Source organism: Magallana gigas, chromosome 5, assembly GCF_963853765.1.
Source record: "Magallana gigas chromosome 5, xbMagGiga1.1, whole genome shotgun sequence".
Taxonomy (NCBI): domain Eukaryota; kingdom Metazoa; phylum Mollusca; class Bivalvia; order Ostreida; family Ostreidae; genus Magallana; species Magallana gigas.
The window spans coordinates 47,162,861-47,224,615 of NC_088857.1; the positions used below are offsets into that span (position 1 = coordinate 47,162,861).

At 33.5% G+C, this 61,755-nt stretch overlaps 3 protein-coding genes across 5 annotated transcripts; 1 reads left to right on the forward strand and 2 right to left on the reverse strand.

Annotated features, from left to right (window-relative positions):
• Nucleotides 1-516: 516 nt before the first annotated feature.
• Nucleotides 517-6,968, reverse strand: LOC117683262 (uncharacterized). Of its 2 annotated transcripts, none has more exons than XM_034452389.2 (5): nt 6,843-6,968; nt 5,630-5,724; nt 4,721-5,035; nt 1,351-1,445; nt 517-924 (listed from the first exon to the last, which is right to left on the reverse strand). In XM_034452389.2, the coding sequence occupies exons 2-5, from the start codon at nt 5,721-5,723 to the stop codon at nt 769-771; spliced, it is 660 nt and encodes a 219-aa protein (XP_034308280.2). In that variant the 5' UTR covers nt 5,724; nt 6,843-6,968; the 3' UTR covers nt 517-768. The 2 variants fall into 2 exon arrangements, with proteins under 2 accessions (XP_034308280.2, XP_034308324.2); XM_034452433.2 differs by having other exon boundaries at nt 5,630-5,766; nt 6,843-6,948.
• Nucleotides 6,969-11,957: 4,989 nt separating this feature from the next.
• LOC117682785 (protein disulfide-isomerase A5) lies at nt 11,958-30,408 on the forward strand. Of its 2 annotated transcripts, XM_034451194.2 has the most exons (23): nt 11,958-12,086; nt 15,428-15,548; nt 17,573-17,660; nt 17,784-17,849; nt 19,182-19,227; nt 19,555-19,708; nt 19,944-20,011; nt 20,497-20,588; nt 21,012-21,080; nt 21,355-21,491; nt 21,654-21,721; nt 21,838-21,932; nt 22,183-22,248; nt 22,837-22,976; nt 23,294-23,364; nt 25,291-25,419; nt 25,754-25,946; nt 26,207-26,274; nt 26,799-26,880; nt 27,316-27,328; nt 29,027-29,095; nt 29,574-29,824; nt 30,218-30,408. In XM_034451194.2, the coding sequence occupies exons 1-23, from the start codon at nt 12,030-12,032 to the stop codon at nt 30,364-30,366; spliced, it is 2,292 nt and encodes a 763-aa protein (XP_034307085.2). In that variant the 5' UTR covers nt 11,958-12,029; the 3' UTR covers nt 30,367-30,408. The 2 variants fall into 2 exon arrangements, 1 of the variants encoding a protein (XP_034307085.2); XR_010714344.1 differs by lacking the exons at nt 27,316-27,328; nt 30,218-30,408 and having other exon boundaries at nt 29,574-29,639.
• A 1,199-nt stretch (nt 30,409-31,607) lies between these two features.
• On the reverse strand, nt 31,608-34,731 carry LOC105322792 (26S proteasome complex subunit SEM1). Its single transcript, XM_066085946.1, has 3 exons — nt 34,571-34,731; nt 34,251-34,347; nt 31,608-31,745 (listed from the first exon to the last, which is right to left on the reverse strand). The coding sequence occupies exons 1-3, from the start codon at nt 34,653-34,655 to the stop codon at nt 31,688-31,690; spliced, it is 240 nt and encodes a 79-aa protein (XP_065942018.1). The 5' UTR covers nt 34,656-34,731; the 3' UTR covers nt 31,608-31,687.
• Nucleotides 34,732-61,755: the final 27,024 nt, after the last annotated feature.

Genomic DNA, 61,755 nt, shown 5'->3' on the forward strand with positions numbered 1-61,755 from the left:
ACAATCATGCCAACATTCAATTTGAGTCTTAATGGTGTTTTTTTTTTGTGAAATATGCAACTGTGTTAAATATATACTGTAAAAAATAAATATTAGTAACCAAATATTTTTTGCACATATTTTTACAAGAAAAGAAGATATGAGTTTCACAGAGACAAAGTATGATCCTGCATAATTGCAAGTCTATAAAAGAAATGTATTGAATGATTTTGGCATTAAGCTATAAAAACAAAACAAACTTTAAATTAATTGCCCTATATTTAAAGCACATATAAAAAAGACCTTTAACAACAATTCACCTGTTTTCCATCTTTACAAGGTTTCATTTAAACAGTACAGTGTCATAATGCTAATTGACATGTAGGTACATGTATAAGGTTGTACATGCATGTTCATTCAACAGGTGCAAACAAATACAGCACAGTACATACAATACTCTTTATAATTTAGAATTATATTATACAAATAAATACAATACACTGAGCACTGAACTGATTTGGTTGTCAGTAGAAAAACATCACAATGCTGTTCATAGTCACAGATCAAAATGACATCACAATTATTGTGCTACATTCATTACTATAAAGAAACCCTGTATCAGGATTCCATCCAACTCTCAAATATCACTCTTGCACTAATTTCTTCTTACTTTTCAAACTTCAAACCTAGGGTTCCCTACTTCACTATTGGGTACATTTGCACCAATTGATAATGGCACATGACTCAAGAACTCATTCACACACAGCTAGACAAATTTACCACACAGGATCAAGAATCTTTCAAAGGCACTTTCATTTTCGCCAGCTTTAAGTTTTTTAGTTTCAGTTTCTCTTTCCGCTGGTCATTCTTTCCACTGCCGTGAGATGTGAATTCCACATTGATTTTTCGGCCACCCAAAGTTGTGTGATGTAATCTTAAGGCAATCTGTAGATAACAATATGTTAATACAGATATTATTTTAATGTTGCCTAGAAAATCAAACTTTTTACAGAACAATTACTTTTTCAATTCTTAAAACAATACACTGGCAGAAGATTCATATTTTCTTCAAGGATGCCAATGAGTCTCCTCTTGTTGACTTTTATTTCTATATTCAACTTTTTTTACATTTGACACAAAACTAATGTTTTTATGCCTAACAATGCCAGATATAAGATAGAAAGCAGGTTTTTCAAACTCTGAATGGGAAAACACAAAAAATATATGAATAGACTGTCTTTTCAGGAAACTTATAGGAATTAACTGTAAAGTAAACTTTTGTTGACTAAAAACTATCAGTATAGATTTAACTACCAGTAATATTTGAACAAAACAACAGTATGATTGATCAATATGCAAGTCAGAACTTACACCGTGGCTTATCCTGTTTTTAAACTCAACATAAGCAAACCCTTTACTCTTCCCAGTTCCTTTTTCCTTTGGAATTCTGACTGCTTTGACTCCACCTGCAAATCAATACAGATATATTACATATGAACATGTAGTGAAAAAAGTTTGGAAATATTATACCTAAGGTAGCTCTAAGATGGACTACAGTGGGAAAGACATAAAAGTAGACCCAAGGATCGAGCCATGAAAATTGACAGCCATTATAATAGACATGATTTGGGCATAGTTTAATAACTAACTTCATAGGAATTTCATATGTGACAAATTTCATTTGAATTACATGCAAACATAGCATACAACAATCTTTAAAGAGTCATAATATACATGTGATGTGAAAATCTTAAATTACATATTTTCACATTCTTGAGATTTCCCAATCATTGCATTGAAAATCATAATTAAAATAAAAACAAGAGGCCCATGGGCCACATCGCTCACCTGAGGAACAATAGGTATGATAAAATCAGCTTAATGGAGTCATAATACAAACAATCTGGACAATGTACAATAATACATGTAGATCCTTTATAAATAAAATCCATTTTCCCCCCTGGATATTCTTATGTTTATAATCATTAGTTCCTTTTCTAACAGGATGATTTTATTGTCATATCACATGTTGAGTATTGCAGTTCTCAAAAAGATCCTTAACAATTGTTTATAATTGCCCTGGAGACAAAGTCTTAACAATTATAAAGAATCCTCTGGCTGATTAGTTTCTGAGAAGATTTACTCTATATATTCCTATGTTAAACTTTAACACCCCCCCAAATGAGGCCCCACCCTACCCCCAAGGATCATGATTTTCACAACACCTGAGGATGCTTCCACACAAGTTTCAGCTTTCCTGGCTGATTAGTTTGAGAAGAAGATTTTTAAAGATTTACTCTATATATTCCTATGTAAAACTTCGAGCCCCCATTGTGGCCCCACCCTACCCCCAGGGGTCATGAATTTCACAACTTTGAATCTACACTACCTGAGGATGCTTCCACACAAGTTTCAGCTTTCCTGGCTGATTAGTTTCTGAGAAGAAGATTTTTAAAGATTTACTCTATATATTCCTATGTAAAACTTGGACCCCCATTGTGGCCCCACCCTACCCCCGGGGGTCATGAATTTCACAACTTTGAATCTACACTACCTGAGGATACTTCCACACAAGTTTCAGCTTTCCTGGCTTTATGGTTCTTGAGAAAAGGATTTCTGAAAAATTCTCGACATTTTTCATTAATTTCTAATCATCTCCCCTTTAAAATGGGTGTGACCCTTAATTTTCACAACTTTGAATTCCCTTTGCCTAAGGATGATTTGTGCTAAGTTTGGTTGAAATTGGCCCAGTAGTTCTTGAGAAGATGTTGAAAATATGAAAAGTTTACGGACAGACGGACAAACGACAGACAAAATGTGATCAGAATAGCTCACTTGAGCTTTCAGCTCAGGTGAGCTAAAAAAAGTGAGCTAGGTGCTCATATGCCCCACTGTGGCCCCACATTACAGTTCTTGACTGCTACACATAACGAACAACATGGTGTTTGTACACAGATAATTTGAGTGAAAAAAGAGTAAAATTTTCTGTAAAATACTGAAATCAAAATCTACTGGCAAAAATGCACATCTTTAAAACACCATGTTATTATTTTCAATGCTAAATTCTGTCCAGTTGTTAAAGAGGAGTTGAACTGAAAAACTGTTTGGTACCATTTTTAATACATGTAATGGCCAAATTATAACTTGAAAAAAGAGCAAAATTCTAATTTTAAAATTCAAGATTTTGTACTATAAAACCCATAATACAAATGACTCCAAATTGAGGCGCCAGCAGGGTTTGCTTATTTATATTTTTATATTTGATCGTACGATGGCTTAAAATTATATAAATATAAGTAATAAGGAAATATTCTTTGAATATTATGAGGTGATAATTTCGGTCGGGCCGTGATCAAATCTATCATAAAGCCCTTCAGGCTTTATTGGATTTGATCACGCCCGACCGAAATTATCACCTCATAATACTCAAAGAATGATTCCTTATTCTTTATACTGTAAACGTCTTTAATTCCATGTGTCTAAAATTTCATGATTTCCGGTGTAAGTACCTTTCACGGTGTTTTTAATTTCACAGATAATCGATTTCTTGTCCTAGAAAAGTAAATCCTGATTGTAAAAAAATCTGATGAGTGATGAACCTGCATCATGTAATTTTCATTATTTTCTTTTGAATAACGTAAAATTAAAGCCTTATTTACGTTAAGTACTATGAGAATAATAAAATATGTTTGTGTCGAATGAACTAAGCACTGGTGTAAAATGCGTATTTGATATTTTGGGCATGCAAATTAAAGGGAAAACGTACATGTAATCTGTAAGAAAGAAGTACACCTTTAAAATAAATCAATTTCTAAATGAACTGCTCAATATGAATGTCGATCGCAGACAACGTCATGGTTGTACAGGAGTCTTTGCCCTAAGGAAATGTCCGAGATAATAAGTGACAATTAGCCCCTATGTTCACAATGGCTTCGATAGGGCCGCAGAGATAAAGGTGAAACGAATATTCCATTATAAACATTTGTTTAATTATGATATTAATTGTATCAAATTAACGTAATACTCATACTTGCTATTTTTAACGAATTTTAATTATACTTTGATTACAATAAACAAGTGGTAACTTAGGCCCCGCTCATGCACAAATGCATCTGTAATGGTGGCCTATACGGAGATGGTGAATGCACAGCTCAATATTCACGGTGTCTTAATGTTCACGGAAAATTGTCTGATCGTGAACATAGTGAAATTAAAAACACCGTAATGTTTTCCAAGTCTACAGTATCTACAAAGTTTCTTGAATATTTTTATTCTGGAGGAGTTTCACCCACAGTTTAGTACTGTGGTTTCATCAATATTCGTTGAAAACCAATTTTTGTGGATTTCATTTTTAAGTTTAACCATGAATTTAAATGTTCATTGAAGTGCATTTTCTACTACAGTGTACCAGTTTGTATTGATAGGGTCATTGGCCAAAAATTTACGTATCCTTGAAACTGTGATTTTCACTTTATCCACGAAAATTGATACCCCTGAATATTAATGAAACCACAGTACTACCGGTATATTCATATATATATATATATATATATATATATATATATCAATGTGATATAAAGGTAAGACCCAGTCTGAGGTTTAAAAATATAAAACTAGGACATAAAATACATAAGTCTTAAATATAGATGTGTGTAGACCAGACAAATAAGGCCTTTATTATAGGGAGTATAATGAAGCCTAAAGTTACTGACATTATATAAACCTATGCGGTCACACCCACCTGTCTTCCTGAAGTGTTCCTCCAGCTGTTCCTTTGTGACGGAGTACGGGAGATTACCCACAAAGAGAACATACTTCTGGGGTAGGAGTTTGGACGGACTGGGGGTTGTCGGACTTTCCTCAGACTGGGGCTCGGTTTTCGCCGGCCTGATTTTGTTGGTTTTGGTGACCTGTTTAGCGTCCCCTGGTGATGCTTTGGGTTTCTTTTTGGTCTTCGTGTGGTTCAATGCACTTGGCTTCGTGACCTCGTCCTGTGTGATGATTTTGGTTTCTGTGTACATAGCGGGCCTCACAGTGAGGGTGCTCTTTCTTAGGCCTAAAATATAATTCAGCAGTTTAATTCAATTTGTGTACCGGTAATTATGATGGTAGTTCAGAACAAAAAAGCAAAATTTTCCAAAAATTCCATTTCTCTGAAAACTCATTAGTTCTTTGGAATGAATATGAAAGAAATCTGACCTCACACTTTTTGCCTACTATATGAAAAACCTACCATTTCAATTTCCTTTCAGTGAAGTGTAAAATGAAATGATCACTGATAAAATACGCATGGACAAAAAAGGTTCTTTTAATGACATTCTTTTAATGATAGATGCAAACATAAGCATCAACAAGATTGGTTAGATTTTCCTCACAAAAGTATGTTGGTGCCAATTGGAAAAGAGCATGAATTATTCATAAGAACGAAAAAGTTTTAAAGAATGAAACCATGATCAGTAAGCGATTGTGCAATTTTCTACACTAAATAGAGCAGAAAATAAAATCAAGGAACATTATAGCTACCTTTATCATAACTCATTAATCTGGGTATGAACAAGTATATATAAAGCATAGACGGCCCCAACCCAGTTCATATGAGTATAAATTGAGTAGCTATTGAAATTCAATCCTTTACAACCCTTGAACGTACCATCCCTTTTTTTCTCCTTCTTCCTCTGCTCACTCCACCAGGATTTACGACGGTCTTTTCTGTTGTTAACCACTGCTTTCTTGTTCTCAGACATACTGTTTGAAGAGTAAAGTGCCAAAATCAATGGTTCGTGCAATCTGAAACAGTTTTGACTATGTATGTGTCACACCTACAGATTTTTCCTACTGTCTACCAGTACATTGCAGAGGCATGCATCATTATAACTGCTGTTAATTGATGCCAGTCCAAACAATATAAAGAATTATATAAAAACCAAACAAACAAAAAAACCCGAGATAACTGTTTCCTTCTTTTTTTGATAATTTTAGCAGAAATATACATACCTGTAAAAAAAAAGTACAGTATGAATCAATATATCAAAAATAAAATCCAAAACTTATCTTCTAATATATGTCATGTAATTTTACCTGGAGAAATTCTTCAACCTGACAAGCTAGAGGGAATTTTTCGAAGGAATAATCGTTGGATTTTTTAATACTATTGTTTGAACCCTGAGTATTTAAAAATATCGAATAATTATAAATTAATGAAAATGTGATGTGAGAATGTTTTGGGAAAGAACTAATATTTAAATGAAAGGTATACTTTCATTTTGTCTCCTTACTTACGATAGCAAAACCATGGTATATTTAGTTTGGGTTTTGTTTCAAATAGGATCATTACCAATCTTTGCATGTTATGTTTAATGACTGTTAACCTTTTGGGGATATTCAACCTCAATTTTTATATTAAAAGGAGACAGGTATGATCTCCACAGTGTAACGAATAATGTGCAAATAACCATACAACAATAATACATTGTCTACATAAAAAAATATTAACCTTCTGGCATTCTTCCTTCTTTTCTTTTTTTTTTTACAATAAAATATACATGTATCTTTTTCCATATAACGTTAGGCCTACCCATTCCCTAAAGTTTGTGTGAATAATAAGATTTTAATGAAAAAATGTGTTAATCTCTTGAAATCACTACTACTGATTATAAGTCCTATTTTAATTATCGATATGTCCCATGGTTAAAAAGGAAAGAAAGAAAGAAATTAAGAAATACTTTAAGTAAAGCCGAAAGGTCGAGTACCTCTATCAGTCTCTTATTCATGAAAACAGCTGTACAAAAAGAAAATAAACCTGCAGCTGATAATTAAAATGAGAGAGAATCTGCTTCTCGTTTATTTTCTTATAGAACACTTACCTTTTCTATTTTTAAGTTTTCAAGTTTTTGATATTTTGATTCTAAAGACGCATTTCACTTTTTATGTTCCCGACTCTACACGAGTCTTCAGACAGAAAGAGAGTCGAGATCCAATGATAAACCTAGGGAACTTCCGAAAGTAACAAGTCTAATGACACAAAAGAGACTTCAATACCCAAAATTACAATAAAAAATAGTTTTATATATAACGGCCAATTTAAAACATTTTATCAGCGATGATGGTAAGGGGGTAGGGTGGGTGTGGGGTGGGGGTGATATTTTATGTTTTAGGTACGTAGCATGATCTGCATCGGGGATCGGGTGGGGGTGGGGTTGGTTGGGGGCAACCCCCTACATTTTATCGCAGCAAACATTTTTCTTTATATTTACAAATAAAAAAATGAATCATCATGGAGTTGACCCTCTGTTTTATGGGGCAATATAAAATTAAAGAGAAAATTATGAAAATGACGGTGGAATTGGAATTATTGGTACCCCCCATTAACTGTTTTGCAAAGTTAGACCTAACCGTCAGGCACATAGCATCAAGGAGGGACCAGACCCCCACTTTTTCTCGCAGCAAACCTAATTTTTCTTAAATTTAAAAATAAGAATTGAAGTGTCAGGAAGCTGTCATTCCCCACCCCCACATTTTGGTAGCATTTAAGATTTTTGTTAGAATGTGAGAAATTGAAATGAAAATAAAGAAATATTCAAGAATATATTACATATATGAATGATATTGAAAATTGCAGTTATAGGTATACTACGCCCCCCATCCCCCACGTATTGTGAATTTCATGAATATGTTTTTTTTTTTTTTTTTGCATGCTCAGATTTTTGGGGAGTTATTTATAAGCAAACTACGCCCCCCCCCACCCCCATGGATTAGGAATTTCATAAATTAAGGAAGTGGTTTAATTTATGCTCAGATTTTTTGGGGGAGTTATAGGTAAACTACCCCCCCCCCTCCCCGGCTCCCCACGGATTAGGAATTTCATGATTTTGTATTATTTTTATAGCCTTTTTAAGGAAGGAGTCTTTTCTGGTTTTCGACTTGTGAAACGTAAAATTGATTAATTGTTCATTAAATCAAGATGAAAGGAAATTAAAATAGAATATTTTTCTTTCTTTTTTATCATCATACAACTTGGCATAGAAAAAGTAATCAAAGTTTACAATCTAACAGGAACTATATTTTTGGCGTAATATTGGCGTAGGAAAATATCACATGTTGCGCAATATTCAGAATTGCTGCAGATTAATGAGTCTGATTTAGCATTTTAAAAACAATAACATTAATGTTGGATTTTTTTCACTAATGTAAACTAATGATATGATACTTAATTGGTTTCAGAATATGTTTTTAAAATATGATTTGCCTATCAAACTACATTTTTATAGGCTTTTTAAAGAGGTTCGATCCTCTGATTTTGGGTAGCCATTTTGTGTCACATCTAGTCTTAAAATTCTGTGTCATATATGAATTCTACATGTAAATTCCTTTTTTACAATGCCAAATTAACTCTATTGAATAAAATAGTGAAGAAAAAATTCCATATTTAGAAAGTGTAGTAAGGGACTATATTTTGTGGCGGAGGGTTTTTAAGAAGAAAATGACAATTTTTCATAACTCAGTTGTTTTAGAGTACCCTGATTTTAGCTTTCTTATTTTCCGTGCAGACCAAATTTTCAGATAGTTTATGCATTGGGATATCTTCGTATTGTTTCAAAAAACATATTTCAACAATATTTCAATATTTCTATCGACATATATTGGCATTTTTAAGTGATATTTCATAAAAGTAAAGACAAAATCAACTCCAATTTTCCCCTAAAATTAGCTTATTTAATGCCATATCTCAAAATTTACATTATAGACACATACTTTTGGTTTTATTTTCTGAATATTTAAGGTTCTTTTGACAAGTCTGTCATAATTTGAGAAAAAGTTTGAGACTTTTGAATTACTTAATTGCATGTTGAATCGTTTATGAATAAAAATAGTATTTTTTCAGTGCAAAAAGGTCAAAATATCAATAAGGTGAAGAAATTGCAAACTTTTTCATTATGATAATTTTAATTTTATTAATTCTAAATAATGTAAATTTGTATTTGATACCATGGTTCATTTTGATAAAAAAATATAGAGGGAAAAGCGATTTATGTGCAATTTGCACTTTCAGTGCAGAAAGGTCAAATTAAATACACCGTAGCACCGAAAGGAGCATATAGACCCCAAAATTTTGTTTTGAATTTTGGTTAAGATATGTGTGTAGATATTAAAAAAATACTTTAGAAAAAAACTTAGAGACTTTTGATCGCAGGATCCAACGTCCTTAAAGCGCCCATTCTATACACTGATTTTTGTGAAAAAATCACTAAAATCAGTTTTTCTCTCTCATAGAATGGTCGATATATTAGCTTTTCTGTCAATTTATATCTTTTAATAAAGTCTTCATTTTACATAAAAATCATAAATATTTTATTATTTGAAGCATAAAAAAATAATAAAAATTTCTTCAAAATTTAAGAAAATTAGAGGAAATGCGGGATAAGCAATATCAATTTTAGTATAAATATTTATTCCGATTTAGTAGTATAAGCTGATAGACATTCTGATATTCTATCATTTCATTGAAGAATAGAATATTCAAATCTTAAACAAATGTCTACAGAACTACAAAGATCCACACTTATTTTTATCATCCTTTACGTTGAGGAAAAAGGTAGTGACCTTGACCTGACCTTTATGCAAAAACGAAATGGTCAAATTTGATAAAACTGATAAAATCATTTGGTAATATGGTCCGTTTGACTGTGTCAAAATTTCATGAATTTCTTATTATAAGAAATATGATTGATAACGAGAAGACTCCTTCCTTAAGCAAAGATTTCTGATGATAAGTACGTCAAGCCCCCTTTCAAATTTGCTTCCGACGCCACTGATATAAATGGGAGTAATTACCAATAGTTTTCAATTACATTAGAATGACATCACAGGTAAAGTTTTCAGGCCAGAATGTTGTTTTCTGACTGACAATACTTTCAAAAGTCAGATGGTGTGCAACTATATATATGATGTGCAAAACGACAAACATGTTATTCTTACATTTGTTTTCAATATGACTTAAAAGTTATTTGCAAATGAACAGTCTTTAGAAAATGATTCATGTTTTTTCTTTGTAATGTGTAATGTAATTCATTACTTTAGCAAAGTACTTTTAATGTAATTAATTACTTTTGTAATTGACAGTAATGATAATTGTAATGAAAAGGATTTCACTGTAATTTAATGCATTTCATTTAAAGGAATTGACCCCGGGTCTGATAGCCATCCACATACGTTACCCCCCCCCCCCCCCCCCCCCCATTACACACACACAGACAAGGATAAGGATTTTCATGAATATAAGAATTTTTTTTGCTTGTGAAGACTTTTTGGAGTCTGACCTCCCCACTTTCAAAAACTATGGTACTGCCTTTGTTTTACTTTTATTATATGGTTTGTTAGAATTTTTTTCGCCAAATATTGCGCGATATAAAAACGAGGATTATATATTTGGACATTGCTTTCGTTCATTCATAATTATCGATTGGAACTATAGAACCCCAAAACAGAAAATATGGATAAAAATCACAAAATCATTTATTTTCAAGCATATTAAAAATAACATTTTTTCGTAAAAATATTTTGAAATTTACGTTTAATGACGACGTTGTTCTTCTTAAAAATTTTGCACATTTCTGGACGATCGAAAGTGAAATAAAAAAGAAGAGCAAAAAGCAAAACAATGATTAAAGAAAAAGAAAACGAATCATGCATGTCCGATCGTTCTTATCTCTGTCCATGTGAAATAAAGGCGTATTAATATCCTGAAATATTATGAAAAAGGAGAATGGGACGGGTACAGACAGAAGACCCGATCGTAGACTAAAAGGATATTGAAAAAAATCAAAGGGCACATTATATAATGCTATCGGCATCACCATTTCAATATTCATAACTCTCGCAATGTATTTTAAAAAATCTTTGTGTCTGCATGGTGAAACTTTACTGATTCGAGATGACACGGCTAAAAATAGTGTACATGGATTTTGCTGTGGCATGTCCGGATTTGAAAAAAAATGTTCAAGGATGACAACTGTAATCATGCAGATTTTTTTTTTTTTCATAAGATTTTTTCATTTTATTTCATTATACATTTTATTTTTCTTCATGTGTAAAGAATGGGCATATTAATGGCAAAATCTTTGAAATAATCTTACGGGTGGCCAACTTTGAATAATTATAAAAAATCATCTTATTTATGAATGACAATTTAAGTAAAAAGGTTTTGTTGTAAAATTTTATATTCTGTTATATGTATACAAAGTACTCCATTAAAAACGATGTCGATTACCTTGTTAATTAAATTTATGTCAGATTGATCAAAAGGAAATCATATGCGGATCAAGGGGGGGGGGGGCGGTCGTGGAGCTGGAATAGTTAAATTCACAATTTATCAAAGTACATTTAGGTTTCCGAAACATTAATTTCAGTCATATATCACAAGTATATTATTTAAAACAACTCAACATAAATGATATAATTGTAAAGCGATAGCACTAAGTTGGAGAACTACATCAATATGTATAGTAGTTGGCAATATCCCTTATGACAGTCACACACAGAGGTAACTTTGTTATTCAACAAAATATTTTAGAATCAATACACACTGTATTTCGATTGTGATTTGTCCCAGATTGAACTACTCACTCAAAGAAAAAACTTAATGAAAAAGTAAACTACCCGGTAATCAAAAATATCCCTTGGACATCCCCTTCCCCGGAAAAAAAAAATTCTAGAAATTATTTATTGCAAAAATGGACCCGCTAAGATACACGTCATGCATGATGCCGCAATAGAAAGTAGGCCTATAATGCCTTAAGTTATGATTTATAATTGTTTACACCCCCTTACTCTGTAAAAGGCGACCATTCTTTAACTACATTAATATGAGTTCATATTAAATATAGATATGAGTTGTCTATGTTATACATGTTCAGATTTCTACATGTAACTGACACGTACATGTACAGCATTCGATGTTTCAGAGCTGTAATATTTCGGTTATTAGTCATACCCTTTGTAAAGCCCATCGGAACATTTCAGTTTTTAACCAAACATATCACGTTGTGCCGGTGATGTGGCATGCAAGTTGTTCGAAGATGAAGTTCTCTTTACTTTGGCTCTCTGTATTGGTACGTAACTATTTACATGTCATTTTGAACAATTTCTCTGAGTGATGTCAACGTCTTTATTGCAACATTTTTTTTTCATGCTTCATATGCAGTTGTACATGTACACATACACAAATACGTCAATCCTTCTGCAGTTCACAGTGCTCGAATTTACTCAGTTCAGTTCTTCACAAATAAATACAACAGTAAAGTTTTCATTTAGATCCAACACTTTTTATGTTTTTGTAATATTGAATTTTTATGAAAAATATTCAGTTGTGCATGGTTTAACTTTGTACGCATGGTTGGTTAATCTTAACGTTATAGGATTAATTTGAGCTCAGTGCAAGTTAAATATTGTTATTTGTTCATAAGTCTTTTTATTTAAAGAGCAGTTCTAGTATGTGCCAAGTAAATGGCCTTATTAATTTTTGTATGCACTGCAAAAAAAATTAAAATTGCTTGCTTTGGTTTGGGGGGTGGGGTTAAGTCTCGTTGTTGTAGCAGCCAAGGCTTAAGCTCACATTCAAAGTAGAGTTATGAAAAGACTACCTGTTTTGAACTAAACTTTGTTTGGTCATTCTAAAATTACCTTCATCAGTCGTAAAACTTTCGACTCCTATCAGAGATATACTTTAGATGCATACTAAATTTTACATATTGCTTGATAGAAAATGATTTAAAAACTAAAAGAATATATAAAAAAACCCCACCCTGTTAATGTTTTATTGGTATACATGTTTCACATTCAGCATTTTTAATTAAAAAGTTTTGGTTGTCATCAGTGGCATAGGTTGCATCTCTGGGGCTTGAAGTTTCCTTTCTCAGTACTCATTGATTTCTTATTAAATTGGTAGACAGTAAATAGACACATTAACTTAATCTCAAACATTGTGGTGATGATTCAATTTTTCTATTTCAAAGATGGTACTGTTGTTTCAATGACACTAATATATACATCTTACAAATCAGTTCTACCATTTCGTGCCAAGAAAATTTCTTCAACTGATTTTTTAAATTTTTGAAAATTCTGATTTTTGACATGGATCATTGGTCTGAGTATGGTGTCTTTTCTGGCTCTCTGTTTCAGTATGTGTTTTCTTGCTTCATGGTTTGTGGGACTGGGAATCCAAATGAATCCAAACTATGTAGTTTTGATATGTTTTCAATAGAGTCTTAACCTGATTTATATAAAAAATAAATAATGAATAAATTACAATAGTTTTAGGTCAGAGGTCATAGCACATCTCTGTTAATTATTTTTCTTGATCATATTTTCTCCCTATTTGTTACGTGGGTCGAAAATATCTAAACAAATCTCTGTGAACTTGTGAAATTAATTTGTCCCCTGTTTGTCATTTCTGGTTCACACTGTAAAGAGAAAATGTGAATAACATACAGGCACTGATCTATTTATAGAACTGTCCTGAAAACACAATACTCCTCTCTAAAAACATTCTTTGCAGGTTCTTATTATCCTAAGTATCCTTTACTGAAAGCTTAGCATTTTGACATTTAAAAATAATTTTTGATCTAGTGTACTAACCTTTGTGAATGATGACATTTTAACTGTTCATTAAATAAATTAATATATGCAAATTAAATACCGATATGATAGATAATTTGTATGTTACTAAGCATGATATTTTAGAATAATATGTTTAGTAAGTTTGAAAAATAATAACATTTTGAATTTGGTCTAGATGGACAAGTTTAAATGCCAAAATATCTCATGTAGTTAAAAATACTTGAAATGAGTAATGACTTTGAATTGAGTTGTTACATAATTTATTAGGATATTAATTTTTGATGAAAAAATAAGGGTTCCAACTAAATTACCGTATTTTCCCGACGATTAGTCGGTATTTTTTTTCTCTGAAGCAGATCACTCGACTTATCGTCTTGATCGACTTGTCTAAGGCTTGAGGTCAGAAAATTGTGGAAAAAAAATTTTAAATCTTGGTTTTAATCATCTTGACCTGGCTGTGTTATTGAAGATTACGTTGTTGAATTCAATGTTCATCTTTAATTATTATCATTTTCACTCATCTGTTAACACTAGAATACATATTAATAATAGTTATTGAACAATGGTGTATTTTTTAATCAATTAAAAGTTTTACCGTTCCGTTTCTATAAACACATTGTCACATGATTCCATATATCACTATAGTGGGAAGATAATATTGCGCAGTAAAATTGAAACCAAACCTGGATGGAAAAAAATATTGCAGTAGGTCCGGGGAATGTTTTAAAGTTTTATTATTTTATTAGTAAAGAGTTGTTAGTGGAAAGTATAAATAAGAAATATTTTATGGTCAAAATCAATCTTAAAATACGTAATCGGCAATTATCAACTCTATTGTTTATACAGTAGACTGATCCCGGTTGTGTTAATAATCTTGCTCAGGCTGACATCTATACGGCAATTTCACTCACTGTGTACATAAAGAGTACCGTTATAAGAGTAATTATAGTTCATTATTTAATTATTGTCCAATTCTTTGATTATTGTTCAATAAAAAATTTAGGAAACGTATGTATTTCGTATATCGTCATTATCAAGTCGTACAAATGATCGATCTATTCTAACAGTGTCTCTTTAAAATAATAGCGTGTAACTGTATTACTGGATACAAAGTAAACAAGTTTCATCAAATCATAGTAATTGCTAAGCTTTCTGCACTTGAGATCCCCCTTTGAAGTCCGACACGAGACAGGTGCATGCCTCTGACACCGGAAATTGTTAAACAAACATTGACCACGCGCCGAGTCAACAGGTGGCTGGTTACGTAATGGCGAATACACTGGCGATGGTCAGAGTGGGTGATTATTTTAATGCATGGGAATAAAATATTTCTGTCAAAGTAAGTTTAATTTTGCATAACACGCGATGTCGGGAATTGTTTACAATGCAAGCGACTTTGTAGATGTTGTCGGTATTTGAAAATATGATGCATAAGTATAAAGAGTAATTGTTTAAATGTTAATCATTAATAATATTTGGTAGCAATATCGGGGACATCGTGGCATCATACACTGATAATGTTACTGCAGTTTTATACACCATTTTGAAGCGATAAGTTCGACGTGTCGTCTGAAACGACGTATCGTAGGATTTTGTTAAAATTTTGGCTAAAAATGAGCAATTCGACGAGTCGTCCGCATCGACGAGTCGTCGGGAAAATACGGTAATGTAGAAATCAATTGGAAACATGTGATTGCTTTATTAGTTTCGTGCTCAGTAGCATGTTCCAATTAACTTTACAGTTGACAATTTATTGCACACTGTGATGCATATTTGAATATTGAGCATTATTGAGGACATGTGTAACTTTACGTTTATTCTATTTATTTTTCAGTGTACTCTTCCATTTTATCTTGGAGCAAAACAGAGTCTTATTCAAGAAATCGATGACCTCAAGGAATTCAAAAAATACATTAAAACCAAGCCCAATGTCCTGGTTGTGTTTGCCAAGAATAGTGAGTACCTTTTATAACTATTGACAGATTTACATATTTCAGGGCTCCATTAAATTCTTTATTATCCTTGAGTTACATACAACTCATCAAAGTAACAGCTATAAACACCTCTATACACATCGGTATGTGCAAAGTAATTAAAGATTGGGTCAGTGGATGAAAAATGAACACACAGAGAGCATTGTTGTACACATTGCTGGCAGCTTTACAAAAGTAACTACTTAGCTAGGATGTTATGAATAGTCAAATGTTTGCCATTCTTTAGTTGGGGCGGAAATAATTGTACTGGTACTTGTATAAAGATCTTTAAGAAAAGATACCTTTACCTCTTTTGAGAAAGTGAGGGAGGTTCTTAGTTACCGTATGTTTTTGACCTCCAGTTGGATGGATGTATCAATTAAAATTCAAGTTAGTCAATATTGTGTAATAAGACTTACAAGCTACACAATACTAAGGTCACAACTGGAGGATTAAGTTGTCATTGATTTGTAAATGATGTAGGAGTACCGGTATGTTTATAAATCAGGTCAATGCGACATCAGAAGAGTCAATGTGAAGTCTTTGTTCATTATCATTACCTATTTCATTATAATCTTGTTTGGTGTACACAAACACTGACAGAAAAATCACTGTAACGGCTGTAGGGAGAAGGGAGCTGTAGCTGAGGTCTCCTCTAAGATGATCTTTGTGATGGTGATTCATTTGCTGTAGTGTCTTGCCATCAGCATTCCTCTCATCACAGCAAGGTGCACTCGGTCGTAACCACCTGTACACCTGAACACACAGCCAGGGAATAAATAGCCTACACTGATGTATTAATTTCTGTGTTCTTAACCCAACTCTATCATTCATATATGTTGATGATGACTTGTAAATTAGGTCAACTTGGATAGGAAATGTTGATTATGCAATTGATGATGACTAGATATATGGTGATGATGATGATGATGATGATGATGATGATGATAATTTATGAATTTCATTTAAATTCAAGATTGTTTCCAGTGTTTCACCTGGATGACTTGTCTATGTACAGGTGGTGCAGACTAAGCTATATGCTATCAGCATGTGCATGTTCATCATGATATTGATCAGTTACTGATGCAGTGAAACATTTATGATGGAAACTTTGTAGTCAATGAAAAAAACCAGGGGAACCATTCAAGTAATTGCTAGACTGAAAAATTGTAAACAGTATTGATATATATATAGGTGAATAAAGTGAGAGGGTATGGTAGTTATCTAAGGGTCAGGGGTCAGACCTGAGATAAGGTGTAAAGGTCTTGAGAAATGCAAGTCTGTTGTTAGGAGCCTTGTGATAAATGAATATCTCTGTTGTGGCGTTCACATACCTTAGATGTGTAATATGCAAACAACAGTTTTAATATTTATGAAATACCTGTTTCTTGACAGTAAAACTGCTTTTAATCTTAATCAGATAATTTAAGGAAAGGAAATACTTCTGTGATGTATGTCATGAACACTATAAAGGTAAAATGATCAAACCAAAAATAAAACACTAATGCAAAACTCCACTGAATCCCAACCAGTTCATTTTTCTCTTCTTAAAATCTAATTAATATTGGAACTTCCATCCGCTCCCCTTTTTTCAATATGGGACATATCAAAAACAGGGGAACGTATTGAAGTTCCAGTTTTAATTAGATTGTTCTTCTTAATGTTTTACTTGAATTTTGTGATCATTAGGTGTAATATGTCAGGGAAAACGTTGTACTCGCTACACACAAAGTAATATATGCATACCACAGCCATATATGACAATACAACCATGTTTAATATACATTTGACTTATTAAAATTAAAAATCCAAAAAAATAAATTCAATTGAAAGGTTAGAGATGGAATATTTATGAGCAACTGTGGCCAGTTGTGATTTGAGCTCAGAGCTTCTCATACACATTTGTTTGATGTGGCCTATGAATCAACTAATGATATGTAAATATTAAAATTAATTAAGACATTTCTGATGCTTTGTTGGTGTAATGTTTGATGTTTGTATTGTAGGTAAAGCTTTATCTCCGTACAGACAGACCTTTAACGAAGTCTCCCAAGAAATGAAAGGCAAGGCTTCACTGGTCGTAGTTGATTGTGGGTGAGTGATAATGGGAGTTACTTCCCTTGGTTTGGAGTCTTAATGAAGTTTCATGTACAATGCATATGAAAACAGAAATATTTCAATTAAATAGTGTTTGATGATATTTTTTTTCTTTTTCAGTGAGGCCAAAAAGTTGTGCAAAAACATGAAAGTGAATCCAGCAAGTATAGAATTAAAACATTTCAAGTAGGTCAAGTTAAATATTCTACTGTAGATTTGAAAGAGGTTTACTTAAAATTACAAATTTCTACTCAAATATTATTGAATATTTTCTATGACAATTAGAGAAGTACATATTAATTTATGCAGTATCCTTGCTAGATAATTCGTGTACAGGTGGAGATGGCATTCTACATGTACGAGGGTCAATCAAAAAATACGAAGACAATGTGGCTGTCTATCATATATTTTTCATGAAAGTCATACTTAACAGATCAATCTGTGCACCAACACTTATGTTATTGATATACGAAGTTTTAGTCCATTTGATGAAACGGTATTTTTGTTACCCCTTTTTAAAAACAACATGTTTTGTCACCACGGCGCACGGTAATGTTCAAAGCATGACGTCAAGATTAAACACCCACAGTTTATAGATATACCCCATCTTTATATCACGCTTAGTCTCACGTGCCTTTCTCCTTACAATTTAAGATTGCACTGAACCACTTAACATCTTTTTTTGCACACATTTGTTCGAGAATCATAGGTTAGTTCTTCAAAGTTTTTATTTTCTAACCGTGTATCTCTTAGTTTACAGTAAGGATAACCCTGAACGTCGGTTGACGTTACTTATTTTTTGACCAAATATTTACAGATATTCTACTCTCTTTCGGACTGTTTTATATTCAAAACACAATTACCACCACCCCCACAAAATTTATTACAGTTAAACACAAACTTACAAATAATTGTTGACTTATTTTTTTTGCACCATTGAGCATTTTCACAGCTTGTATCGTCCTTTTCCTGAGTTAAGTCTGTTTTGTTTGTACTTCTCGTTGCGCCGTGACGTCCGCCGACGTCGGTGTTTTTAGTCAATTCTAAAGAGGACTATCTGTCTTTAGTTACTAATATCTGTTCGACAAAACAATATATCCCGTCACTATTTGGTACACAGAATACCATGACTTTACTTAATTTGAGGTTTCAATATTATTTGGTTTTAAGCCCAATTTACAGAGATATTACTTTCAACATTATATGGTTTTTTGTTGACATAACACAAATTTTGACCGTGCGCCGTGACCTCATTTTTGCAGGATTAGATTCTAAATAATTCTAAGAAATAAAGGAATTAATTAACTTTTTTTCTTGCAAATTATTTCAAACTATTGCTAAATTATGTCTACCAAATTTAGTAATGATATGACGCTAAGTAACATAACTATGACAAAAGTCTTCGTATTTTTTGATTGACCCTCGTATATGAAAGTACAGTGATTTAAGTCAGAAAGAGATATCAATGATACGAGATACAGCTATGCATGTTTAATATTTTGTATTCTTTTTTAACAGAGGTGGAAATTTTAACAAAGATTATGACAGAAAAATGGTCACAAAGGTATGGCTTGACTCTGTGGGTGTAGCTTTTATTTCATTTTTTTTGTAGAAACATAGTTCATTTTTTGAAAGGTTTGATATAGTATGCAATTCATGTAGTGGAGTGCAGAAGTGAAATTATCAACTGGCAGAAAAAAAAAGAAATTTCTTATTAATATGTTGAAAAATAAAAGGAGATTTTATGGAACATGTTTTTAAAGAATAAATTAAACACCAGAATTCCAAGGACATCAAGGGACAGGAAATTTTATGTTCATTTATCTGTAAGAATGAAGAAGATAGTTGAGTCATGATGATGTATCTCAACATCCATTGATCTCTTCTTCAGTCCATGGTGAATTTCCTGCTGGACCCCACAGGGGACATTCCCTGGGAGGAGGAGACGGGGGCAGAGGATGTAGTCCATGTCGAGTCCCCCAAGGCCTTCTACAAAATGCTAAGGAAACAGAAGCAGCCCATGCTGGTCATGTTTTATGCTCCATGTAAGTCTACAAGTACAAGCTAGCGCAAACGCTGCATGCTCTTCTTGAAGGCAATAAGCCAATTGATATGCCTACCTGTATTTTCTAATTTCAAAACAATTTCATAGGTTTGCACTTTTGGTTTTGAAATGTGCAATAAAGGAATTGCTCCATTTTAAAAAGTCATAGAAATAATAAACAGCATTTAATACATCTGTGTTACACTGTTGGTTAGAGTGATCCTTTTCCTCTATAGGGTGTGGGTTCTGTAAGAGAATGAAGCCGGACTTTGCTGCTGCTGCCACAGCGCTGAAAGGACAAGCGGTGAGTGACGACATACTAGTGACTTTAAACCATAGAACAATCTTCACTTCATTTCTGTTTGTTATCCTTTTGCACAACTTGTAGTTTAACTGTAGATGTGTAAGTGTGTAAGAGTGTATTAATGCTTGTTTAAAAAATTTAAAGATTTTAGCATTGTAACAAATCCCATTTATTTTTAAAGTTATCTCAGTGAATTGATAATGTTTTGTAGTATCTTATATCATAGATTACATAATATTAACAATTTAAGAGTTAGAACAACTTAACATTAGATAAACCAGTAAACTTTACTTGATGCTTTGATGTTGTTCATTGACCAAAAATGTATTGTGAAGGAAGTAGATCTAACATCACGTGCATCTTGCAGCATATTCAAATACTGCACACTGGTGATATTTTAATTGTTTGGACCAAACATCACATCAGCATATTGAGTAGTGTTGTACATAAAGACCATGCTGATATTTGAGTTTGGTTAATTACAGATACTGGCCGGGATTGATGTCGACAAGCCCCACCAGATGGAGCTGAGACAGGAATACAACATCACGGGATTCCCCACCCTCTACTACTTCGAGTAAGTCATCAGATAGATGGCCAGGTGGCTTTTCTTGTGGAAGACATGCTCAGTGATGCTAAAATGTAACTCAGTTTTAGATGCATTCTCTAATATTTGCTGCTTCTAGAGATGTAAGTTTTGCATCAAATGTCACTATATACTTTGGTAACTTTGACTTACACATAGCGGACAGATAAAATTGAGATGGAAGTTTGTAAATGTACCAGAGAGCATTTACTGGGATAGAGGGGCAACTTTCAGCAAAGTCAATAAGTCTGACCCTCAATTCCATCAATAAGGAAAGGATCACAGAAATAAAGGATGGGTTTACTGATTTCCCATTTTAGTTATATGTACAACCCACCTGGCACCATTCCTTCTTTAAACTATAAGCACACATGTGCATACCGGTACTTATACGATACATTTATCTTTATTTAGAAATGGAAAGAAGAAGTTCAATTATGGAGGAGAAAACAATAAGGATGGAATTCTCAGCTGGATGAAAGAGTAAGATTCTTTTTTTCTTTCATCTTGTTGTCCAAGAATATTTCAGATATTTTATAATTTTGTGTGCAAGGGATACAGTTTTAAAAATCATGTAACCAATATTAACTCTCACTCTCACTACTGACTGATAAATTACATGTCAAGTTCTATGCACAAGCTGTATGTAAAAGAAGAACTATAAATATATTTTTTTCCTCCTTGTGATTTACACCTAATCATAAATGTCTGAAACACTTTATTATATCTTATAATGATTACATAAAATCCTTTGTAGTCCCAAACCTCCACAGCCTAAAGAAGAGGAGAAGCCCTGGTCTGCAGAACCCTCAGATGTTGTCCATTTGACCGACGATAACTTTGCTACAGTAATGGCTGAAAATCCATCAGTTCTGGTCATGTTTTATGCACCTTGTAAGTTTTCTTTTTATAATTTTTATGTTCACAGTAACTGTAGCAAACAATTACACCCACTGTCAAGTGTCATCTGTTGTTGATAAATGGATTTGTTTAACATTCTTGTAATGAAGGGCATGGAATAAGAATGGGTTTTACAAATGACTTATTGTATTATAGGGTGTGGACATTGCAAAACAATGAAACCTGAATATGCAAAAGCTGCAGCCGCATTGAAGGAAAAAAATGTAAGAGACATGTATTCAATAACTGAATTTGCATAAAAGATAAATGAATAAGACTTCAAAATTTCCATGTTAAAATAACAGTTATGTGTGACTGACTGAATTATTCTGATTTGCAGATTGATGGAGTTTTAGCAGCTGTTGATGCTACAAAGGAAAAGAAAATTGGGGACCAGTTTAAGATTACTGGCTTCCCTACAGTTAAATATTTTAAGTATGTTGCTTTTAAATGTTGTTAACATTGAATTAATTTTATCTGATTAGGTAGGATAGGAAGACTGAATATTCTAAACCCTTGTTCAGGAGCAAGTAAAATAACTAATTGCTTTTGAGAATAAATCATCCTGAAAAAAAGACGAGTATAATGAAAGTACTAGGATTACAGTTTAATTTAGGCATACACTTGAAATTCGTGTTGTGTTTTGTTTGTGATTTGTTTGACTTGACTATGCTTTTTATTACAGGGATGGAGAGTTCGCCTTTGATTTCAGTGAGAGAACGGAAGATAAGATTGTGGAGTTTATGAAAAAGTGAGTACAAATACTGTGGAATCATTAAATTTTGTGGGGGCCAATTTTTGTGGAATGTTTAAATTTTACAAGTTTGTGGGGACACATCTTTGTGTACTCTTTAATATCTGTAAAAGGAAATATGACTTTATAATTCTAATTTATTTATTCGTTGGTGAGAGGTAGCCACGTATTCCAAAAAATTGAGCAACCATAAAATCCATTGATTCCACAGTATATTTAAGGAATGTGTTTGAATTCTAAAAAACTGACAAATCAGGGTCCATACTCTAAATGTTGAAGTTCAAAGCTCATGACAAAATGCTACCATACAAATACTGTAAACCAACATTTATTCGCATGCGAGAAATTTTTACGAGGTTCGCGAGAGCCTCTTCGTCGTGAATATTTTTCGTCGCGAACTAGTCTTTGCCATATGGATATTATGTCAAAACGAGTGTGGATTAAGCATGGTTGCAAAAAATAGTCGTCGAGAATCAGTTTATCTCCGGCAAATCGCGAGATAAAGTCGTCGCGAATGAAAGCTGGTTTACAGTACATGACATTGTATCCAGACATATTGATGACATGCTGATTTTTGATTGACAGCCCATCAGAACCGCCCCCTCCCCCTCCCCCCGAGCAGAATTGGGCCGATGTCCCCAGTGATGTTGTCCACCTGACCGATGATACCTTCAAGTCGTTCCTCCGCAAGAAGAAGCATGCCCTCATCATGTTCTATGCTCCTTGTAAGATCTTATAAAACTACAGCAGGATGGCAATTAATTTTACCCCCTTGTACAATTTGTTGTTGCAGAGGAGATATAACATTGTTATCTGTATGTATGTGGGTGTGTCCGTTTGCAAGTGTTTAAATGTATTAAGAAGGTTGTGGTCAAGATTTGTAGAAAACGTTTTTATCATCAGACTTTGCATCCTTTTCAAATATCACAAGAAGTACTTCAATTCATTTCAAAGTTATCATTTAATCATTTCATAAGATGTGTAGTATTATTGAGTAGATAGAATAAATACATTTATACTTATTTATCCATCTTATTTGTAGGGTGTGGACATTGTAAGAAAGCCAAGCCAGAGTTCCAGAATGCAGCTGCTAAGTTGGTTGATGACCAGAAGGTAAGAGAACTGTAATACTGACCAGAAGGTAAGAGAATTGTAATATTGACTAGAAGGTAAGAGAACTGTAATATTGACTAGAAGGTAAGAGAACTGTAATACTGACCAGAAGGTAAGAGAACTGTAATACTGACCAGAAGGTAAGAGAACTGTAATACTGACCAGAAGGTAAGAGAACTGTAATATTGACTAGAAGGTAAGAGAACTGTGATACTGACCAGAAGGTAAGAGAACTGTGATACTGACCAGAAGGTAAGAGAACTGTAATATTGACTAGAAGGTAAGAGAACTGTGATACTGACCAGAAGGTAAGAGAATTGTAATATTGACTAGAAGGTTAGAGAACTGTGATACTGACCAGAAGGTAAGAGAATTGTAATATTGACTAGAAGGTAAGAGAACTGTGATACTGACCAGAAGGTAAGAGAACTGTAATACTGACCAGAAGGTAAGAGAACTGTAATACTGACCAGAAGGTAAGAGAACTGTGATACTGACCAGAAGGTAAGAGAACTGTGATACTGACCAGAAGGTAAGAGAACTGTGATACTGACCAGAAGGTAAGAGAACTGTAATACTGACCAGAAGGTAAGAGAACTGTGATACTGACCAGAAGGTAAGAGAACTGTAATACTGACCAGAAGGTAAGAGAACTGTAATACTGACCAGAAGGTAAGAGAACTGTGATACTGACCAGAAGGTAAGAGAACTGTAATACTGACCAGAAGGTAAGAGAACTGTGATACTGACCAGAAGGTAAGAGAACTGTGATACTGACCAGAAGGTAAGAGAACTGTGATACTGACCAGAAGGTAAGAGAACTGTGATACTGACCAGAAGGTAAGAGAACTGTAATATTGACCAGAAGGTAAGAGAACTGTGATACTGACCAGAAGGTAAGAGAACTGTGATACTGACCAGAAGGTAAGAGAACTGTGATACTGACCAGAAGGTAAGAGAACTGTGATACTGACCAGAAGGTAAGAGAACTGTAATATTGACTAGAAGGTAAGAGAACTGTGATACTGACCAGAAGGTAAGAGAATTGTAATATTGACTAGAAGGTTAGAGAACTGTGATACTGACCAGAAGGTAAGAGAATTGTAATATTGACTAGAAGGTAAGAGAACTGTGATACTGACCAGAAGGTAAGAGAACTGTAATACTGACCAGAAGGTAAGAGAACTGTGATACTGACCAGAAGGTAAGAGAACTGTAATACTGACCAGAAGGTAAGAGAACTGTGATACTGACCAGAAGGTAAGAGAACTGTGATACTGACCAGAAGGTAAGAGAACTGTGATACTGACCAGAAGGTAAGAGAACTGTAATACTGACCAGAAGGTAAGAGAACTGTGATACTGACCAGAAGGTAAGAGAACTGTGATACTGACCAGAAGGTAAGAGAACTGTAATACTGACCAGAAGGTAAGAGAACTGTAATATTGACCAGAAGGTAAGAGAACTGTGATACTGACCAGAAGGTAAGAGAACTGTGATACTGACCAGAAGGTAAGAGAACTGTGATACTGACCAGAAGGTAAGAGAACTGTAATACTGACCAGAAGGTAAGAGAACTGTAATACTGACCAGAAGGTAAGAGAACTGTGATACTGACCAGAAGGTAAGAGAACTGCGATACTGACTGGAAGGTCAGAATACTGACCAGAAGGTAAGAGAACTGTGATATTGACCAGAAGTTAAGAGAAATGCGACAGCAATGATTTTTAGACAACTGTCTGAACATGCAGGTTTTGATTATTGGTAAGATTTAAAAAAAAAAATGATAGTATGATATTTTTTTACCTTTTCTTGCTAATGGTTACAATGGTACATGACATATTACAAATAACACTGTATTGTAAAATGTAACTATCAGGGGTGGTACAGGTGCATTATTGTTTGACATATTCTGCATTGTTGTAGGTGGCGTTTTGTGCTGTAGACTGTACGGTCCACCAGGCTCTGTGTACTCAGAATGAGGTCACAGGGTACCCCACCCTCAAATACTTCAACTACGGAAAGAACCCACAAAACTACATGGGTGGCCGAGAGGTAAAATGAGACCCATTCAAATACAGTTAAGAGAAATTGAGTGATGAAAATGTACATGTTCAATATTTTAAAGATTTTTTGCAAAAAGAATTGCTTATTAAATTTTTGAATTTTATGAGTTTCTACCAAACAAAATCTCTAAGTTTGATGGACATGTAGTACTGTTATTGTAACAAGTGAACACTGTTTCTTAGTAACTTAATGCTTTTAAATTATTAATTCCTGTCATCTTTAAGCAGAATGGTTTTGAGTGTATGATTTTGCAATTTATTCCAAGAGTTTTAAAAAATGAAATTTGGGCTTGTTGCATTAATGTTTTGTTAATGTATTTTAGGAGGCAGATTTTGTCAAGTTCATGAAGGACCCCTCAAACCCTGGGGCCACGCCCCCTCCTCCCCCGGCGGACCCCCCAGAGAAACAGTGGGTAGACATCAAGGGCATGGAGAACCTACACTTCCCCACAGCCTCAAACTTTGACACCTTCATTCAGGATCACAAGTCTGCCCTTGTCATGTTTTATGCACCTTGTAAGTACATCTACAGTTTGTTTTTAATTTTTTTACAGGTTAAATTTTTGTAGTAAAAATCAGATTGATAACATTTTTTATATGTATTGTAGTCATGAATATTCCACTACAACTATCAGTTAATCCTTTCTAAAATTCCCCAGTGTTCTGTGGTGACATAGATGAAATTTGTTAGATGCATGCATGGATGTCAGTTATGATTGTATATGACAAGGATGGTATGCTGTAATGATACTTATGATGGTTGTTCTTGTGTGCAGGGTGTGGGCATTGTAAAGCTATGAAGCCAGCATATGGAGAGGCAGCTGCCAAATTAAAGCAAGAAAAGGTATCAGATCCTATTATTAGTAAAACAAGTATAATGTGATTCTTTTTATTTTTGAATGGCTGTGAAAAACTCATTTGCAATTATTGATTTCCATGATATAGAAGTGAATTTTTTTCTTCAAATTTAAAATTTAGTTTTAGAAGTTTGTTTTAAACTCCTGTGTGATAAATATTCATAAGTAGAGGTTGCTACCATTCATTCATACTTTATTTCCCTCACATGAGGATTATTTCAGAACATACAATTATACATATATATGCTGAAATCTGTTAGAAGACAATGTAATGTTCACTGTTGTTGGATTTGATTTCACCTTTACATTTTTAAACTCATTTATCACCATATTTTGTTTAATAATTGGTATTCATAATTACACAAGTACACAAGCTACATTTATTCACTGAAATAAAAAACTCAGATTATCTCCTCTTTTCATTATAAATCTTCCCAAGATTTTTTTTTTTCTGTAAATTTCAGCGGGTAAAAAGAGGATGCATGTAAATATGATTTATATGTCTTTGTAGATTGATGGTGTCCTAGCTGCAGTGGATGCCACCGCTGAACAAGCACTGGGCACCAGGTTCAACATCCGAGGATACCCCACATGTGAGGCTCCCTTTCTCTTTAATCTACTCTAGATTTCATGCATGTAACTTTTTATTTTATATACTCACAGGACATTTGGCTCGTTTTCCCTTACATTGATTTCATTTTTAAAATATTTTCTGCTGCAAATTGTTTCTAGCTTGAAGAATTTTATCAGAATTCAAATTTCTGAAAGCTATTCTTAAAGTAAACAACCTAATTTTCAAACGCATTTCAATAATATTTTTGCATCGCACATAACAATGAGTTTGTTAATACTATCTTTCTCCAAGCTGTTAAGAACATTAAGTTGAATGCTAAAAGAGAACACAAATTTTTCTTCTTTTGTTTTCACTATCATAATAGGGAAAATGCAATGAATTTTTAAGAAACTTCTGTTTGCCCTTCATCAGAATCACACATTGTATTAATTGTTGTCCTTTATCTTTGCTTCAGTGAAATATTTCAAGTAAGTGTTGTCACAAAGCACTTGTACTCCCGCATCATTCCCTGCACTGGCATATTAAGTTCATATTGCATGACTTTCCAGCTTCCTCTACTCTCATTCAATTACCATAAATCATGCTATTAAAAAGGAATGGGACACTTTCATTGTTTGACATCCTTCTCCCCAAAATTAAATTAACCCTAACATAGCATTTGTCATTTTCCCACAAACTCATTAATACATGAAAATCTTTGAAATGCATGTTGTGGTCAAATACTGTAAACCAACATTTATTCACGGCGACATTATTTCGCGATTTACTTCCAATAAACTAGTTTGCAACGACTAAAGTTTGCGACAAAGCCTTATCCAGACCCGTATTTTGTTATAACAACCATATGATAAAGACTGGTTCGCGGCTAGAAATATTCGCGACGACAAGACTCGCGAATCTCGCCAAAATTTCTTGTGTGCAAAAAAAAGTTGGTTTACAGTATTGCACATTGTACATGTTAAAAATTCTGAAATTAATTAGATTTTTAAATGCTTTCATCCAAATTAATGTCACAGTGTTTCATTCCTTCACATTACAAGAGGTGTACAGGGTGTGTATTTAGAGTTGTAATTGTCCATTCAACTTTGTTGAATACATGTATATAATATACAGTAGTACTATCTCTGACTGTCTTTTGTTCTGCTAGAGATTGTATGTTGTAATAGCACCTTATTGATATTTACTGGTAATGAATGATCCAGCAGTTGTATTCCTGGTATTACAACTGGAGGATAAGAAATTCTATTTTTAATTCATAGAACAAAAGTATATGCATTTTCATCTGTATTTTAAATAGAAAATTTACAGCCGGTACCCGTGTTTACAGTTATATTTTGAAGGAAAATATGGAAAATGCTACTATTTTAACACTGATATATCTTATACACAATTCTGCAAACACTTCTTAGGCAACTTAGTATATAGGTACATGTATATAGACACCACAAACTATTTTCTTAAATGTATAATCATGTGTATTTTTTCAGATTGGCATACAAATAAAGGACTAAAACATCCAAGAAAACTAACTTTGTACTAGATATAATGATTAAGAACATTTTGAATAAGATACACATGTAGCTAAGAGCATTAAAAATTATCTTCACCCAGTTTACATTACATAAATATAAATGTTTACATGTATATGTAATTTCGTAATTTTACATTACCACCTTAAACTGTATTATCTTAAAAGAGAGAGAGAGAGATAGAGAGGCGAGAGAGAGAGAGAGAGAGAGAGAGAGAGAGAGAGAGAGAGAGAGTATTTGTTCTCACCACTGCTCCTCTGTGCAACTGACCATTCATGTAACAAACTAACAGCTATTAAAAACAGCTACCGGTATATGGTTGAAATATACCGGTATATATATATGTATATATATATATATAATATATATATTGATTATGATGTAAACATTGAGTTTATATTGATTATGATGTAAACATTGAGTTTATATACATGTTTTAGAATTCATGGTGCTTGTAATCATCATTTTATCTTAAGAATTGTAATTTAAAATCATGGACATGTACAATGAATTCTTTAAAAAGTGCATTAATTTCTTCTTTTGTTGTAACTTTTATAATTATACCTTTGAATTTAAAGTTTGTAAACTCTCAATGAAAAAATAAATGTTTTAATATTAAATGTTTTGAACTTTTAGAAATGGTCAGGAGGCCTTTGATTACCAGAGTGGACGGTCTACAAATGATTTGGTCTCCTTCATGAAGGAGTAAGTCGGATTTATACTTAAACATGTACAGGTAGCACATATATCTTTTGAACATTGTGCATATATACTGCTGTTTTGTGAGTGGTTCCTGTCCAATCCTACTTTGAGATTTGGACATCTTTATAAAAACATACTTTACTTATAAGCATGCAGTTACATATTGCAATCTGTTAGAAGGAAATTCTAAAACATTCAAACCTCCAAAAATGGCCTGTCAATGTAACCAGAGTTTTTAGTCATTAACAAAAATCAGAAATAATTCTTCATGGAAAATTATCTATAACTGAAGAATGTCTTGTCTGTCCTTATGGCAAATTTTCCAAGAATTTACAAATCCTTAAAACTATGATTTTCATTATTAAAATCCAAAAAAAATAAAAATGAATGAAACCATAGTAAAAACAGCACAGTGCAGAAAAATCTTGCATAAAAGGTATGTCATCTATTACCTTTCTATGACTGCATTTCTTTTACTCAGTCCTAAGGAACCAGCCCCTCCCCCTCCCCCAGAGCCTGCCTGGAGCACTGTTCCCAGCAAGGTCAACCATCTTACCTCCAAAGACTTCAAGTCATTCCTCAAGTCAAAGAGTAGCGTCCTAGTCATGTTTTATGCACCTTGGTGTGGACATTGCAAGAAGGCCAAGCCCGAGTACCAAACTGCTGCTGATAAATTGGCCAAGGAGTCCGACAGTAAAGTGTTTGCTGCTGTGGATTGTACCACTAATGAAGGTAAAGATAGAACAATGCCACATACATGGCACATACTGAACATTGATAATGAAGTTAAAGATACAGCAATATCTCTACCTGACATCAATATCATCATCATCATCATCAAAATTGTATAAAATATGATTTTCATACCTGGATATGTACGTCATATACACAAGTTTACGTGGTAGTTTGATAAAGTGGTTTGATATTTCTTGTAAGAAGGTTGCCAGTTACTAGTGGGCAGTGATATGATACATATCAAGTATTTAATGATTCTCAGAACAATAAAAAATTTATACCGGTACTTAATACATACAAGTAAGCCTTTGGAAACTGCTATACAGAAAATAATGTAATTTGTAGTTTCTTTACTTCATTAATGATTCATGTTTTTCTTTTATTTTACAGATATATGCAAGACAGAGAAAATCGATGGGTACCCAACAATAAAACTTTATAGTGATGGGAATTATATGGCCGATTATAATGAAGATAGAAAAAGTGAAAACTTTTATAACTTTTTAAAAAATGCTCCTGTAGTGAAAGAAGAGTTGTAAGACATCTATTTATCATTAATAAATTTTATTTTATATTAATAACTACTCTGTTTTCTTTCCCATGATAAGCCATTGTGCCAACAGAAGGTACCTAGTTTGTTTGAGCGAAGGGCGTGCCATGACCTTGAACAAAGTTCCTAGGTCAAATGTAAAGGCTTAACATGACTTGTAAAAGACAATGTCCTGTTGTCCCACATATTTTTCTTTCCCTTCCTGCTACCTCTCCAACCCTATTTAAGCCTCCAAATATACTCTCTTTTTGAAGGACATATTCTAACCCCATGGACCAATCCGTCACATACTTAGCCTACTAAGTACCTTTGGGTAAAGGGATTGAAGTGACCTTGAACCAAAAATATTAGGCTATTGGACCACTGTGTTAAATGCATGTCCAGTCCATATACTGTATTGTCTTCCTTTTGCCCCATTTCGCTCATAATTTATAAATGTTTAGACAGTTTACTGGTAAATGGTATGCACTAACCTTGTGGTGTGCAGTAACCCTGAACTACATTTCTAGCTCAAAGGTGAAGGTCATGGCAAATGTATTTGAAATTCAGTTTAAGGTGCCTCACTACACCTTGAAATAGTTTCTCAAATCAGCAGAAAATTACTTAATTATGATAGAAAGCATGATGGATAAGAAGTATATACCAGGTATGTCAAATAGGTGAAAAAATGTGCAATTTTAGATAAAAAATTAATTTTCAAAAATTTCATTCAGTAAACATAAACAAAAGCCCCAGGTGGATTCGAACTCGTGACCTGTGGTTCACAAGCCTGGTACTTTAACCACTGAGCTATGACAATATACATCTGAATCGATTAATACAAACAGTTTAACAAAACTTTTAAATTGCCATCTTGTGATGTAGTGTCTTAAAACGTATAAGTCTCAGTGTAGAGGTACCTTAACACTATAATTTTTCTAAAGCTTACTAATAAGACTGCCTTAAGGCAATTAGTGTGCAAAAATATTGGATGATAATTTAATGAAAGACAATGTTATACTAGATCTATGTAAACAATTTCATCTATAACAATATTTTCTCCCTCCTTTGTCCAGTTGTTCTCAGTCTTTACCAAACGACTGTCTGTAAGGTTTGCATGTGTCTACATGTATGTCAAAAGTCTAGTATTAGCTGACCTCTGTGATGTATATACAGTCTAGACCTTACTTTTAGTTCATTGCTTATCTGCCATAAACTACACCCATTAGTTAAAGAAAAGACAAAGTCTGCTTCATAGTAGATGCAATTTATCAGAATGACAACATGATAAAGAAAATGAAACAAATGAATTCAATGTTAATGAGATTATGTTAGGTCTTCATGGGCTCCTGTCCTTCAATAGTCTTCCCTTGTTTCTCTAGTTCAGCCCTGAAACGATTAAAGCAGTTTATTAAAGCTGAACATCGCTCGTAAATGGGCACCATCACACAAGTTTATAAACCCTTCGATTTCTTCACACCCGATTGCAAACCTGCTACTCATAGCCAACATGTAGTATTACTTTTGTGGCTTTAGGTTTTGTGCATTTATTTCTTGTTTTATGCACATATTTTGTTTGTAAATAATGTATTGACCTGTTTATTTAATGTTGATATTCTTCTGACTTGGAAAAAGTGCATAAAATTTGATAACTCCATCAAGACGTAATAACATGGCGAAGCAAGATGTACTTCCACACAGGTGAGACCTCTACAGCGAAATACTTTGAACTGTTAAGTCTGCGCTTTATTTAGGGGTTGTACAGAAAGCAGCAATGAAATAGAAATATTCTATGATTGAGTAGTGTTTAGCTTTAAAATTGACATCAAATACATCAATATTCATTGATTACCAATTTTCATGGATTTTATTATTTAAACACTTTAACCACTCCAAATCTTTTACAATTTTGGTGGGGTGGGGTGGGGGTGGGGGGTCTAAAACTATAGTCAGGAGCTCTACTACTAAACTATCTAGTCTTTTATTCGAGTCCATTTAGCACCAACTACTACACTTTATTGGATAGTGGAATGGAACAATTAAGGTGCAAATATGATTGAAAAAAAATCTACAACTTTTTAAGACTGAGCACAGTGAAAAGCATGCAAAGCCGCCCCATGAAATGAGGCTTCATAGTTATTGATTATAGGGAAATCAGTGAAAAATGATGTTCATTGAGAGATACTAACAGCTAAATAATTTTTTTCAAGCTCCTAGATGCCACCAAATTGGCACATTTTGAATTCTCGATCATTAAATGACTCTTGCTTGTTGATGTTTTATGCTCCAAAACTTTTCAAGGTTTCAATCTTAAGTAATTAAATGAAAATAAGTGATTATGTAAACCAGATAAGTTACAACAGTGCTTTAATTAGGAGATATGACTTGTTTCAAGCATGTCTTACCAGATTATTAAATGAAATCATACAAAAAACCCATTTCAATATCAATTAACTGATCTTTCAATTTCACTCCATAAACGTGAAATTTAAAGGTATTGAAAGAAAAATGAAAATATTTTTTGGCATCACTTTCATTTGGCACTCATATTTCCAAACACAATACTGTTTTACGTATGAAATATGATGTCGTTGTTGAGTTGAACATGTCATATTGTTGACTGAGCATACAATACTAGTTTAACTTAAGCTTGTAATTAGAGTTGAAAGGGGTATCTAACTTTGTACAACTGTTTCAAATGAATTGTGTTCTCCCATTTACAGAAGCTGTCTTGTTTTTGCTTGGTCCAGCAGTCACCTTTTACACATTCAAAGTTGAAATACTTCTAAATCTGAGTTTCTGTCAAAATAGCTACTGGTCAATCAAGCTTAATGTATATAGTTAGATCTAAAACTATATGGCTTTTATTAAAAAAGTTAATTGAGAGCTCAGCCAGCTCTACAGGCAAGGCATGTGCGAATAGAAAATTCGGACCAGCTGCAAATTCAATAAACAGAATTTTTTGGCATCAGTTATGCGTATCAGTAATGACCTGTTTTTGTCGGACCAGCAGTTCTCTGCAAATAGAGTTTCCATTTCTTGCTCTCACGAGAACTAGTAAGATATGAATGAAGGCATTTTTTCAGAGATGTGAAACAATTGTAACTTGTAATCATTTGAATGCTCACATTTAATAGAATCGAAGTATTGCTTTAATACATGTATATATATTGCTTATACTTGTAGCATAAAAATTATGAATGATGTTTTTTTGTATTCATTTGTAAAACCATTTTATAGTCTGTCCCAAGATGTTTATGCCGCACATTTGGACAATTTTCGAAAAAAAATATCCATACCTGTGAAAGAAGTGCAATTGTAATCAATGTAAGGGAAAATTTCAAAGATATCTTCATCGACACATTATCGTTTTTCACTTGGAAAAAAACGAAAACGATTTCTTACGGAGATTTATGATGGGGAATGTTTACATCTTTTCTCTAATCCGAAGTTACTCGAAATACCTCGCACAATTTTTCAACATTACCCTCCAGGTACCTTCATCTCTTTTGCAATGGATAATCCCCGTAGACTTTCTATTTTTAGCCGTGTATTGAAATCTGACAAGCTAGAGGGGTGTTTCATAGGGGAAATATTGGGATTTTTACATACAATTCAATGAACATCGTTTGAATCCAGAGGTATTTATCATTATACATGCATGTAGAACAATTTAAGAAAATGATCGGCATAAATATCTTGGGACAAACTATAGTTTTAATTAATTTATCATAATGATACGTAAAAACATATTTAAAAAATCATAAGCTGAGCTCGCCCCAGCATTCGCATCGTAAAACATATTATTATACCTCTGTTCATTTTTTTTTCAATGTAAAATTAAAAATGTGAAAAATACTTTTAGAACCTAAGAATGTTAAAAATGAGTATTACCTGAGTTGTAGTGAGAAATCATCTTCTACATTATCATCATCCCAGTTATCTTCCCAAACATTTACATCTTCCTCATCCTCATCTGCTCCCGTCCAGTCTGCCAGAGATGAAAAGAGTAAGCACTACAGATTTAATCAAGTATGCTATAACATTAAAAAAATTTCGTGAATAAAGACTTTATAAATCCTTAATTGTGAGTGAAAACTGATTAGTCATGTGGAAATCGCGATCCGGTAGAGAGAATACAAAGAACTGCTCATTATTGAATGAAAAAAAAAATTCTAATAAGAATGAGTTGGATAAAATTCGGAACGACTTACCCTCTGCTGGAAATTCTTCAAATTCATCGTCTTCCTCTAATAAACCTAAGTCGGGTTTCTTCTCTTTTTCTTTGCCGTCGCTCATGTTGATTTTTCGTAGTCTAGAACACGCTTGGTTTGTAAAACGTTTTAGTGCAAGTATAAAAGATAAACCAGTAAGATTGGTTCCGGAATTAGGTTTAAAACGTCTTGAATAAAAAAAAAAGAGCACTCCTCATTGTAAATGATGATTAAAGTTTCCACCCAGACTATCGACAGTGGCTATTCGTGGTACCAGCAACAAGTTCAATGAACTAGGGACGTATATTTATTTATTTATTCACCAATCAAGGGCCCTCAGGGGGCATATACAAAAAAAAAAAATAATAATAATATCATGATTATAACAAATAATGAATGAAATACTGCTCACAATGTCCAGGCAACAATATGCAAAATGTTTCATTAATACAATGAAATATATGTATGGGATTTACACATCAGTGAATACAACAGCTATACAGAAACAAAGTGGCCTGGAAACAGAGAGTACCAAGGGACGGTGCCTGCACAGTCGATTAGACTGGTCTACTTGTACTCAAAGTGTTCAAGCCAGTATGCTTATACATAACATAACCCCCCCCCACCAAAGTAAATACACTGCATAATATATCTGTATATATAACTATAACCATTATATTCCATCTTTAAGAATCATTTCACTGAGTTGTACAAGTACTTGTAGATCTTCAGTTGTCATAAGCCAGTAAAATTTTTGGTTATTGTCCATATATTGAAAATTTTTACAAGAGTCATTAGCTAATTTGTACAGAGTATCTCTTAATGCCTTATTATGATCACATGAGAATAAAAAATGTTTTTCATCATCCACTGATTTGACATTACATCTATTACAGTATCTTTCTTGTCGTGGAATGTCTTGATATCGTCCTCTTTCAATATTAAGTCTATGAGCGGAAATGCGAAAACGAGTTAAACTTCTCCTCTGCTCAAAATTTTTAAGTAATCTTAGGTAGTTCTCTTGGCCAAAATTTTGCTTAAAAGTGCTGTAGCAACTTAGTTTTTTGTCAGCGTGTATAGTGAATTTAGAATTCCATTCTTTAATAAAATATTTAAACAGATAGTCTCTAAGTGCTCTTTTGAATTTTTGTTTTGTTACTGACTGTAAATTGTTTGTGCCATCAATGCTGTTAGTTAAAAAATGAATTGAGCCATACCAGGAGGGAGTATTTTGTTGAAACAACTGTTTTGATTCACAATAAGCATTATACAAAAGTGGAAATGATTGACTTTGATTCTCAAGTCTGTACCAATAACTTAACATAGATCTAATGATATCAAAATGTAAGGGAAATCTTCCCAATTCAGATAGAACGGCAAAGTTTGTTGCAGATTTATGTACACCAAGTATCGATTTGCAAAACTTAAGATGCAATTTGTCACAAAGTGTGCTGGAATAAATTTTGTCCATTGTACAACCAGGGTGAATTTTTTTAGCAAATGGATTAAAATACCCCCAAATTTCTGCTCCGTACATTAAAATAGGTTTAATAGTATGATCAAAAATATGAATTGTGGTTTTGATGTCTGGATTCATAGAAATAAAGTCCTTTTTGAGTTTGAAAAATGATTTTAAGGCTTTTTGATAAAGCTGCTTTTGAGCAAAGGAGAATGAGCCTGAGGAACAAAATGACACACCTAAGTATTTGTATTCAGACACACATTCAAGTTCAACATCAGCAAAGTTAAATTTGGATTTAGAGAGCCTGCCTGCTTTATTGAAAACTATTATCTTGGTTTTGGATGTATTAATATTGAGACACCAATCATTGCAGTATTTTTGCAAGATATTAAGCTTTTGTTGCAAACCATCTGCTGATGAAGATAATAAAATTATATCGTCCGCATACATCAAGCAATTGATTGGATTTGAGTTTAAAAACACAGGATCAGCAGACAAGTGCAAGTATTTCGGGAGATCATTAATGAAAATTTTAAATAAGTTGGGACTAAGATTGTCACCCTGTTTTACACCCATTTTTATTGGGAAAAAGTCTGTGATGTTATGTTCTAGTTTGATACAAGATTTGCTTGATGAATACATACTTTTGATAGTGTTATAAAAGTTTGTTCCTACACCAATTTTGAGGAGTTTAATTTTAATTCCTGTATGAATGACTGTGTCAAAAGCTTTTTGAAAATCAACAAAACAGGCATACACTCTACCATCCTTAGTACTACAATACTTATCAATAATAGTCTTAAGAATATACATATGATCTGACGTTCTTGCTTTTCTTGTAAATCCAATCTGACAGTCGTCAATAATGTGATACTTTTCCAAAAATTTATCTAGCCGAATATCCAATATTTTATTAAAGAGCTTGCCAATTGCATTTGTAACAGTAATGCCTCTATAATTATTTGGGTCAGAAATATCATTACTTTTGTGGATAGGTGTAATGTAACCTGAAGACCAAAGTTTGGGATAATATCCGAAAGTAAGACAGCCATTAAATAACTTGTGTAGAGATGGTAATAAAACAGTTTGACCACATTTAATCATGTAGTTAGAGATATTGTCTAAACCAGGAGCTTTCCCACTTTTTAGTTTTGAAATAGCATTTGATATTTCAGCTATCGATATGTGACTGTCAAGTTCAGTGAAATATTTTTCTTTTTCCAGTTCTGTAAGGATATTTTCTAGTTGTATTAAGCGTTGGGTGAACTTGGGTTTTGGTATGTTTAAATTTTGGAAGTGGGAGACCCAAGTTGGTGGGTCAACTGCTTCTGAGACATTATCTCTTTCAATACCTCGTAGCTTGTCAATTAATTTCCAATAAGATCTAGGATTTTCTTCATGTAGTGTTTCCAACTTTTTAAGAATGGATTGCTTGTACTGACGACATTTGTATTTTCTTGACTTTGTATATTCTCTGTATAGTTTATAAAAGTGATTTTTCACGGAGGGGTCTTTAGGATATTTTGAGTAAATCTTTCCATAGTTAAGTAAATTTCTCCTCATGGAAATCAAATCAGAATCAAACCATTTTTGACCTTTTTTCTTTGTCTTGCGAGTAATTTTGCATTTTTTTAAAGATTTGTCAGCTGTATGAATAATAATATTTGATAGTTCGGCTGAAGCATTATCAATTGACTCATAAGAATGAAGATTTTCCCCTTTTGTAAGATTTTGTAATCTTTTCTGAATGTCCTCAGAATTGAGGGCAGCTGCGAAACGAGCAGACGATTCCTCAGACCATATATATCTAGAGGGTACATGAGATGAATTAACACATTTGTTTTCAGGTTTAAAACAGAACCTAGCTGATAGTGACCATTGTAACAGACAGTGACAGTCAGACAATGTGGGCAAAAAATCAGATACCCCAAAATACAGTATTTGATTCAGAATGTTTTCTGATATCAGAACATAGTCAACTGTGCTACATCCATTAGGTGTAAAACAGGTATAGCTACCAATTGTGTCTCCAAAAGTACGACCATTAAGTATTCTCAGTTGATTTGATACACAAAGATCTAATAAATCTCTGCCTCGGTTATCTAATTTAGAGTCCATATTACGGCGACTGAGAATTTGTTTGTCAACAATGTAATTTGAATGAAGAGGAATGTAGCCATTGTCATCATTTACAATAAAATCTAGTTCTGTAGAGACTCTGGCATTAAAATCGCCACATATTAAAATATTGCCTAAATTTTGGTAATGAGTTATATCTTTTTCAATACAGTCAAGAATGTTATGGTCGATACCTTTGGAGTAAGATGAATTTTCTGGAGGGTCATATACCATGCAAATAAATAAATCTTGATCAAAATTGAAAAATTCTTTTTCTAACTTAATCCACTGAAAGTCAGATTTTGTATTTTTCAAAATCTTAATATGTGGTTTGAATTCAATTCTGCATAGCATTGCTAGACCTCCAAATGTTCTATTGTTATGCTTGGATGCAGATCTACAAACAAAATGACAATAGTAGTTTCCAATCTTATGAATGCATTGGTCATGACCTACATGTGTTTCTGCCAGAAAGATGATATCAAATTTTTCAATTTGTTTGAGAAAAATTGCATCGTTTAACTTATTATATGACTTGCTCATAAGGCCCCCTACATTCCAGAAGCCCATTTTGATTGATGAGTAAACAAAAGATGAACTCATTGTCAATAGAACAAGAATTTAAACTACAGTCCTATTTAAAGGATGAGGGCAAAAGAAATTAAAAATAATAAATGAAAAAAAATAAAGGTGGGCTTGTCTTCTTTTACACTATAGAAGACAATGTTTTTCAGAACCAAAAAGATCTGCAATAATAACACTGCAATAATAACACTATCCCAGCCGTTTACAATAATGTATGCACAAACAAAAAAAAAACCAAAAAATGTGTGTGCTCAATATGAACTTGACATAATCGTAAAAAAAGTATTTTATTGAACTTGTGATTTTGTCTGCTTTGGACAGATTCCTCGCTAGATTAAGTGTTACTACGAGGGTCATATTAATAAAATGGTACTTGCCTCCAGTTTCCCCAAGGAACACCACGAGAAAAGTATCTACATGCGCGGATCTGGGGAGGGGGGGGGTGGTTAGGGGGTCCGGACCCCCTGTAAAATTCAAATTTCTTTAAATTACATTATAAAAATAACAAAAATATGCCCCCCCCCCCCCCCCCCCCAGACGACTGAACCGTCGCCCGCCCCTGGAAAAAATATCTTGATCCGCGCATGATGTACAGTAGGTTCTCAGCTTCCCGAGACGCAAACGACTGATCGACACAGTTTGACCAACATTGAATTTGACTATGCTTAGACAGCTGGGGGGGGGGGGGGGGGTCCTCATCTCGGCAGAGGTCATTTCACTTGCTTTGATGATGTTTGGACTGACGTTTATCAACTTGGGATAACCCATAATGAACGATGCCTGAAAATTTGACTTCAACCATGGCCTTTTATGACATTTGAAATCTGTACGTGTATGTCTCATGCACCGCTTTTGACAGACCTGCAACGCGGACATCCTTGTAAACATCTATTTTACGTATATTTCTCGCGATTACATAGGATTATTCCAACAATTTATTTTGCTGGTGTATTTGTTATGATGTCTACTGCCATGCATTTCTGGTACTGTCTTGAACTATAGAGCTGTGATAAAAAAAAATCTATACATCAACGTGCTCTTCTGTACACCAGGAAAAACCTTTTCGAGCAAAAATGGAAAGAAAATAAAAAAACGCGAAAATAATAAAACTAGAGCGATGTTACATAGCGGGTTATTTTCACATATAAACGTGGTTAATCCACGACTAGCGATCGAAGTTGAGTCCGAATTTCCAGACATGAATTACAAAGGACAGCCCCAAAATTCGTTGAAGGCGTCAGTCCCGAATTTTCAGCCGGGCATCTCTGCCTGGACTATGGGACTCTCACCGAGCCACAAATATGTAACCGAATTAAAGAATTTGAGGTGATACAATGTCGAACTGCTATTACAGAAGCAGGTTGTAGGATGCAAACATGTTTAGGTGGAAAATTTATATACTTCAAGAACAACGCCATCCGATAGTTGATGATGGATCATGCACGCTACGAAATCAGGGACCGTGTTGTCAACCTGGACAACGCACGATTTTACACTCCTCGACAGAAAGTGAAGCGGTAACCAAATCTGCCAGTGAAAGACCCCCGTAGAAGATTCCACCACTTATTTGGACCCAGATGAATGCTTGATCGGGTGCAATTCAAGATGACCTCATAACAGCCATTTTTCTTTTATGTCAAACCCAATCAAAAGATGGAAATTCATGAGTGACGGTTCTCTAACAAGTAAGAAAAAAATGATAGTGTTAAAGGTTGTGAGAGATAGTTTTTTATTTGCTCAAGAAATTATTGCTTGCTCTTAAAATCTGAATGATTGTAAATATTTATATATTACAATGTAGTTCTAGATATGATATGTGAATATCATAATTATATTGAGGCTAAGATGACTCAATCTCTTGCCCCAAGATATGCTTTTGATGTGAAAAATTGAGCAAATCTCCCTCCCCTTTTTGTGATACAATCGTATTTTTTCCTAGTTCTAATTCTAGTGGAGCTGTTTGACTCTTCAAATGTTTTCCATGGGCACGGAACTTTAAACTATTTGTTTGTAAACATTTTAATGACTATATTATGTCATCTTAAGTCTTTTTTAAAAAGTTCTATAAATAGTTCCAAAATCTTTAAGCAACGTGCAGGCGTGCTTTCGGTTAAAAAGCCGATAACTTCAGATGACGATACCAAATTAAAACAGCATATTTCACGTTTTTTATGACAATTTATTCAATGATTGTAAGAGGAGTCATTGAAATTTATTTCACCCTGAAAATAACATAATTATATTGGGTGCGTTCAGTGTACTACCGTTGGCAGACAAAAGGTACCACTGGTAGAATTTCCTACCATTGGTATGCCAACAGTACCAATGTTTGCCAACAAAATTTACCATAGGTAGACATTTCTGCAGACGATCTAGAGCTCTGTTAGCGATGGTAACTTTTTTTATGACGTCACAAAAAATGGCGGGCACTGAGTACGTAATGAAAGCCACAGATTTTTTTTCTCAGCTTTTCCCGTTAAATCTTGTTGTGGCTGAGAAGGCCTACCGAATTTTAACAAAGGCAACAAATATTCAGTTTATATCCGACAGTAAGTATGCATGCTTTTTGCTGTGTAGTCCATATACAAATACAAATACAAATATTTTATTGGCACAAACACAATTACAATAATTGGCAAAGGCCCAATGAATATATAAGAACATCATTGTATGTTTACAATAGTTGCATGTACAGTATATATATTTTTACTGATCTATATAGATCAGTTTAATATTTCCTTAGACTAATTGACATCTGTGTTCAAAGCAGTCATTAATGAATTTAACAGTAATATTTAAAATAGTATGTATTTCACTATTTAAGGTCTTTCGATTGTCGTGTGACGTCATTGTGAGCATTCCGGAATATTTTACCGTTATCGGTTATAATAATAGTGTTATGTGGTGCATAGTTTTGCCAATATTTCTTTATACTTATATATATTATATGATTTATACTCGTGTTTAACACATTTTAAGCTATGTAAAGTGAAATGACACCAATGTTTAACAATTCATAGAGAGTAGTTTGAGTTGAAATCGCTGAATTCAATGAAAAACTGATAAAATCGTATATAGGCAAACTTGACAGAGACCACAATTCATAATTTTTTACCAGGCAAGGTAAACATTTCTTTGCAGATTTCGATAGGATATATAATGAATTACAACTGTACCAATTTTCAGTGAGTTTGAACCATTATTTCAAAAGTTATAGACGTTTTATGTTGCTAAACTGTACTTATAATTCATGGTTGAAAAATCGTTTCAAAATGCACTGTAAATGTGATAGCTTTCATACTGGCAATTTTTAAATGGCCTTAAAATGTTAAAATACTTAAAATAAAGGATTGCGATTAATTTCTTTTAAAAATTGCTTTATTATATCGAAATTACTTAAAATAAATGTGATGTTTGATAAGAGAGCAGTCGTTGCTATAACTGTCCTGATAGTGTACCTGTGTTAGCTCCTACAGCATGAACAAAATATTTGCAACATACCAATATTTAACTTCAATTTGATTGTTTGCATATATTAATCATCAAATTTAAACAAAAATTACACAGATTAAACCATAAAAACATCGAGGGTGGAGAAACCTTAAACATACATGTAAAATGTATCTTTTTTTGTCCAAGTTATTGGCAATATTTATTTTACTTATCTTATAAAAATTACTAAAATAGCTGTTCCTTAGATGAGAATAGGCTTTACATTGAAAAAGAAAATGAGTTTCATCTTCAGTTGCACCAGTTTTACAAGCATTACAATATCTTTCATTCCTAATTGTGGCATTATATCTACCACTTTCTATTGCAAGTTTATGTGCACTTAATCTTATTCTACTAATAGAGGATCTCTCAGATCTTTTCCTGAGTATATCAACATAAGGACTTCTTTTTCTCATATATAATTTTTGAAAAAATGAGAGTTTTTCTGAACTAAAAATTTTTGATGATTGCTCTTGGATACATTGGTCAATGATTCTTTGCTTTATGTTTGGTAAAAAGTGTTGGATTGTGCTTTTATAATTACTAATGTTTGAGAATCCCAAATTGTCTAGGATGCCCTAAATGTTCTTAGTCCAGGAATTGGAATTGTTCGTTCCCTGATATAATTTAAATGCCAAAGAATTAGATGTTATCAAGCGATTCCAATATTTAATGCTTGAGAATGAGATTTTAGACCAAAGTGGTAACCTGTTTAATTCTGCCAAACAACCAGCATTAGATGCTTTGCAATGTAATCCAAGTATATCTTTAAGAAATTTTACATGAAATTTTTCGATAACTGAAATATCTTTCAATGAGAGATCCACTCCCCATATTTCACAACAATAAAGAAGTACAGGAAGTACAATAGAATCAAAAAGTTTTTCTAAGAGCTTACATGGATTATCAATACCAATTATTTTTTTCATTTTAAAATATGCTTTTCTGGCCTTTTCAACAAGCACAGATGTTGCTAAATTAAACTTCCCATTACTTTTCAATACAATACCCAAATAACAGTATTCTGATACAACTTGCATAGTATTTCCATTGAAAGTGAAATTGAAAGTGAAATTTATATAACAAATGAATATCACGTATATCGAGGACACTCTATATGTATAGTGGAGCATTTGGGATATTTTTTGCGTGTCTTTATATGATGTATAGAATACGACTTACCATAATTCGTGTGTTGTACAAATTCTGATTGGCAGTGTTATATCATACTTATACTGCAAATTATTTCAAGTACATGCCCATGTGATATCATTTTCAGACTACATAAAATTCTCTTAGAAAGACTTTGACAATTAATACAGCTTATTTATCAAAATATTGATATATTTTCTTAGACTTATGTAAACTTCATTTTAAATGTATTTAATTTAGTTTTTATATTTTTTTGTTGATTGTGTGTCTTTAACTGGTAATCAAAGATGAGACATGCAACATTTTTTTCACAATTGTTGAGTACCTTCAGTTTTTTATCAAACTATAAGAACTGATGATAAATAGGGTTGTTTGACTAATGGTTAAACATGTACTGAATTTGTTTTTCTTTTCTTTTACAAGATCTTGATGTGGTATCTAAACAGTTGGAAAAGTTACTTCCACCTGAACCCCCCAAAGATCCAATATTTATTGATACTATTAATGGAGAAATAGTTATTCTGAAAGTACTATTTGAACATCAAGAAACACAGGAAACAAACAAGAAGTATATATGCCTAAATGTAACTCTGCATCCTGTGGTGTATTGAGTAAAGCTAGCAACTCGGCTTCAGATAATCCTACCCCTGATCATCAAGCAAGCACCTCAGTTTCAGATAATCCTGTCCCTCAGAGTAAAGCCTGCACCTCAGCTTCAGATACTAGTAAGCATGTCCTTTATAGTAAAGGCAGCACCTCAGCCCCAGATAAGCATGTCCCTCATAGTAAAGCCAGCACCTCAGCCTCAGATAATCCTTTCCCCCAGAGTCAACCCCTTGATGTCAGTGATTGTGAAGATTCAGGCATGAGGAGTACAAGGTATGAGTGGAAGTTATCCACAACTCGAAAGCTTCTTAATGTGTTAGAAGAAAGAAAAATGGCTCGCCAGAGTCATTCTGTATCAACGGAAAGATATGGCCTGGAATATCAAAGGAGATTTCAAAAAAATGAAACTAACTGTCCGTCTGCAATTCAGTGTCGGGAGAAATTTTATTCCTTAAAGAGGAGTTACAGAAAATTTTTGTCCGAATGCAAAAAAACTGGAAACAAAACTCCTAAACCATTTCTTTACGAAAATGAAATGCAGAAAATTCTTGATGGGGATCCATCCATTAAACCATTGGTGCTTCACAGCTCTTTCGGTATGAACAAAGATAATAGTGACTCAGATGAAGACACAATGGAACAGGAAGATGATGCAAGCACCAGCAGTACTTCAAGACCACCCACCCCTGTACCCACATCCAAGACAAAAAAAAGGAAGGTTGATGACATGAAAGAGTATTTTGAGGAGAGGGACAAAAAGTTTTTTGAGCTGATGAGGGAGATGCAAAATAGTAACAAGGAGTTTTTGAGCAAACTGATTGAAAAAATAGGTAAATAGGGTACATAGAGAATGTTTTGTCCCTTTAACATTCTCATAAGTTAGATTGTTCTCATAATTTTACACAGTTGGTGCTTATAATTTTTACAAATGCTCAAGTAAGCTTGTCTATGATAATTGTGATCATCATAGACATTGACATTTACCGGTAATTACATAGTGAAATAAATGATCTATTTGTTGTTGGTTTTTTTTTCAAACAATTAATCCATTATTATATGATATTATTTTTAGCTATACAAAGACTTTGTATATTTATACATGTTGTTTAAAACAAATAATAAAGTTGTTTAAAGATATGTTTAATGTTATGAATATTTGCAATAAACACAATAATTTTGAATAATATTATAAAAATTATTGAACACAGTTAACAGTCTATTACAGGTAATTGCATTAATGCTGTGAGTTCATATGAGTTGATTCATCATCTGTTGTCTGGTTTGAATTCCTTGAAGTTGGTGACCATCGCGGGCGTATGGCATGTCATGACAAGCTTCAAATTCATCTGGCACTTCGATGAAGTCTGTGTCTGATATACATAAATTGTGTAAAACACAAGCAGTAAGAATATATTCCACTAGAATTTCATATTGGAAAACTCAAATCGCAAGTCTCCTAAACCGACACTTTAACAAGCCAAAGGACCTTTCAATGACTTGTCTGCTACGACTGCGCTCCCTATTAAATTTTCGCTGTTGCTCAGTAAGGTTGCCACAATCCCGAAAGGGTGTTATAAGCCACTGCAATAAAGGGAAGGCTGAATCACCCAATATGACAAAGCCAACAGGAATCTTTCCATCGCTGTTTTGAAACAGATCAGACATACGCAGAACTGTGGCAACGTGTGTGCTTCCGGGATTCCCCGTCCAAACATAGGTAAATTCCATATTCGCATTGCAACACGCCAAAAGTACAACAGAATAAAATTTCTTCCTGTTAAAGTAGGCCTGTGGCTGGTGTTTTGGGGCATTGATTGGAATATGACTGCCATCCAATGCACCCAAACATTTTGGAACTGACAGTTTTCTCCAAATGTTTGACTTGTTTCATTTAGTTCTGCTTGTGATGTAGGCCATCTGATTACTTCTGCCATTATACTTGTCAAGGAGGATGAAACTCTTGTAATACTGGAATGAAAACTTCCTTTAGATGTACCAAAGCGATCAGCCATCGATCGAAAGCTCTCAAGGTTACCTATGTACCACAAAAACATCAAGAGTTCTTTTTCAAGATTAGGGGTAGGCCCCTTTAGATTGTTGTAGGCATTAACTGTAGACAGTCTCTGGCACGTACTTTCAAATGTGTCCCTGGACAAACGGAAATGGGTTTTAAATTCATCGAGTGTATATGAAGGTATAGTAATTTCATAATAACGACCCACTCTGGCCATTTCCTCCGATGGTCTCCTCATGTTTTGCAGAATAAAATAATCTGTCAGGGAGAAGTACTTTAATGTACTAAATATAGTATTTCTAAATGCATCTTTTTGTTGCAAAATGATGCACGAAGCAGTAATTATATCTTGGTTAGACATTATTTTCCGCTAAATATTCAGCCAATGTTAACATTGGTACACCAACGGTACCATTGTTAACATTGGTGAATTTTCCACCAATGTTACCCAAAAATCCGTTCAGAGTACATAGGCGTCCAATGGTACCAACGGCACAAAATGTTACCATTGGCAAACAGGTGATGGTACCACTGGAAATGTTTGGTTTAATTAGTCTGGTCCTCTTCCCTAAGTAAAGGAGACGGGAACCAGACAGTGGTGATTTTTCTGAGTTTGGCATTTGTTGATATTCTTTTAACAATGGAGTATACATTTGAAGGCTGTCCCCATCATAATATATGTTTATATAATGAATTAAACATCCAAATAGGTTTTGAGGAGTGTATTGAGATACGAAGAAAAGTGAAAGTCTTTGAAGCGACCCATATGGAGAAATGGTGTACATTTTACTGATTTGCATAGCGGCCATATTGTTATCACAATGGCGATTTTCAGTACAATAGAATACAGTATATAGAAAGGAATGAGAAAAATCACAAATTTTAAAAAATAAGTATTGCGGAAATATTTTCTCCTCATTTGGTTCTCTCATTTACTACACCCGGGATCGGAATGTGCTTGTTTTGTTTACATTAATTAGATATTGAGATGGCGGTTCCTTTTGAATCTGAAAAATCGAAGCGGGGCGTTGTAGGAATAAAGTGTGTTTTAGTGATGAAAGACGTCATGAAGGGATTTTGGAATTATTTTTTAAATACTTGCCATACATAGGTAAAGTAGTTCCTCATATATTTACAAAGTTTACATTGCAAACTAGTTGTGTCAGGAATCTTGACTCAAATTTTAAAAGTCTTGTCGGTTCCTTTTTACTTTCAATTTAGCATTTTTCAAGTCTTTCTCAGTACGCTGTCGGACTTGTAACTATAGTAGGCATTTAGGCTTTATATTGAATCATTAGGCACATTGCATATTTCTATTTAAGAATTTTCGTTAAAAATTGAACGAGATTTTTCAGGTTATAATTCTATTCTGTTTCAAGCTGATATTTTTAGCTGTTTATTTATTTATTTACTCATTTTAGCCGGTATAGTCCTATTTTTAGATTATCTATAATGGTTGGATAGAGAGGCATTCAAAGTGAATTTGAAGCGTGAATCACTGATTGTGGTGACAAAAACATACACAGATAATTTATGCATTGACTCAACACATGTTCTCATTCTGAAAAATTAAAGATTTGACGTAATCACACAAATTTCAAACATAAAAGGTATGTAATTTTCATTCCTAAGGGAGACAATTTGAAGACATGAATATTAATGAGAACAGTGTCACGTGGCATTTAGCTCATGAATAAAGTGTACGTGATTTCTCCATATGCAATAGGATAGAATTTCTGAATTAGAAGTACGTCTAAGAAGCAGAGTTCTTAATCTAGTGACAAAAGTAACTTAAGTACAAAAAGATAAAAAAAATCGAACGATTCTTGGTACGACTTAACAAAATCCGAATGGTTTTAAGTACGAATTTTGTTCATTATCATCATTATTCACAAGAGTAAACAAATATACAAATACTTCAAAAAATTCAATTATTAGCATACAGACATTCTTTTCTAGACCTAGGAAATAGCTTGTATTTTTTTTTTACCTTCATTTATGATCCATCTCTCTTTTGATCTTATTTGAGCGCCTTTTGCAATTTCGTTTTGTAGTTTATCAAGTTCTGATTCAAGATCACGTTTTTCTTTCATATTAATCTTTTTACTTGGTAGAGTTTCTATTTCATCGATTTTCTTTTCCATATTTTGTATTTTTGATTTTATATTGTTAGATGACTTTTTTGCGAAGTTTATTGAGAAGTCGCGTACTTTGAGTTTAAAAGTTTCCCATTTAGAAAAAGCATCTAGTGAATTGTCTAGATCTTTAAAAATATTTTTTATTCCTTCTCTATACTCATCGTTTTCAAGATGTGATGTATTTAGTTTCCAATACCCTGGGCCTCTGTTTAATTTATCAAATTTTACAATTATTTTCAAAAAACGGTGATCGCTCATTCTCTTTCCTTTACTATGAGTACCTGGAATGCGTTTAACTTCAATTTTTTCCACTAATTCAGCGACTAATTTACTTGTAAATATGAAATCAATTCTGCTTTTTGGGTTGTTTTCCGAATCACACCAAGTAAATCCCTCTGTATTAAAATGTTTGTGTTTCCAAATATCTACAAGATCTAAATAATTAATAATTTCTGCTAACTTTTTGTGCGATTTATCATTTTTTCTTTCAAAGGAACAATTAAAATCACCACATAAATATTTATCGCTTTCTTGTAAAGAATGCAGTGTAATAAATCTTTTCATCCTTTCGAAAAAATCCGTACGTTTTGAATCATCATTTGGTGCATATATATTTACAAACGTGAAGTTTTTATCATATGACACGACATATTTGAAAGTTTTAGTTTTAAAATGTTCATACTGTCCGATACATATGCGGACGGGCTAATTTCTTTTAGGTTGATAGGTCCAATTAATCATTTAATTTTGAGACTGAAGATATGATATCCATTTATTATTACTATACTATGTAAATAAAGCTAAGAAAATGACCGTTTGCTTCGGAATAGAACAGGCGAGTAGGGCTATAATACTTTTTGACATAGATGACATGGTTTTCATTCCCTCATGTGACAGAATTTTAAGTTTCAACTTGTCATAATCTCTGATAAATTTATCTAACAAATGTATTGCCCGTTATTGTCACTTTTAAGGCAATTCAACAGAGCTCTATTCGACAAGCACCTGGCGTTGCATTTCCTAATAATTGAAAATATAACCTCTATACTGTTTTTTTGGGTAAAGGGTATATATATTTATATCAAGACAAAAGGATATAATGTCAGATACCTATGCTTAATTTGAAGAAGTCAGCATCCCTGACAAAAAAATAAATGAATGGTTGTCATATTTTTTTTATCTTTTTTTCATGTATACTGTATAAAAATTTTTCATAAACTTGTCGGATTAACTTTATTGAAGCACCATCCAATTTTCTGCATATGCAGGGTCATAGTTTAAAAAAAAAATGCAATTTATTTAGAACTATCATTTTGAGTTTTCAATTCCATTAATTACCAGTAAATTAGAAACACAGGCAACTGACGTAATATATTTCCTCAAAATTAAAAACATATAACATACAGCAAAAATGTTATCAATTTTTAAAAAAAAGTAGGTTTGCATCTAAATATACAGTCGGAGGATGGTTGATCTAATTATATTTATGGTATACATGAAAAGCATGCAAAAAGTTGAATATATTAAGATTACTCAAGCATACAATTGATAGATAAACACTTGTTAAAATTCGGCTTTTATCAGACCTAGACTGGAATATGGTGATGTTGTTTGGGAGCAGCTGTATCAAGGAAAATCCGAATTGCTTAAACATGTACAAATTGAAGCAACCAGGACAGTGACAGGGATCAGAGGTAATTCATCTAAAATCATTTAATATTGTGAGCTTAATTTGGAAACCTTACAATCTCGAAGGGATAAACATAAACTAATTATGTTATCCAAGATTATAAATGGTTGAGCACCACAAGATATGTTAGATTGAATTCAATCATATTTTCTAACTGAACATACATATAATCTTAGGTCGAATGAGCTGTTTTACTATCTACCACTATATACATGTACTTATTACAATAGCTTTGCTCCATCTACATGTAAATTATGGAATAATCTTCATGCAGGAAAGAAAATTTCATCAACTTTATCTTTCTTTATGTCAAAACTTAAAAAACAAAATATACCTAAAGCTTACAAAAATTTCAGTTAAGGCAATAGGAAATATTATTTTAAGTCAATTACGGAATAAAGCTAGTACAACTTACTTTAAGGATTTTTTAAACTGATGGGAGTCGATGTTTATAGTGTAGGTCTGCATCTGAAGGAAATGTGATATTTCCCCCTGGATATCCAAGATATACTCAACAAAGAGACGAACTTTTTAAACAACTTATTGACATTAGTGTACCTTTTTATATGAACTATATACTTTATGGTAGTTCTGATTTTTCATATAGATAAAATTGTTTCCCATGTTTATATTTATATTAGAGCTCCAAAGCGTTTTTGATTCTCTTACGTTACACGGTTTAAACCTATTTAAGTTTTATACATGTATATTTACTTAATATATAGTCCCCTTTTATTTACTGTTCTTTTCAAATGGGCTGGATCATGAAAATGTCATTCTTATGTTTGTATCCCTGCAGGTATAAATGAAGGTGATAGGTTTGTTAATGTAGGTGTGAGTCAACATGTCTACCAACAATATGTCATACAATCATATATGATAAATATTCAAATAATTATTTAATACTAGTATTCAAGTATCCTCTGTCTTATATGCACATACTATCAATACTATTATGTAAACTTGTAATACTATATTCTTATGACTATAGATAATTTCTTCTTGACTTTGTATGTTTGAAAGGGTTTACATAGGCTATGACTCTTATCCAATCTATTCAATAATTTGAACATTCCGTTCAATAAAACACGTTTAAATTGAATTAATAATGTAGGTGGCTGTGAGAGGAGGGTCAACCATCTACTCCAACGCTGCTGTATGATCTTCTTCTACATATTTCTATTCAAAAAATGCAATTTACCTATGTATTGGCGAAAACAATTACTGTAAGTATTTATGATAAATTTTTGTAATCAAAGCAATTTAGAAACTATTAAAGCAAAATTATTTTATTGTCATCCTGTACAAAAATTAGGTTGATAACATGCTACAGATTCTATGAAGCAGAATTGTTTATGCCTAAACAAATCAGCGATTTGATGATATTTAGTTACCCTAGTAACTACGTAACAAATAAAATTAAAAAAATGGCTTTCAAGATATAGTTACTACAGCATTGTTCATGAAAGAGTACATGTTAGCATATTATCATTTTGTACACTGTTATTGGCTGGATAGGCGTGAATACAAAATTCAGATAATCACAGTTTTAACAAACTGAGTGGGTGCGAGCACAAAAATCTCAATATGACATACTCTAAATTTTGTATTTGCACACACCCAGAAAATCTACAATGAACAATATCAAAGTTTCAATTTACTGGGTGAACGTAAAACCAAAATTAAACAATATGATGTATTGTAATTTTTAAAATATTTACATTTGTACGCTTCTCCAGCGAATTTAAAAAATGGAGTTTAACTGCATTGAATATTTTAACGTCTAATTATGTATATGTCAAGGGGTAGCTGATATAATATTCTGGGCTACATTTAGGAACAATTAAGAACTCCAAGGCCTTTTGTGGAAATGACGCTGAATATTTATTGTTGTATTTGTATATCGAATAAATGGTTTCCTCAAGTACAGCTAGGTGATCTATAATCATAATTATACAATTATAATATTACTTAAACACTCTCATTCTCTACATTCACTCAATAAATTTATCTTTAGTTAAATAATATTTAAATTACACATATTTGATTAAAATAACTGATTTACAGTCAAGTCGTACACAGACCAACTCGTATACAGGTCAACTCGTATACAAAATTTTCCGCATAAGAAAACGAAAGTCAACTCGTATACAAAAATTTCCGCATAAAAAACTAAAAGTCAACTCGTATACAAAAAATATCGCATATAAAATAGGTATGCTTAACCGAAAGTCAACTCGTATACAAAAAAAATTTCAAACAAAATAATAAGGAGTAGCCTTTGAGAAATCATCCGTTTGGAGAAGCAAGAAACACAGCGCTTGATGTTTTAACAATTAATGTTTTAATGTGTAGAAATAATTACCAAAATAATAATGATTGGATTGACACAATTAATTATCGTTAAATTTTTTTGTTGTAATTTCACATCGTTACCGAGTTTAATGATAATGAACAATAATACATGTATGAATTTTGCAACCTTTGTAATAGTTGATAACATCCATTTTATTCTTATATGTCCTTTTTACGCTAAATTACGGAAGCAATATATAAAGAAATTTTATTACAAGAAACCAAGTGTTTTTAAGTTACTTTTAAATTACTTTTACGTTTTGTTTCTAACTTTTTGTATACGAGTTGACTTTCAAATTATGGCGATTTTTTGAATTTGTACATACGAGTTGACTTTCGGTTAAATATACGGGAATTTATGTATACGAGTTGACTTTCGATTTTATAACGGGATTTTTTGTATACTAGTTGGCTTTCGGTTAGGTATACGGGAATTTTTTTTGTATACGAGTTGACTTTCAGTTTTTTTATGCGGAAATTTTGTATACGAGTTGACCTGTATACGAGTTGGTCTGTGTACGACTTGACCGGACACCAAATAACTCACCAAGTATAACAGCAATATGAACTAAGATAATAGTCGGGTTGACAAGCTATGAAGCTTAATAATTCAACCATCTGTCTTGGGTGGCGTCGTGATATTAAATCAAAGTTCGTGTTAAAAATTCTATAATGCAAACGGACATGTGCACTCACTCACTTAAACCCGAAAAACCAGTCTAACACACCCATTCATTCACTGATCCATCCGCCAAACGTAACCACGTGACCTCTTGTACTACTATGAATGATTGTATGAATGAATGAAGCGGTGTGAATGTAAACAAATGAACAATGGGAAATGAAAACATGAAATGAAACTTGAAATAAGTGAACGCAGGTATGAATACTAATTAACTAAAAAAAATTAAATCCTTTGACATATACAAATATTCTTAAAAACCATATGTTTTTTAAAGAAATATATAGATATCACACAAAACAGCAATTATACGCGAAAAGTTTATTATGAATAAAATAGTTATTACATATTAAAAGGGATAATATTTAAAATAAAAAATATTCATTTATAAAGTTTCATTTTTAACCCCCCCCCCCCGTTGAAACATATAAATATAAAGAATAAATATGTATAAACTGATAATTTTTAATTAAATAAACTCAAGTTATAATATTGATTCCTTATTTTGTGCTTCTTTGCTGTTGAATTTTGAACCGGTTTCATAATTCCACGATGCGGGTCAATTTTCAACGGATTAGGGTCTTTATTCAACACCTTTTGTCTCATTATTCAACGTGGAAATATGACCCCCGGGTCAATTTTCAACCAGGGTCAAAATTCTTCGTTACACCGGCAAGGCGTGTGTGAATAGAAAATTCGGACTATAGTATGTCCCAAGTTATTGCTTCCATCGCTTTTTGATGATTTTTAATAAAATTACACATACCTGTGAAAGAAATACAGTTGAAATTGTTAAAAGGGAATATATCCAAGATATATTCATTGATCAATTATCCCTTTCCACTCAGAAAAATTCAAAGGAACGAAAACAGATTCCTTACGGAGATTCATAATGGGGAATGTTTACATCTTTTCTCCATTCGGAATACACTCGGAATACATTGCGCAATTTTTTAACGTTATCATCCGGGCTTATTAATGGCTGTTGCAATGCAAAATCTCCGTAGGCTTTCAATTTCGGGATGTGTATTGAAACCTGAAGCGGTAGAGGGGGCGTTCAATGGTTACCAATATTACCAATGGTTTCCAACCTCACGTTCTCGCATATAAGATGTGTAATTTTAAGAACATCATGCTTTTTTAAGTAAATAAAACAGTATACTTCGCGTACTTTTATTTCTCTGGGGAGTTTTTTAAAAGAGTCAGGCGACACTTAACCAACGTCAGCTTTGACGTCACAATAAGCACTGATAAGGGGAAATTACTCTAATTGAAGTTATTGTAAATCTGCTGAAATGACCAAAATCCTCTCAAAATCTTGCAAAGGCTAAGCTAAATGTAGCAGTCTCATATTTTATGATTTAATTACAAGTACATGTATATTACATATGCATCATTTCATTTTGATATTTTCATGATTTTTTGAATGCATGTTTATTGGATTCTATAATTATTTTATTGATCTTAAAATACATTAGTGTGCATTCATTCATGACAACTTAATTTGTAGAAAGGTCCAGAGTTGCCTTTAGGGCAGTAATTATATTTTGGTCAAAGTTAAGTTGTGTCTTTTAATCTCATTGGTGTTTTAGTTTGTTTCTTGTTTGTCTATTGGTTGGTCGATTTCCCTCCAAAAGTTCTTTGGGTTTTAGTTTAATCTTTGTCAAGAGTTTGAAGAGAGCGGACTGTAATAAAGATGTACAGACGTGTTTGACAAATTACATCTCTTCTTGGTAAGTTAATCTAATATCACTGATATTAATATCATTTATAATATTCCTACTAAATGTCAAATCAGTATTTAATCATATTTATAGTTCTTTTGCACTTTCTCTGATTGAATGAATAGTGAGAGAGAGACTTTTGGAATAATAAGTTAAAGTTAAAATAGTTATAACTGAAGTCTCCCTAAATGTGTTTTAATTAAAACTACTTTTATGATAGTGTTATAGTTGTATAATTAATTACAGAATGCACATATACCTTGCAATTGAGTCGCATTGAACTTGGTTCAACTTTTACATGGGGCCTATTCCCATAGAATGGTATGTGTATGTTCATATGCTTAGAATATCAGATTAATGTATTATATGCATTACATAATTATAGCAATGGTTTTATAACTGAAATGTAAATGCATGTAAATTGATATAAAGGAGATACTATGTAAATTGTAGTTTACTTATATGAGTTATCTCCCTTTATAAAGTTAAATTACTTCAATATATTGATTGTACATCAATACGTAATTACTTGAAGTTCATGTGTTTTATGCCGTATATTCATTATACTTGTTATATTGTTTTTACAGGGTCAAATCTATTTCTATAACTGATGATAATAAAAGCCCGTTAATCGAACCCTTACAGGAGTGTTGATTTCTTCTTTACATCAACGGATAAACCTGTTACATAAAGAACAGCTGAAGAATAAGGACATTTCTTCAGATACAGGAAACAGTAACTGTTGTAAATTGCACTCATTTGGATGAATGCTCACATTTATTTCATTAAATTCACTATAATTACGGTAATTTCCTGGAACGTACACGTAGCATCGCCTTTTTTTAAAAGGGGGTGGGTGGGTGGATAGCAACCTCATCCAAAAAACTTTGCAAGCAAATAGAAAAAAAAAATCAAAAAAAAAATCATGAAAATCCTAATCCTTCAGCTCTTTAGCAGTTCAATGGTTTCTTTATTTTTACTTCCATTTATTACATGCAGGGGGGGGGGGCACCATGTTCTTTTAATATGATAAGCAAATATTTTTAAGCGTAAATTAAAGAAAATTAAACATTAATTTTTTTTTAAAAAGTGGAGGGGGCAAATCCATAATAATTCGATTTTCTATGTGTATACATTTATATAAATTGGAAAAAAATGAAATATTATTTTTTTAACATGGGGGGGGGTGGGGAGCTCTATGATGAGTCAAGTTTTAGAGAGAGAGAGAGAGAGAGAGAGAGAGAGAGAGAGAGAGAGAGAGAGAGAGAGAGAGAGAGAGGGAGAGAGAGAGATTAAGAGACACAGAGAGAATTAGAGAGTGGGAAAGATACAAAAAGACAGAACAGATAGGCAACAATAACTACATCTTCATGCACAACAAATCTATACAACCTAAAGACCAACACCCCCCCCCCCCCCCGCACCCCAACAACATTCAATATCAACCCCCACCCCAACCTATTGATCTATTTTTTCAATAGTATGAATAAATAAAATTAATACTAGTAAATATCTACTTAAAATGATTACTGATAATGTAATGAAAATTCCTTTGATAATATAAATAGAGAATCAGGGTCAATCAAATATATTCAATCATAAGCTATTCCTTGGGTATGGTCAACAGTCTCAAACGTTTTGATGACCCTGCGATGAGTCAGCAGAATTGACGTAGGGTATAAATAGGAAGCGCGTCTGCGCATAATTGTTAGTCTGCTGATAGACGCAAAGGAGAGAAGACCACACTCAGAGAGTAGAGATACAGCGATAATCGTAGGTACGGTTTATGTTTCATTTGCGGGACCCCAAAATACTGCGGATGGACCATTTGAAACATTAGAGAATATCATATAGTCCGGGGGCATAGGCTCAGAAATAAATAAGTTCGGACTAGGTTCAGAACAGGGTCTGAAACGGTGGTTTGAAACAGTGGTTGCAGACCAAGTGTTGTACAAGGATAGCTGAAGGAAAATTATACATTATAAATCAGTTAGAATCATTGTGTTTGATTTAATTTGATGAACAGTGTTGAAGAGTTGATTTTATTCCAATCATTTAGAAACGTAGGAAACGTTTAGGGAAAAATTAATAGCCGTGGTTTGAACCCACATTACACGTTACAAATTTTTGGTGGCAGCGGTGGGATAATTCAAACCAACTCAATTTTCTTTTCATTGTGATTAAGTTTAAGCGTTTTAAACTATTGTAGTTTTAGATAGAATTTTGTTTGTTCATATTTACTTTTCATGTTTGAAACAAGTTATCAAGAGATATTCATACAGGTTTAAATAATAATCAAAGTACTGAAGAACTGACGGGAGTTGATTTTGTCGATGTTTATTTATTTTAAAATCAATAATGTTTTATTGTGCATGACAAGTACATGTATACGTAGTTTCTAATTTGAATTACGCATATTTTTATAATATGAATTTTTAAATTTTTTCGACTAGAATGTCGAGAAACCTCCTTATGAATCATGTTAAATAATATTTAAAGATAAAATTAATTCAATCAAACTATGTATCAGTGGTAGAAATATTTCTCGAAAATTGTATGGATCCAAGCAATATTGAACTCTAGTCTCGTTCAACCAAACGCTCGGCTGACACCGTAAATCTCCGACAAGGGTTTACGGAGACAGCCGAGCGTCGAGATGAACGAGACTATGTTGAACTCTGGCGTAGGAATACATACGACTACAAAAAATATTTAAATTGTTCGTACCATTTAAAATCTGATTATTTTTAAGGTATTTGTAAATAAGATTCCTTGAAAAACAATGCTTTAGCATACATTACATCGAATTCATCAATTATTTTCAAGAACTAAGTCTTGTCAGGAGCAATGATTTGTGCTGAGGTCCAAACACTGTTTCACTTTCCGTTTATCCGAGTGACTGCATAGGAGAGTTGATTAAAAATCATCTCCCAAAAATCATGGATAAGATAGATGAAGAAATCAGTTTCCTGGAGGCCACAGGATCTCAACGATGCTATCAGACACGCAGTAGAGCTTGATGCATTTGTTAGTGCAGAACGTAAATAATATGAAGAAACCGGATTTCTAAGAGAAGTTGGGGATCAAACTAAGCCTGAACCAAAACGTGAAAGTTTAGAGGATACTGTCGGTTCAGTGAAGGAGATATTGGTTAAACTACTGAAAGAAAATAATGATTTGAAACATGAAAAGATGGGATCTCTTAGAACCGACAATGTGCCAGTAAATCCTATGATGTATTATAACTGCGGTAAACCTGGTCATATAAAGAGAAATTGCAGACTTAACCAGTCAAACAGAAAAAATGATCAGAAGTTCCCACTACTGAACAAGAACCAAGTTGATAAACCTAGTGAAAGGAAAACTGGCAGCTCCGGACATTTCAAAAAGGCAACGCATAGAATGAGAAAACCAATTGCAACACGTGGGTACCAATGAAGCATTAGCGTTCAAAGAAATGCTAATGAACCGGGAATGTATGTCAGAGGACACATGATATTCCTGCCATGACGTTAGTTGATACAGGGGCTACAGCCACACTAGTGTCTCGGGAAAAGTTTGAAGAGATGAATAAAAAGTGCAAAATTGAATTAGCTGAAACGAATCAAAGTATTCTATCAGCGTCTGGTACGCCTCTTCAAATTGACGGTAAAGCACTTGTCAAATTTAAGTTTGGCAACAAAATATTATATCAGACAGCACTGGTTGCTGACATGACTGTTGATGCTGTTCTGGGCCTTGATTGTTTGAAGACTAACAAGGGCATAATTAATCTGCAGGACAGAACACTGACCTTAGGAGATGAAACTCACTCACTAGAGTTTGAGGGGAGAAATGGATGTTTTAGAATTGTAGCACTGGAAACTGTATCCATACCATCCAAAATGGATGGAAATTGTTACAAAAGGAAAAGTTGTAGTTCCAGAGAACGAAGAGATGCACTTGGATGTTGGAGTAGTGGAACCAGCAGAAACGTTTTTGAGTTCTGGCAGAGGATTGGTTGGAAAAACAGTAGTGAAACTGTTCCAGTAAGACTCTTTAATCCGTCTGATAACAATGTTATCATCCACACTGGAACAACGGTTGGGCAATTGTCACCCATAGGCCGTATAATAGAGGAAAACTACCAAGCTACAATGGGAGTTGAGAAACTGCATGATCATTTAGAGGAGTTGTATAGTAGAACTAGCCAGAATATGAGCAAGACAGAAGCAGGTGCAGTCAAAACACTCCTGATAAAGAATGCTAATCTATTTACAAAGTCCGATAAAGACATGGGAAGAACAGGGCTTGCTAAACATAGCATTGACACCGGAGATCACAAACCCATCAAGGAAGCTCCTAGACGACTCCCAGAACACATGAATACAGAAGTAGAAAAGCATGTGAAGGAATGGTGCAGAACAAGATAATAGAACCCTCAAACAGTCATTGGGCTTCTAGAGTGGTGCTTGTAAAAAAGAAGGATGGCTCTGCACGATTTTGTGTAGACTATAGGCGTTTGAATGCAATAACTGAAAAAGACGCCTATCCAATTCCACGCATTGATGAGACCCTGGACCAACTGGCAGGGTGTAAATGGTTTTCAACCTCGATTCACTTAGGCTATTGGCAAATTGAGATGGACCCAAAAGACAAAGCCAAGACAGCATTCGTCACTCGAGATGGGCTATATCAATTCAATGTGATGCCGTTCGGGCTGTGTAACGCCCCAGCAACGGTCGAGAGGCTAATGGAGTTAACATTACAAGGGTTGCACTGGGACATTTGTCTCATCTATTTAGATGATGTCATTGTATATGCAAAGACATTGGATGAAATGAAGACTAATTTGGTCGAGAGTCCTCTACAAACTTGCAGCAGCTGGACTAAAACTGAAGGCGAAAAAGTGCACGCTATTTTCACGAAGGGTTGATTACCTAGGACATGTTGTGTCTGAACATGGTATTTCCACAGACCCAAATGAGACCGAAGTTATTAAGAAATGGCCCCAACCTTGTAATGTAACAGAACTAAGATCCTTCATTGGTTTCTGTAGCTATTATCGTAAATTCGTTCCAAACTTTGCAGTTTTGGCGAAACCATTACATGCTTTGACAGAGAAGGGAACACAATTCATTTGGTCTAGCGATTGTCAAATGTTGTTTGAAACTTTGCGAAATAGGTTAATCAGTGCACCCATTCTAGCACACCAAGACTTCACAGAACCATTTATATTGGACACTGATGCCAGCGACATGGCTATGGGCGCTGTGTTATCACAAATACAAGATGGGGAAGAAAAAAGTGATTTGCTATGCAAGTCGCTGTTTAAGCAAAGCAGAACGAAAGTATTGTGTCACACGTAAGGAACTTCTGGCCATCGTCCATTTTGTGAAACATTTCAGACATTATTTGTACGGAAAGCCATTCTTAATTAGAACAGGCCATAGTTCATTACGATGGTTATTGAACAAGAGAGATTCTGAAGGTCAACTTGCTAGATGGATCGAAACACTTTCTTCTTATGAATTTGAAATTCAACATAGACCAGGGAAAATGCACACGAATGCAGATGCTTTGAGCCGAATGCCATGTAGACAATGTGGAAAGGATAACTGCAATGGCAAAAACCTTATCAGCAAAGGGCAATTTAGATCAGTCTTCGAAGAAAAGTATACAGCCAGCACGTCAGTGCAAGAAAGTCAAGAAGCAGATAAAGACATAGGTTTGGTCAAGTCTTGGCTAGAAGCAAATGAGAGACCATCGTTCGAAGATATAAGAAGCGCAGGGTATTTTCTGAAATCATCATGGAGTCAATGGAAGAGACTGAAACTAGTAAATGGAATTGTATGTAGAAAATGGACAGTGTTCGAGACAAATGACCAAATACTCCAACAAGTTATTCCTCTTTCAGACAGAAGAACGATTTTGAGACTATGTCATGATGAAAGAAACTCGGGACATCTTGGAGTACATAAAACTTTGGCAAGAGTAAGGCAAAGGTTCTACTGGCCTGGTTTGCAACAAGACGTTAGACAATATGTCACAGGCTGTGATATTTGTATGAAGCGGAAGAATCCAAACAAGAAAAAAATAGCACCGATGCAGATAGTTCCATCAGGAATTCCCTTAGAGCGCTTAGCAGCTTATATTCTCAGCGAACTTCCAGTTACGGAAAATGGCAACAGATATATTTTAGTAGTCTCAGACTACTTTACCAAGTGGACGGAGTCTTTTCCTATGCCAAACATAGAGGCTAAGACCGTGGCTAAAGATTTTAGAAGTTATTGTAAGGCTTGGGACACATAAAATAATACATTCTGACTAAGGCAGGCAATTTGAATGTGAACTTTTTAGGGAAGTGTGTAAACTTTTAAACATTCAGAAAACGAGAACCACTGCCTACCATCCCCAGTCTGATGGGATGGTAGAAAGGTTCAACCGAACCTTAACAAGTATGCTTAGCGCATACGTACAGGAAAATCAAAGAGATTGGGACACACATATTCCCTATATTATGATGGCATATAGGTCAGCTGAGCATTAATCGACAGGTTTTACACCTAACATGCTTATGCTAGGAAGAGAAACGTCTTTGCCATTGGGTTTGCAGTTCGAGATGCCGGAGCCTCTAAAAGAAATGTGTCCAAATGAATGGGCTTGGACTCTTAGAGAGAGAATAGAGAGAACTCACAGTTTTGTTCGTCAATGCACAGAAGCTGCTATGAATAGACAGAAAAACTATCATGACATGAAGATGTCTTGGGAGAAATACAAACCAGGGGACCAAGTTTTTGTTTATTTCCCACAAAAGAAAATAGGTTGTTCTCCGAAACTCACTTCATTTTGGCGCGGGCCATTTGAAGTCCTTGAAAAATGGACCGATGTTCTCTACGCTGTTAACTGTAGAAGAAAAGGAGAAAGGCAGATCATACATTGTGATCGTTTACGCAAAAAGAGGGATCAAACTCTCAGAGGAGAGGATACTGGTTTAATTACCGAGTTGTTAGACAGCTATACTGAAACAGATGAAGAAGAGCAAGAAACTGATAAGATTGTAGAGAGTGTTGATGAACTTGTCGAGTCTACCAGGACTAAAAGAAAATGTGGCCGTCCAAAGTGGTTAGAGGACTATGAGTCCTACTAAGTTGTGTAAAACTTTATTATTAAGTAATAAAGCTGTTT

What these genes read in the sequence shown, in the direction of transcription:
- LOC105322792 (XM_066085946.1), bottom strand. Translation starts at nt 34,655, where the DNA reads ATGAGCGACGGCAAAGAAAAAGAGAAGAAACCCGACTTAGGTTTATTA. An exon ending in TGAAGAATTTCCAGCAGAGG is followed by an intron (nt 34,348 to 34,570) that starts GTAAGTCGTTCC and finishes CATCTCTGGCAG; the next exon opens with ACTGGACGGGAGCAGATGAG. An exon ending in GATTTCTCACTACAACTCAG is followed by an intron (nt 31,746 to 34,250) that starts GTAATACTCATT and finishes TAATCGTTTCAG; the next exon opens with GGCTGAACTAGAGAAACAAG.
- LOC117683262 (XM_034452389.2), bottom strand. Translation starts at nt 5,723, where the DNA reads ATGTCTGAGAACAAGAAAGCAGTGGTTAACAACAGAAAAGACCGTCGT. An exon ending in GAAGGAGAAAAAAAGGGATG is followed by an intron (nt 5,036 to 5,629) that starts GTACGTTCAAGG and finishes ATTATATTTTAG; the next exon opens with GCCTAAGAAAGAGCACCCTC. An exon ending in GGAACACTTCAGGAAGACAG is followed by an intron (nt 1,446 to 4,720) that starts GTGGGTGTGACC and finishes ATTGATTTGCAG; the next exon opens with GTGGAGTCAAAGCAGTCAGA.
- LOC117682785 (XM_034451194.2), top strand. Translation starts at nt 12,030, where the DNA reads ATGTGGCATGCAAGTTGTTCGAAGATGAAGTTCTCTTTACTTTGGCTC. An exon ending in CTGGTCGTAGTTGATTGTGG is followed by an intron (nt 17,661 to 17,783) that starts GTGAGTGATAAT and finishes TTTCTTTTTCAG; the next exon opens with TGAGGCCAAAAAGTTGTGCA. An exon ending in CCCACCCTCTACTACTTCGA is followed by an intron (nt 20,589 to 21,011) that starts GTAAGTCATCAG and finishes ATCTTTATTTAG; the next exon opens with AAATGGAAAGAAGAAGTTCA.